Source organism: Micropterus salmoides, unplaced genomic scaffold (assembly GCF_014851395.1).
Source record: "Micropterus salmoides isolate LMB-PRFRI ecotype aquatic unplaced genomic scaffold, ASM1485139v1 Ms_hic_scaffold_20, whole genome shotgun sequence".
In the NCBI taxonomy this organism is placed as follows: Eukaryota; Metazoa; Chordata; class Actinopteri; order Centrarchiformes; family Centrarchidae; genus Micropterus; species Micropterus salmoides.
The window spans coordinates 27053444-27115016 of NW_024041151.1; the positions used below are offsets into that span (position 1 = coordinate 27053444).

A 61573-nucleotide genomic window follows, 5' to 3' on the forward strand; every position below is an offset into this window, starting at 1 on the left:
TTCAGGGGTCACGGTCTGTCTCCAGTATTACAGTTCATCTCTTTAACTATTGTTAAATATTATGTTATGGGCAATCATTTTTTCAGGAGCTGAAATTAAGTTTAGCAAATCTGAACAGGTGCAACTTTGAATTCATGTTAACTTTTTGAAAATGTTCAACATTTTATGAAACGTGGTTACACACTTTGAGTTTGCGATGAACAAATTGATATCAATCGCACGTCTGTCTGTTAAGCACATGGTTAGGGTCAGGACACTTAGTTTAGTATACAAACTGAAAGCAGAGGGAAACAGCAAGCCTGACTCTGTACAAAGCTCAAAAACACAACTGCTCTAAATCTCATTAATGTCAGAATGTACAGAAATGTAAAATTATTATTAGAAGTATTTATTGGCAAACGATTTTCAATGTTTTCTTTATTCACCAACTGCTTTTCCTTCTCCGGTCCTCTAAAATTTTGAAGCTTGGTCTGTTTTTGGCTCCCTAAACCTGATCCTACTGAACCTGTAGCAGGTGCCAGTGCTGTCACTTTGTTTGGTTTCACAGTCAGTCATTTTGAGTGGGACATCAAACAGAGGCTCATTGTTTGTTGTCTTGCTGTTGATACCTTCTGCAGGTGTTCTTCCTCTTCTACAGCTGATTTAAGCAAAAATAAATAAATAAAAGTTAACTGAACAACTTCACCATGTGGTCTGCATATGTCTGCTGATTGCATTGATTTATCTTATTTAATTTCAAACGGGGGTGGAGCTAGACTCTCAGCACAGTGGGTGCGGAGCTTTATCACGGGGCCCACCTGCTACAAAATCAAGTTTACATGACTCTGGACTCACTCCGAAAGTCCTGTGTCGCAGCTGACCACAACCACTCTAGTCAATGCTTGTGCTTACACCAGAAGTGTCTCTTCGCTCCTCTCTGGAGAGAATACGCAAAATAAAATACCCTGTGCAGACTCCTGTTTGTATATATCAACAATAAACACAGTTAAAACAGACAAAAAAGAAACCTTTTAACTATGTAGCCTACTTAATCATAGTAGAAGCACAAAAAACAAGCACTAATCACCAAATGAACTAAATCGAAACATGTCAGCAAAATCAAGCAGGCAGAACGCTCTTATTTTGAAATGCTCCCTGTGGGCTCTGCAGACGATGGTACAAAAGCGGGATACAGAGAGCTGTAAAGAAGGTAGTAGAAGCACAAAAAGGACATATTAAAAACAAGTCATTTACGTGGGGCAGGTTGCATGCTCTGCTGCTGAGCTTCCAGTGGAAGTTGAGGACAGAACTAACTGTGACTCCGGGGGGATATATAGCAACCTAAGTCTGTCCCTTAGAATTCCCTTGATGCATGGCGGTGAAGGGCGTTTTGTTGAAATTTGCAAATAAGTCTCCTATTTCTTTGAAATACAAAAGTTACTTTGTGATTTATGTTTTTTAAACGTGTCTGCTTAGAATATAGTGTTTTTTGTTTGTAATTGTCAGTCAAGTGGCGTTTTTTTAAAACCAGGAGTGAAGGGACTGTTTCATTTGATGAGGACAGCTACACTGGCTGATGTAATATGGAAGATTTTATTGGACTTTAGTATTTGTAACCCGCAGAAAACAATCCACAAATCTGTACTATGATGTGCAAATTTATCTACAAATATGTGTTTTTACATTTGTAATGTATAAAATCATATCCACAAAAATACAGAACGACTTCTACAAACAAAGTAGTTTTTGCAGATTGCTTTCTGTCAATTTGTGGGTCATGTTACATTGTAACTTCCTTTTTACACATTTCTAGAATTTTATGTTTACTGTGGAGATCTGTAAAAACAAATATTCACAAATATGTCACTACCCAAAACATGTATTTTTACATTTGTGTTGTGTAAAATCATATCCACAAAAATACAGTGCAATTAGCAAATATGTACAATTTACAAAGTGTTATTTACACATTTGTGGATCTATTTTTTCACACAAAACAGTTTTTGCACATTTGCGGATCATTTCCGGTCAATTTGCAGGTCACCTTACATCTGTGACTTCCTTTTTACGCATTTGTGGAATTTTGTTTAGCTACGGTGCCATGGGCTGTAATCTTCTTCACAATGTTGCACACAGTGGGCACAGGAACATTAAGACCTCTGAAAATGGACTTTTCCAATGGATTGTCAATGGATTACATGCAAGTGCCTTGTTACTAAATTTAGGGACAAACCATAATAACCAAGAAAAATGCTTTATCATAAAATTTAATTTAATTTAAGTATGTATTTTCCTTTACTTTTTCCCTGTTATGGCAGGATGGTGCTGTGGTTTGGGCTCACCTCTCTAACACTTTGTGTCCGGACAAAGATAAGTACGGGCCTGTCCATGACTTTTGCAGTCCAGATTCATGGTCAGAGGATGGACCCTTTTAATAAGCTTATGTCACCAACCTACTTAGACAGGATTTGTCGTTCTTTATACTACATCATCTGACTTTCTATGCCATTAGAGGTCTAGGACTAAAAAAAAATGTAAATGAGTCATAATAAGCTAATTAATAATCAACCTATATGGCCGTTTACTTGTGATGACAGGCTGTTGTTGATTTAATTGTTGAGGAGGGACTATGACTGTTAAATTGGCAGTGGCCATGTGTACACAGTAGATTATTTCATTCAAGTTTTTTCTTCATTCTTTTATTAGGATCAGTTCCTAAATAGTAATATCAAACTCTAAACATTAAAATCACATCACAACACAATATTTTAAAATACTGAAAGCACAGCATCATTTGAAACACAGAGGTATGTCATTCGGCAGAGCAATATCCAGACGGCCTCATTCACAGACAGTCATTAAGGATGGGTCAGTCCATGACATTTCCTTCTGCCTCTTAAATCCGACTTTCTGGACTTTATAAACATACTATATAAACATTCTGAAGTTGAACGTCTAGTTTTATTGTTCAAAGTTGAGTAGATTTTGACTGCACTTTGATTCCACCATTGTCTGGGATTTGTACGAGTGTAATATCATGTAGATTGTTGTTGAGTTATCACTAAATTGCTGTATCCAACTGCGTTAAAGGATAAAGCTGCAGATAGTCTTCATTTTTCTTACTGGCAATAAATCATATGAAAAGACAAAATGACTAAATTTACATTTACATTTATTCATTTAGCTGACGCTTTTATCCAAAGCGACTTACAGTTGCTATGTATGTCAGAGGTCGCACGCCTCTGGAGTAACTAGGGGTTAAGTGTCTTGCTCAGGGACACAATGGTGGATGTGTCACAGTGTGGATACTATTAGCAAGTACTGTCTGTCTGTATAGCCTGATATATTATATTCCTCCACAGAGCTTAATTGTTGTCCAAAACCTATTAAAAACACATCAATGAGCCACATAGAACCAAATATGTATTGATCCAAGGCTGAAAATAGTCCACAACAATGCATGTTTAAATAATGTTTGCTAAAAGCGACAGTGCCCAGCTGTTTGAGGAAATTATTTTCCATCCATCCATTAATACTCCCCACTTGCCTTTCAGAGAGTTACGGGGGGGCTAGAGCCAATCTCAACTGAAGGTGGGGGAAAATTGGGAAATTATGTTAACTTTAAAAAAAAAAAAAAGAATGTATATTTCTTGTTTTGAACCAACATGCTTGGAGCTGAGTGCCACAGACTTGGTACAGAAGTCAGAAAGTATTTACAGACAGCCTAACGCATTGTTGGTTTTGGTCTTTTATTTGTTGATAAGAAAAATACAGAAAAAGGCCAGACCTATCCTGTAATGTAATCAGTGCTGACAGAGCATGATACATGACACAACTTATATAACAAATGTTACATAGCACGTGGCAAGGCAGGTCTTACTGGTATTTTTATCTGCCATGCACACCAATTTTTCTAACTTGCCATAACCTTAACTTTATATTAGGAGGGCTGCAGTCATTCCTGACTGAACATGCTCTAGTTCACGTGTCTCAGATTAACCTTTGAAATGCTTACCAATAGTTTTAATAAATTGTTTTCTCAGAGAAAAAGAGTGTGCATCTGCTGTTTGTTGGAATAATTTTGATCTTTTTTCATGGCAGTAACACCACTATGTCATTAATATAACAGATTTTAAATAATTTCTTCCTGTATGTACACAGTTACACACCGTTAATGGCAACAACAGTGCATGCAAGACTTAAAGGTTCAGTGTGTACGTTTTAGTGGCATCTAGTGGTGAGGGTTGTGAATTGCAACCAAAGGCGTACTGTGCATTCAGGTGCTCCTTGTATAGTCTTCCAACTTTGGTGTTTTTTAATGTGCTCGTAAGTCGGAATGTGGAATCAACATGGACACTACTACAAAGATGTGGTTAGAGTTATAAAGATTAAAGGAGGAAAAAAAGATTCTGATTATTCTGACGCCACATGAATCCACCATCAGTCACCGCTCACCCCTCCCTTTCCCAAGCTACGGTGTCCAGCACGCTCTGTTGATTCTTGTGCTAAATAATACGCATGGTCCTCCATTCATCCAAATCTAATTTCTCTTCTTACGTTGAATAAACCAGATGACTACTACTATTACTACAACTTCTTTTTCTTTTTATGCGTATTCAACATACTGACGAAACACGCTCTGTAGAGTAGTTTGTCCATTTGGGCTACAGTAGAAACATGGCAGCACAACATGGCGACTTCCATGTAAGGGGACCTGCGGTGTATGTAGATAGAAATGGCTCATTCTAAGGTAAGAAAAACATAACAGTTCATTATGTAAGGTCTTTATACACCACTGAAAACGTAGTTATGGATATTATATTGCATTTCTGATCTAGAAATCTAGATCGCCCTAAATATTACACACTGGACCATTAATAAAGTAAGTCTTTTAAAGTCTTTGTTGACTTTTTCAATATTTACCTACAGTCACACCACAATCTGTCCGTAACCTTAACCAAGTGACATGAATTACCTATGCATAACCATTAAAACGTTAATTATGCTTTAGTTACTACAAGTGGCTATTTTAGGTAAAGAAATTTAAGTTCTCAGTCAACTTTTTGACTTTTCAGACATGTTAGTTAAAATGTTTACTCATATATTGCATGAGGTAATTCATATTTGCTGTAGCAAATTTGTAGTATAATGACAAACAGCTTTCAGTAAGTGTCATTTTCTCTAATACAGATGTACAGTCCATTACTCATACACTGCAACCAGGCTACCATGTACTAAAGAGCAACAACACATCCAGGACTGTTATGGAATAGACCCTAAAAGTTCTTCCATGCTATTCTTCATTTGTAAGAGAAGGACGTCCTCCTCCTTCTGTATATGAACAGTGAGCGCATGCCCATGAGACGATATCAGCACTCTGCAGAGCCTACATACAGAGAATTACTGATGGGTTTGCTTACAATTAGCAAACACATATACCTACTTCTGCTTTTTTGGCAAAAACTCACTCTCAGAATTTCTCTTATAAGGTTTCGAAACTGTCAACTAAATAACAATTGACAAATTAAGATTTTTATAAAAAAGAGAAACTCAAACAGTACAATGAAACATTACCCCATTGTACTGACGGAGTTAATGGTGTGAAAATCTATATTATGTACAGGTAGACATGATATACAAATATGTTTATAAGGAATAGTGATCAGAACATTTTATTTATTGTTTATAATTGTGTATTCTTTGCTATGATGATAGAAAATATGGTATGAAAGCAACATAAGGTAGTATTTTTATCTTGAAGTTTGACACAAGTAAAATCAGCCAGAGGTTTCACAGAGGTTTAGCTGCTAGCCATAAATCTTGAGTTGATGTTAGCAAACTTACCAGGTAACACACTGGAACATCAGTACTGTAAGTACTCTTGCGTCAGTTGCAGTCTAGCTTTGTTGGCTAGCTTGCCACATTATAAAAATGTATAAAAAGTATGGAGATATAAAACAATGTGTAGATTCTTCCATCCATCCTCTTAAACTGCTTATCTGTACAGGGATGTGGAGGGGCTGGAGCAAATCCCAGCCAACATTATGTGAAATATGGGGTACACCCTGAAAAAGTTGCCATAATGTTTAGATGTGCAACTCAATTGACCATATCCATTGATGTTTAACATGAAACAATCAGCTCTTTTGCTCATTTGTCAATTTTTGTTCCAAAAACATTCTGTTTTTAACTGAAGTCGTCAGGAGATGTTTAACCTCTACCTTCTCATGGCAAGAGGTTCTCACTGACCTAATAGTTTTGTACCACATCTGTGACATGCAGAATCAAAATGACCAATGCTGATTGTGCGCTTACATCCCTCAATTTTACAGCTAAAGGTTGATTTGGTATCATGCAGAGGTGACGACACAGAGCAATGCAAACAATGATCATTTCCTCACTGTGACTGCAGAGATTAGAAAATGAGAAGACGACAGATGCAATTACCAAGAATCGGCACTTTGAGTCAAGGGCTTCTGGGACAAACAGTCATTTAAAGGGAGACAGGGTCAGATTTCTGATCCAGCAGACAAAGCTCTACCACAAACAACTATTTAAATTACTTTCAGGAACAAGGATAAGATAAGATCAGCCTTTATTTGTCTCACAGGTGAGAAATTTCAGCATTACAGCAGCAAGTGGATAGTATGGAAGAAGTAAAGTGATAAGTGACATTAAACATAATACTGACAAAAATAAAATACTACATACAAATACTAAAATTAAAAACAAACTATATTTTTACAACTATAAAACAGATAACCAAAAATAAAACAGACGATATGCTTGTTGGCGTGCTTATGCTGGAGTCTTTAAAACAGATAAAAACAAATTCCAATATTAAACAATGCAAAGTGACATTTAAGGACACAAAGAGTGTAATCAATGTGCAGCGCTGAAATCAAGCTCAGCTAATATCAGACATTTGCATTTCTAGGCGGTGAAGTCGCCACCTAAAGGATAACATATTAGGTGCGTTCGAGATGACGGCGGCTGACTTTTGCCAACTTGAAAGTCTAACGTGAGCTGCAGGTGACTGCGGGGGCAGGGTATAAAAACGGCGCCGTCAAGTCAGACACATTCTACACGCATCAGCTTACTGTGAGCTGAGATCAATGACTGATCTTGTGGCATTTTTCTTTGCAAATGCCGCGACCAGGCAATAGTGTGGTTCCAACCACCACTATTTGTGCAGCCTGAGAAAAGCAACTGCGGCCGCTGGACTCAGCGTCTGCAGCCGCCTTGCTCCCACAAGGTTTTAATGTCATGTGACATGGTGACGTTTTGCAGCACCGGCAAAATTCGGACACAGTTTCTAACCAGTATGCCTTATGTTAAGTCCAGCATGCATCACATTAAGTCAGCGCTGCGCAAGGCCACATGAAGTCAAACGCAACTAGTAATAGCCTCTACAATCTTTAGACTAGTGCCACCTGCTGGCAAAGAATGCAACTGTAGTTGTTTCCTTTCTTTAGCTTCTATTATTGCTAATCATGTTGTGGGATAACAAATATGCTCACAAACTGACATTTTGAGGATTTTCCTCACATCTGGAATCTATGCTTGTGTGAATGCATTTAGCCCACATGATACATCGATGTTAGCTCGCCTGCCTGCTTTTCACTAACGTTACATGTGTATCTTTCACCAAAGGCACAGCAATGTCAGCACAGTTAAATGCACTGGATGATAAAGAAACATTTATTGAACTAGACTGATTATTATAATGAAATTCTTGTAACACTTTAAAACAGTAAGTAGACAGTAAGTAACATTACTGTAGTGAATGGGTCTTCCACTGTGTTGTTGTCCTGTGCCGTGATGCTTCACTATTGTATATTATGTGGGTCACGTAAGTTACAGAGACTGAGATGACGGAGAAGCTGCGTACCCGAGTATTGGTAAAACCACAATAAATCTTAATTGAACGTTAGGAAGCAAACAGTGGTCAATCCGTGCTAACAATAGCTGGTTATTCCTGCCTTGCATCAGCATAGGCTAGTATAAACAAATCGCTCCACATTTGCTTTGTACCGTTACATAATTTCTAGCAGGCTAAAATCAACTCTTTAGTGGTTACACAGGATAGCAATATGGATCGTAATGTGTAAAGCCATACAGCTGTGGTATTTTGCACTGGATGACTTTAGCAGCTGCTTGGCATTAGCTGGCAAGCTAACATTACCTAACTAAAGAACAAATTCACAATATATTTCACATGCTTTGCAGTAATGTTAGTTTACCTATCCAATATGATGAAAGCCAACTCTGTGTCATGAATGGTTACCAACACACCCAGGGTTTCCCATCCAGCCGTGAGCACGTTCACATAAAAGAGGCGGTGTTAGCAGCAGATGACCAGTCGCAGACATGAACAAGTCCTCTGGCAGCAGAGTGTCATATTTTACTAACGAAGAGCAAGCTGTACCATTACAGACAGATGACATAGTCTCAGTAACACAGCTGCAGCTGACACATGCAGGAAGACAGAAAATTGCCATCAGTGTGAATGCTGAAATGAACAGGCGTTCTTTATAATAATGTGTTGATCTGATGTGTTTTTTTATGGCGTCTATGAAAATATTAGCCTTATTCTTTCAGCTCAACTGTGTGTCAGCGTTTCTGTGGAAACGTCGACACACAGTCGACTTGGGCACTGAAAAAGTGGCCGTTCCATCTCACTATTTAGAACGCCTCATCACTTCAAAAATTAGATTAATTCATTTAACATAATCAAAAGTGTTCCAAAGATTAACTTAACTTCATAAACCAATGAAACGAAAAATCCATTCATGCCATAAAATGTGATCAAATAGTGGTTGAAAGGCTGAATCTCAACATTTAAGCTACTGAGAACTCCCCTCATTAGCCTAGGCCCACATCACAAAAGGTGGACATGACCAGTCTCTGTGATAGCCTATAAGATAGCTACTAACGCAAAATAAATAAGCTACGTTTATATTAAGATTAATTTCAATATCCCTACCAAACTGCTCGGAATATTCAGCCTCACATAAGAAAAATTAAACCCTTTTATTTTAACGGCTGGGACAGGCTGTGTGAAACGGACTGGGAGCAAATAAAAAATATTAAACACATTTCAAAGCAGTTAGCAGTCTCTGTAGGATGATATCGCTATAGCCTAAGCATAAGTTACCATGCACTGCAAAAATGATCAAGGTGGTTCAACTTAAAAACTTAAAGGTTCAGTGTGTAAGTTTTAGTGGCATCTAGTGAGAGTTTCAAATTGCACCCCCCCTCTTCTATCCAAGCGAATTGTATAGCTACGGTGCCTGAGACAAGACAAAAGATGTCCTCTGTGAGATAGCAGAGAGTTGCCAGTCAAGAAATCAGGTTTCTTTACATTGACATATTAACAAATTACATTTACTTGTTTATTCAGTAAAACCATATGTTTTGTGAATATTATTGGTACTTAAATTAATTAATTAAACAACAGCCACATGAAGAAATGAAGTGTTACATGATGTCTCATTCTCCTGTAATACATAATTTACTGTACTGTAATCATACTGTTACATCTTGGGAGGATTGGCTCATCTGGACTTACGTAAAACTTAAATTAATGGCTGAGTCCCAAATAGCCGCCTACCCCGTTTACTGGCCTGGTGTGGGAACACATTTTGACAAATACACGTCTGCATCAATTTTACGCCTGGTCTAGTTTTTATAGAAGTTCTATGGATGTATAAATCCTCATAATCCCGCGGGGTCGTCTGCTTTAGGCAAGGCGGGGTACACCCTGGACAGCTCGCCAGTCCATCGCAGGGCCACACATAGACGAACAACCACTCACGCTCACACTCACACCCAAGGACAATTTAGGGTAACAAATCAACCTAGCCTGCATGTTTTTGGACGGTGGGAGGAAGCCGGAGCACCCAGAGAGAAACCACGCAGACACGGGGAGAACATGCAAACACCACACAGAAAGGCCGGGGCAAACGGGGTTTGAATGACCCACGATCTTCTTGCTGTGAGGCGATGGTGCTAACCACCGCACCACCGTGTATTTGATATTATTTGATAATTTTTATACAAGTATTATTCTGTTTGAAATAAATAAACTGTTCCATAGTAGTTTCAGTTTTGTGCAAAAGCAATTAAAGGCCTGTCCCATATGGATGCCTGTCCCAAATATAGGTAGGGTCAATTCAGTGATTTTAGCAAATAAAAGCCCGGGCTATTATATATATATATATATATATATATATATATATATATGAGTGCGCCAACATGCCCCGGGAGTGCATTACGGACCTGAGTGGGAGGATCTCATGAGCCACCATCCATGACAGGTCCCAGAGTCTGTTTGGAAGAGCTGGATGGTTCACGTTGCGCCAAACTGTTGAGGGCTCACCGAATGCAAGCCCGCGCACTGGACTCACTGGTTCCCGCTCCTGCACAACAGAAATGAGAGAGCGGTGAGTGGTTAAAACCTGCAACTCCTCCTGCTCAAGGTTAAAATGCCTTAAAAATGACTGGATAAAAGCATAAGCTGGTGGCAGGTTAAAAAACACTGGTACTTTGAGACTTGTGGGTAAGATCTTAAGTTTTCTGAGGTAGGACCCCATCCAGAACCGTGTCATTGCTGCGGTCTTGGGGTTTCTGGATGGGGCTGTGGCAGTTGCGATCTGTAGTGCTGTGTATCTGCTTCCTAAGAACAAGTGCAGGTCTGGCACTCCTTTTCCTCCTTTCTCCTTTGGCTTCTTCATCACGCTTCGTCTCAGTCTTTCCCACTTGAAGAACCCCACAAAAAATAAAAGATGGCTCGTTTCAGGTCTAAGATCACTCTCCTAGGCGGGATAAAAACAGAACTGATGAGTAAAAGCAAAGGTAAAATCACTGCTTTGATGATTAAAACCTTTCCTTCTAAAGTCAGTCCTCTAAGTGTCCAGTACCCTAGTCTCTGCCTGACTTTCCCTACTATGTCTGCCCAATTTGTTTTCCCTTCCCCCTCCCTATCAAACCTGATCCCAAGTATTTTTTGGTCAGTCTGGGTCACAGTCAGGGGGAGTCCTGTCATCTCAGTCAATGTCCAGGGTCCATAAAAATGGGCTTGGGTCTTGCTTCTGTTCAGCTTTGACCCAGAGGCCTGTCCGAACCAGTCAGTCAAGTCCAGCGTCCTGTTGACAGATAAAAGGTCAGTGCATAAAATGTTGATGTCATCCATATATAAAATACATTTTGTCTCGAGTCCCCCGCTCCCTGGGACTCCTACATTGAGCAATACCCCACTCAAACTCCCATGCACACCACATTTGAAGAACAGAGAAGGCCGTTGTTGGGAACCCTTTCCACCGGTAGCACAAGTCTTGTTTACCACAGAAGTGTCTATATTTTGGTTGGAATTTGAATATATGACTTATCTGTAGTGTATAATTAGTAATTAGCATGAGCAAGTACACCACTATCTGCATTCTATAAATAAAATTTTCTGTAGCCGTACTTAGAATGGGCGGGGATTAATCTAGAAGTGGGTGGGACTAACTGGAATATATTTAAGCCTGAAATTGGTATCAGAAGTTGCTATATTTATTAGAAAACTATTTACAGAACCGCCTCAGAATGGAGCTTCAGAGCAATGTTTTTGATCACAATAGTAATTGATTTAAATTTTATATTTATAGTTTATAACGAAACAGATATTGACACATTTTACTCTGATGATAGTGGTAAAAAGTATCTGTGCCGGATACTCTTTTTAACCGAGTACTCGCTAAACCCTAATAATTAGTTGATTACGTATATTTTTCCCTCAAACTCAAAAGATGCTGCACCTAGGCAATTTTTTTCTCTTTCTCCCATCCCCGCACTCTTAGCTTTTTTTATTAACTTACATACACAAGTTCAATCAACACAACAAAAGTCTCAAATAGGCAATGAGTTAATGCAAGTTTAACTTTCTAAACTCATAGAGTTGAGTTCAAAATCCAAAGCTTATCAGAGCTATAAGCTAAAAAGAAGAAATAAGTTGACACAATAGGTCTATGACTTTTTTTCAGCGTGGCGATCTATCCCAGTAAGAAGTGAACCACCGTCGTGGTACTGAAAACCCAGGGTTAACCCTGAAGTTACCTCGATAAGCTCAAATCCTCCTTCGTGGAACAGGCCCCAGACCAGCCTTTCAGTCCTTGTTGTATTGTTCATGGTATGGTCATGCACCGTCCACAACAAGGGTGGCGTTGGTGGTGTGGCCACCCTTGGAGGTGAAGTGGGCCCAGGTCTTAGCATCCACTTCCTCAGAGTTCTTTGCTCTGTATGTGTCTTGGGCTTGAGATGAAGCCTTCAGAAGCACATTTTCAGTTTCTGCTCTTCTCTGTATATACTGTCCCAACATTGATCTTTTACTCTTCATTTAATGAGGCCCCACAGGTAGCCCTTCTCTCAGGTCTGTTACTGCTGCTCCAACACAACACTCAACAGCTCACACACTCCATCCTCAGTCCGCACGCAGTGTTGAAGCAGATTCTGCTCAGTCCTGCTCTGGATCCCAACAACCAGCATCTCCTCGTCCTCTTTTCTCCCCAACCACACTAATAATTGGTGACTCCATAACCAGAAACCTCCGTTTCTTTAACGCTACCACTCGCTGCTTCCCCGGTGCCACCACGGCTGACATTTTAAAAAAACTCCAGGACCTGATGCCGTCGCTCCCGTCCTCCATCACAAGAGTGATAGTCCATGTCGGAACAAATGACACAGCTCTTCGGCAGTCTAAGCTGACAAAATTAGATTTTAACCGTCTTCTTAACTTTTTAAAGCAGTGTGGAAAGTCCGTTTTTATCTCTGGTCCCATTCCCACAGTCGGTCGCGGTGCTGGCCGCTTCAGTAGACTCCTTGGCCTCCACGACTGGCTCCAGTCCGCCTGCAGGGCTCACCGTGTGTTTTATGTGGATAATTTTAATATTTTCTGGCAAAGAATGTCTCTTTTTAAGACAGACGGACTTCACCCAAACAAACGGGGCTCAGAAATGTTAGCTGCGCACATACAGCATGTGGTGCGCTGCTCTAGAATGGTTTTCATCCTACCTGTCAAATAGGAAGTTTTGCGTGTCTGTAAACAACTATGTCTCTTCATTCTGTCCAGTTAAATATGGTGTGCCTCAGGGGTCGGTCTTAGGACCCATTTTGTTTTCCTTGTATCTGCTTCCCCTTGGACATATTATCCATAAACATGGCATTTCTTTTCATATTTATGCTGATGACACACAAATATACTTGCCCGTCAGATCCACAGACCCTGGAATGCTGAGTTCACTTAACAACTGCCTTTGTGAAGTTAAAAAATGGATGTCAAATAATTTCCTCCAGCTGAACTCAGACAAAACAGAAATCCTGGTCATCGGGTCCCAGCAGATGGCAAATCAAATACTGCCATCTGCTGGTTCCCTAGTAAATCACATTAAGCCTGTGGCAAAGAACCTTGGTGTTTGGTTTGATAGTAATTAAAATTTCGAGCAGCACACCACAAAGCTTGTTCAATCATGTTTTTATCAACTTAGAAATATAGCTAAAATTCGATCTATGTTAACTTTTAAGGACACCGAGACCATTTTACACGCCTTCATCTCATCACGCCTGGATTATTGCAACAGCCTTTTCACCTGTTTAACCCAAAAATCTATTGATCGACTCCAGACTGTCCAGAACTCAGCTGCCAGGCTTTTAACCAGAACAAAGAAATATGACCACATTACTCCTATTTTAGCTTCATTACACTGGCTCCCAGTATGTTTTAGAATTGACTTTAAAATTCTATTGATCACTTTTAAAGCTCTTCATGGCCTCTCGCCTTGTTATATTTCTGACCTTTTAGTCCCATACGCACCAGCACGTACCTTGAGATCCTCGGGCAGAGGTCTGTTGTCTGTTCCAGAGTCTCGACTGAAAACTAAAGGGGACAGAGCGTTTGCTGTCAGGGCCCCGAGGCTCTGGAACAGCCTGCCCGAGGAAATCAGGTCGGCTGAGTCAGTGAACTCTTTTAAGTCCCTTCTTAAAACATACTTTTATAGGAGAGCTTTTCCCGATCTTATATGACTTTATTTTATCCCTTTTATTTTATTGTATTTTACTAATTTTATATTAAATTTTCATGCTCTTATCTTTTTATTGTATTATTCTTTACACTTGTTAAAGCACTTTGTAACTTGTTTTTGAAAAGTGCTCTACAAATAAGGATTATTATTATTATTATTATTCTGTATCTGTTTGACAACCCCTGAAGGTCGTCTGCATCTTTGTCCCAGCCAAGGATTGAACCACTGACCACCAAGGAGAGCCCCCCTTCCCCATGGCGTTTGTTATGGTAGAAAATTGTGTCCTCTTACATGTTATCTCTTATGTATGATCTTTTCACTTTTATTATAACTATTATTGTTATGTCTTATAGATATATATGTATTGTGTCTTTTATTCTTAATCTTTCCTTCTTCTATACTTTATAATTTAATAGGGTTTATGTCAGAGCTGTGAGATTGTTTTGGTGTTTTCCCCCTCTTGTTGTTCCTCTCCTCTCCTGGAATATTCATTCAAGGATGAGAGGGGGGAACAGAGATCCTCTGTTCCCCAAAACATAGAAACCTAGACTGTGTAAATGATTATGCATTCTTTTGCTCTGGGCCAGATGTTACTGACTGTCATAGGAGACAGAATTTCTGGTCCAGTTGATTTATGTTGTAGTACTTCTCTGTTTATTCTCTTTTGTTAAGAAATTCTTAAAAGACAGTTTGTTTTAACTCAAATATTTGCTCAACCCCTCACCGGGAATATAATTTCTGTGACAGTGTTCACTTCAGATTAGTTTGCTTGTGTGTTTTTTTTCTGTTACTTGTACTACCCACCTTTCACTCATCCACACACCTTTTACACTACTAATGCCTAAAATCCCCAAATTCCTTTAAGAGTTGTTCTACTTAGTTTAATAAATACCCTTTTCATCAGTGTGTGGACTCATTTGCTTTAAGTCCTGAGCCGGGTTTGCAACACTAAATACTGCCTGCCAGTTCTTTCTGATGTTTATGAAATTCACAGAAAGAGTAAGGCCTAAATTCCCTGACACTGAAGGTGTCTGGTCTCAATTTGTCTTTGAGGCAGCAGGTTAAACTTTGGGCCCCAAACCTAATCCACCCACCATGACACATCCCAGGATAACTGGGAACCTCTCAGACAAACTGAGCATCTCTCTGTGAAATCAGCTGTAGGATAAGCAACACTGGAAAGTTCTTCATGCCAATTATATATGCGAGGACTTTGGTGAGCACTCACCACGTCATGATTTTGACTGTAAGAAGCAACAAGGAACACCGCCACTTATGAAGGACACACATCCTCAGCAGTTGTTCGAGAAGAGCTCGGGGCAAAACGAGCAGATCAAAATGTGGAAACGCTTCACGAATTTGCGTGTCATCCTTTCGCAGGGGCCATGCTAATCGTCTCTGTATCGAATCCAATGTATCATATGTGCTGCCGGAGCAAGCACAGAAGTCCTACCTCGCTGCCTAACTTTTAATCCCCTACTTGCGCAAACGACCCTTTTGCAGCAGTGCAGGCTGAGGCACCTGAAATTCGTTCTTCTCTGTTCCAATTGTTCCAATTTCTGCCCGGTGATTGACAGTCAACAGCGATGCCCCGCCTCTCCACATTTCCGAGATCACACAGCCCACTAGATCGTCATTTCATACGACGTTACATTGATCAGAATCACTTTTAGTGGCCAGGTGTGTGTAGACATCCAAGGAATTTGACAGAATAATCTCAATAAATCTATTTGTCATGAACATTAAACATTTTATCAGAGCAGCTTCATTAAATTATTACAGATGTTCTGACATCTCTTTATATTTGAAATAAACATAAGCTTGTTGAACAGCATGTGGGTTCGTTAGTTGACTGATCAAGAATTCACTTTTTAATTCACATGCCATTAACCAGTAAATCATAATTGTGTGTCTAAAATCTACCAGGCAGTTTTTCCCAAACTGAATGATACCAATAAAATATTGGTCTTCAACTCTGCTGGACTGTCAATTACATTTATATGATTGAAAATAAGCATACAAAATAACACACAAAAAAAACAACAACAAAAAACAGGAAGAAGTAAAACTCCTACCCCTTTTAATCTGTAAATAATTAACTAATAATTAGCAACATTTAATGTGCACAGTACGAAATTATCCAATCAATTCGTGCACTCAATATATTCACACTCCCCACCTACATCTGGATCCCTGAGAGAAAAACAAAAAACAAAAACAAACTATAAACCCTGTTATTAACACCCTTCTTTGTCTCTGTATTTCTTGAGAATAGTTTCTTTGTATCTATCTATCTAATTGAAATATATTTGGGCACTCTTTGACCTCATCTTTTATTTTGTTTCATACTTTGACACCATATATTGCTATACTGAAACTTCTTGTGGTTCTAAAGCTGGGAGTCTTTGATGCCCCTCTTAAATTGTACGTCTCGTCTCTTTCCGAGAATATTTTCTGCACATTGGTAAAATCTTATTTCTTGCTTTGTACATCAGTATTGCTGTTTGAAATTCAGCCAGGTCAGTGAATTTTAAAGCTTTAGACTGTAAAAATACCAACATTATAGATTTTACATATTGCTCTTTTCTGCAGTACTATCAATGATTGTATTGTACTTTGGAATGTGTTTCCCCAAACTTCTGTGCAGTAATTTAAATAAGGTAACATCAATGAACAGTAGAGAGTATGGAGTGATTTGTAATCTAGCATGTGCTTTACTTTCACCATGACAGAGGTTTTTCCAGCTCATTTTGTTGTTTATCACCACTCCCAAGAATTTTGTATCATGTGCTCTTTCTATGTTGACACCCTCTAACCGTATCTTTGCTTGATTGGTTTCCAGTTTCCAAATACCATGAATGTAGTTTGCTTAGAATTAATGATAACTTGTGTATGTCAAGAATTTGTTTTATTTTTCTGAGCTCAGAAGTGATTGTGTCCAGAATCTGCTGTAAATCATAACATTTTTGTGTCATCTGCAAATAGTACAACTTTTAGCTTTTCAGATACATTACAAATATCGTTGATATATAGGATAAACAGTTTTGGTCCCAAGACTGACCCCTGAAGGACATCACAAGTAATCTCCATGCATTCAGATGTGTGCAGTCCCATTTTTACAAATTGCTTCCTGTTTTTTAAATAACTGCTTATTCAGTTCAACACAACTACCCTGATTCCAAGCTGTTCCAGTTTCTTTAATAAAACTGATTTATTGTGTCAAAGGCTTTTTTTAAATCAACAAATACTCTGACAGCATATTTTTTTAATTATCTATGGCATTTGTGATTTCTTCAGTTATTTCTGTTAGAGCCAGTGCTGTTGATCTCTTTGTTCTGTAACCTTATTGATTGTCCGTAATTAAGTTGTATTTTTCTAAGAATGAGTCCAATTTGTTATTAAAAAGTTTTTCCAAAATCTTTGAAAATTATGGTAGTAACGAGACAGACCTAACAATTAGTGAATTGGTGTTTATCTCCAGTTTTGTACAGTATTATGACTTTTGCTATTTTCATTTTCGTAAGAAATTGACCCATTCTGAAAGATAAATTGAAAATGTGAGTGAGTGGTTTGGATATCCCATGAATTACCTTTTTATATCATTATAATCAGTTGATGATTTATGTTTGCAATTATTAACGATATGTATTATTTCCTTTTCCTCTACAGCTTCAAGAATCATTGAAGAAGAGCTTCTTTCTATCAAATTGTCAAATCTATCTTCAAATGTCTGTTTGGTCCTTATAAGTTATAGACCACATCTTCCATATTATTAATACATTTTTTATTATCAATAAAGTGCTGGGGATAATCAGTTTGTCTATTGCCATTTCTTATAATGCTGTTTAGAATATTCCATATACCATATTCAATATTATTTTTATTATCCTCTGGTTACTGTAGTATTCTTTCTTACACTTTCTCATAATACTGGTTAACTTGTTTTTATATTTTTTATATTTATTTTCAGCCTCTGTAGTTTTATGTTTGATAAATATTCTATAGAAGAATATAGAAAGACAGACCAAGCCGCCGTTCAAACCCCCCGCCGAGGCAGCAGTGCAGCAGATCACTGAAGGGAAGGGAAGGGAAGATTTAGCACCATTTATATTATATTTTCATGGTATATATTCAATCAAATGGAATACAATACGAGACATGCATACATACCCCCACGGTTCCACAGCGCACACACATAATCAGCCACAGGCCAGATCGAGACAGCCCGCACAGCAACGATTCACTCTAAAACAATCAAGGGAGCATTGTGTTTAACCGCGATGCACTACTCGCACACAGCAGACAGTTCCATCAGCATGCAAGCAGACAGCACACTTACCACACGGACCGAAAGCAATGTCGCGTGCATACAGGACGCCGCCTGGTGACTCTGCAGGTTTAGGGGTATTAACCACCGACTAAACTGTTGCACTGCAGGCCATAACAGCTGTAACAGCACTCGCATCAGCACACCACAATGCCGGATCACCGTCACCAACAGCCAAAATGCCCAGTCCAGGTAAGAAAGAGACTGAAACAGGTGCATCACCACCTGTACTTATAGGCCATGGCAGTGGCATCCAGTTGTCAAGGCACCAGCGCAGTGCCATATAGTGGTGGGAGAGAGAAAAACCCTCAACCTGCCACACAAGCATTAGTGACTTGAATTTGATTCTGGAGGCCACGGGGAGCCAGTGGAGGTCACTGAGTAATGGAGTGACATGAGTCCTTTTGGGCTGATGAAAAACCAGACGCGCTGCTGTGTTCTGAACCATTTGTAAGGGTTTCACCTGCTAGGAGGGTTGCAATAGTCGATGCGAGAGATAACCATGGCCTGTACCAGAAGCTGGGTGGCGTACTGAGTGAGGTAGGGCCTGATTTTCCTTATGTTGTATAGTGAAAAGCGGCATGACCGAGAGACAGTAGCAACATGGTCTGAAAAGGACAGCTGGTCATCAATCATGACACCCAAGTTTCTCACCACCTTGGTTGGAGTGGTGGTTGCGGAGTCAATTTGTAGTTTGATGTTATGGTGGATAGATTGCTTGGCTGGAATGACCAAGAGTTCAGTTTTAGAGAGGTTTAGTTGAAGGTGGCAAGCCTTCATCCATGCAGATATGTCTGATAGTCCGTGATCCGCGCCGAGACAGTGGGATCGTCTGGCGGGAAGGATAGGTAGAGTTGCGTGTCGTCTGCGTAGCAGTGGTAAGAGAAGCCGTGCGAGCGAATGCTCGTTCCCAGTGAGGTGGTGTAAATTGAGAAGAGAAGGGGCCCAAGCACTGAGCCTTGTTGGAGGAGAATTGTCCTTGCCACAAAACATTGTAGGAACGCCCCAAGAGGTAGGATTTGAATCACAGGAGTGCTTTACTTGAGATGCCCATTGCTGAGAGAGCGGATAGCAGGATCCTGTGGTTGACTGTGTCAAAGGCAGCTGATAGGTCAAGCAGGATAAGAACCATACATATTTCTTTTGTAACACATTCTAGTAAATCATCCACCACTGTTGATATCTTTTCCACCACCTTGTGATCAAGATTTTTGTCCACATACAATGCTACGCCACCCCAATTCTTGTTCTGTCTGTTAATACCATACAATTCATATCCTTCCATCTCAAAATCTCTGCCTCTTTCATTGTTCATCCACGTTTCTGAAATTGCAATGAGGCTAAAGGGCATTTTGAATTGTTTTAGATTGTGTTTAATATTGTGAAAATTGGCATACAGACTTCAACTGTTAAAATGGATTATAGATATTTGTTTTTTCAGTCTTAAAAGAGATGTAAAACTATTCATCTGTGTAGTAGTATCAGTTGTTACCATTGTTAAGAAAAAAGTTATTTTCAGGACCAATGTCATTTTCTATATCTAATGGGTAATGATCTGTGTATAGGGAAGGTTTTTAGCTCTTGATTATTATCGTCAATTTGTAGTGGCTGATTTGTTCCATTTTGTGTATGAGTTGAGTGTAATGGCATAATTGGATGACTAGATATTCAGCATACCTGTGATCACATGTTTCTTGGATGCTTGGTGTGCTGGACCGTGGATGTATAATCACGTGTCCTGACGTAGATAGGCGATGTCCCCCCTATCTCTCACCGCCCTCAGCTCCGGCATTAGTTCCTTCCTTTTCCTTCTGTGTCTGTGAAATCCTCGTTTATGTAAATGTTGGATCCCTTCATCACCTTGGTGCGTTGTGGTATGGTTGATTTGTCCTTGTACGTCAGAAATTTCACCCCGATAGGCCTCGATCTGTCTCCTCCAGGTTTCCCAGTGTGGTGGGCCCTCTCCACTTCACGTGATATGAACATTATGCTTATTCTGTTGAATTCCTTGTATGTATACTTATACCTGATGACCAACTGACCTGAAGTTTCCATCTGTATCTCATTTTAGAGTATTTTTTGACTACAAGTTGGTCTGAACCGGATCACACCAGCATTCAGCCAAGACCCCCACACACATATCCTGTTGACAGCAGCTCATGTACAAGCTTCATCTGAAAGTGCTGATCATATAAAGAGTGATAACAAGTCTGCAGCATTAAAAGTCTGATTACAAGACTATTAATGGTATTTTTCTTAGAATTCACATCAGCTGATGTGAATTCACTCACTGGCTTGCGGCCGCGATAGAGGCTGTGTTGCTGCTGCTGGGGCAGGGCAGCTGTGGTGTTGGTGATTGAGATTCAGTAGCAGCTCTCTGTCCCTGTACCTGACCTAGCGGATGGCGTTCTCCATCTGCATGCCGGGAGCCGGCGCCTTACTCCGGAGGTAGTTGACAAAACTATGTAAACCACATTTTACTGCAACATACCGGAAATATTTGGGTCAGATTCGTTCCCATCAAGCTAATGTTAATTTCAAATATAAAGAGATGTCAGAATATCTGTAATAATTTAATGAATCTGCTCTGATAAAATGTTTGATATTCATGACAAAGGTCTATTAAGCTTATTCTGTCAAATTCCTTGGATGTATACACACACCTGGCCACTAAAAATGATTCTGATGAATGTAACCTCGCATGAAATGACAATCTAGTGGGCTCCGTAGCCAGGGAACAGCAGGAAAAATCTTGTACAGTGATTGGAGCGAAATGCGGAGAGGCGGGGCATCGCTGTTGACTGTCAATCACCAGCCAGAAATTGGAACAATTGGAACAGAGAAGAATGGATTCAGGTGCCTCAGCCTGCACTGCTGCAAAAGGGTCATTTGCGCAAGTAGGGGATTAAAAGTTAGGCAGCAAGATAGGGCTTCCGTGCTTGCTCAGGCAGCACATACGATACATTGGATACAGATACAGAGACGATTAGCATGGCCCCTGCGAAAGGATGACACGCAAATTCGTGAAGCGTTTCCACATTTTGATCTGCTCGTTTTGCCCCGAGCTCTTCTCGAACCACTGCTGAGGATGTGTGTCCTTTATAAGTGGCGGTGTTCCTTGTTGCTTCTTACAGTCGAAATCATGACATGGTGAGTGCCAGCAGCAAGGAGGCAACACCTTGCCTAGAAAGTGTATTGTCCGTGTCCCAAGTGCTCAGGAAAATATAATTGGCATGAAGAACTTTCCAGTGTTGCTTATCCTACAGCTGATTCCACAGAGAGATGCTCAGTTTGTCTGAGGTTCCCAGTTATCCTGGGATGTGTCATGGTGGGTGGATTAGGTTTGGGGCCCAAAGTTTAACCTGCTGCCTCAAAGAAACATTGAGGCCAGACACCTTCAGTGTCAGGGCATTTTGGCCTTACCCTTTCTGTGAATTTCATAAACATCAGAAAGAATTGGCAGGCAGTATTTAGTGTTGCAAACCCGGCTCAGGACTTGCAGCAAATGAGTCCACACACTGATGAAAAGGGTATTTATTATACTAAGTAGAACAACTCTTAAAGGAATTTGGGGATTTTAGGCGTTATTAGTGTAAAAGATGTGTGGATGAGTAAAAGGTGAGTAGTACAAGTAATGGAAAATAACACACAAGCAAACTAATCTGAAGTGAAGGCCATGGGGAAGGGGGGTTCTCCTCGGCAGTTAGCGGTTCAATCCTCTGCTGGGATAAAAGATGGAGAAGAGCTTCAGGGGTTGTAAAGTAAATGAGGAGTAAACGACGGAGTAATGATTGTTTAGACACAGAAAAAGGTTTCATTTAAAATGCACAACATTTGTATTAAATATGCAGTAGAAACTTAAAATGTGCTTTCAAGTCTCAAGATTAAGACACATAATAACCATGACAAAGTGGACACAGAGGTCTGAACCCACTTGCCATCCAAGGAAGGCCACACCACCCTCATCATGGCTGGTGCATCGCCATACCATGAACAACACAAGAAGCACTGGAATGCTGGTCTGGTCTTAAGTAGGCTGAGGTGATTGGAGTGATGAGGAACAGGTGTGAGAGTGGTGATTACTGTCAGGTGAGTGAACCCAGGGAAGCTGAAGAACACGCCTACCAGGGTTCATTTATAAAACTGTGCGTAGCAACCTTTCTAAAAGTGTTTGTGCGCCCAAAAGCCAAAAATGGCGTACGCCAAAAAATATTCAGACTTATAAAACCGTGCGTTCACACAAGCAAGTTTCCTTTATAGATCACAATCAACTTGAAATGTGGCGCATGGGATGGAGCTCCATGTCAGTGAAACGCCCCTCATTAATATTAATATGTACTGACTGCATGAAGAAAATGAGGCAATATCTGACAGAAAAGCTACAAAATGGAATTCCTTTTGGTGAAGCTGAAGCATGTTCTTTGGTGGGTAAAAAACGCACTTTCATGCAACGCTTGTGCACCGGAGGAAAGGGGGCACCGGAGCTCCACCCCTTTCTAACCGATCTGCAGGAAGGGGCATCCCTCTTGAGCAATGATGTCACTGACCAGAGGGGGACACAGACGGGATGACCCAGGTACTAATTTGGTTTCCCCCATTTGACAAGAGAGTAAACCAAATTCATTCCACCTGTGTTTAAACATTTATTTAGGCTACACAAACACTCCACTCACTTGTAAAGCTGTCTGCTCCCAGCACTGTTCCAAAGACTTCTATTCCTGTCATCATAACGTATAGCCCAGTAAACCGAAATGTGCACATCCCACACAGAAATAATAGTAATCTCTTAAGGATTAGGACAACTGCACCAACTCCAGCACCCAGAACAAACACATTTAAAATGGCTCTCTTCAATGTGAGATCTCTATCAAGTAAGACTTTTATCTTAAATGATTTTATCTTGTCTGCAAATCTAGATTTTATGTTTTTAACTGAATCCTGGCTGCAAATGAATGACTATAGCCAGCTAGCTGAACTGTGTCCGCCTCAAAATGATTGTTTTAGTCAACCGAGGGTCAGTGGTCGTGGTGGTGGGCTAGTGAGCGTGTATAGGAAAAATTTTAAATGTCATCAAGTACGCTTTGATGAATTTAACTCCTTTGAAGTTCTCACTCTTAAAGTTGAAGGGCTGCAATCTATTATATTTGTTATAATTCATCGCCCCCCCAAAACCGCCTGGAGGTTTTTTATCAGAACTTCCTGAATTTTTATCTACTCTGGTTTTAAATTATGACAGAATTGTTCTTTGTGGCGATTTTAATATTCATGTTGATGACCCCAACAATGTTGAAAATATGGCCACTTCTTTTAACTTCAAACAACATGTCAAAGGGCAAACACATAACCGTGGTCATACACTGGACTTGGTTTTTACCCTGGGTGTCAGCGTCTCCTCTGTGGAATTAGTGGACATGACCATATCTGACCACAAATGTATTGTTTTTAGCTCTGATTCTCCTGTTACTCATGCCGCCTCACCATGCTCCGTGTGTTCTCGCATCTTTAATGAACAAAGTGTTTCAAAGTTTTGCACATTCTTTCAGAGCCAAAGCCAACACCTGTCTGATTCCAACACCAACAATCTGGTCGATCACTTCAATCATATCTGCTTGTCGTCACTAAATATTACTGCTCCTCTAAAGGTTAGGCCTACGTCTAAAGCTAGTAAGCAACCCTGGATAAATGACAGCATTCGCAGCCTCAAAAGGGAATGCAGGAAAGCAGAGCGCAGATGGAAAAAATCTCTCCAAAAAAAGTCTCCAAGTCCATTACCTCAGTCTGAAGGATTTATTAATTAACTACAATTACATGGTTAAGGATGCAAGAACACACTATTTTTCTGAACTCATTAAACACAATCCCAGGTTTCTGTTTAAGACTGTGGATCAGCTGGTAAACCCAACCCCTCCTTGTGCCTCAGCTGGAAGTGGGAGCCTCTATTACCCCCACGGCCTCTTACTCAGAGGTTCCTCACCAGCAACAAGAGAGTTTTAACCAGTTTTATCCCATCAACTTGTCTGAGCTTTTAAAAACAGTATCACAAATGAGAGTGTCCTCCAGCCCACTTGATATAATACCTACAAAGTTTTTACTGAAAGTAATAGATTCTGTTGGGCCCCATTTGATGTCTGTTTTCAACAGCTCCCTATCTACTGTTTGTGTCCCTGATTATTTTAAAACGGCTTGCATGAACCCACTTTTAAAGAAACCTGGTTTAGATCCCTCCCTCCCACATAATTTTAGACCAATTTCAAAACTGCCTTTTATTGCAAAGATTCTAGAAAGAATTGTGTCCAAACAGCTGCTCACTGTACTGGATAATAACAAAATATTTGAAAAGTTTCAATCTGGTTTCAGGAAGTACCACAGCACTGAGACTGCCCTACTTAAAGTCACCAATGACCTTTTAATGTCTGCTGATAAAGGCATGTGCTCAGTCCTGGTACTCGTGGACCTTAGCGCTGCTTTTGACACCATTGATCACAACATCATGTTAGACAGACTGAGGCACTGGGTGGAAATCTCTGGTACTGCCCTAGAATGGTTTTCATCCTACCTGTCAAATAGGAAGTTTTGCGTGTCTGTAAACAGCTATGTCTCTTCATTCTGTCCAGTTAAATATGGTGTGCCTCAGGAGTTGGTTCTTTTAATATTTATGCTGATGACACACAAATATACTTGCCCGTCAGATCCACAGACCCTGGAATGCTGAGTTCACTTAACAACTGCCTTTATGAAGTTAAAAAATGGATGTCAAATAATTTCCTCCAGCTGAACTCAGACAAAAAAGAAATCCTGGTCATCGGGTCTCAGCAGATGGCAAAACAAATACTGCCATCTGCTGGTTCCCTAGTAAATCACATTAAGCCTGTGGCAAAGAACCTTGGTGTTTGGTTTGATAGTAATTTAAATTTCGAGCAGCACACCACAAAACTTGTTCAATCATGTTTTTATCAACTTAGAAATATATCAAAAATTCTATGTTAACTTTTAAGGACACCGAAACCATTTTGGGTGTGCCTGGAAAACTTTCCTAGGGAGGCGTCCGGGAGGCATCCTTACCAGATGCCCAAACCACCTCAACTGGCTTGTTTCAACGCAAAGGAGCAGCGGCTCTACTCTGAGCTCCTCACGGATGGTCGGGCTTCTCACCCTTAGCCTGAGGAAACCCATTTCGGCCGCTTGTACCCGCGATCTCGTTCTTTCGGTCATGACCCAGCCTTCATGACCATAGGTGAGGGTAGGAGCAAAAATTGACCGGTAGATCGAGAGCTTTGTCTTACGGCTCAGCTCTCTTTTCGCCACAACGGTGCGGTAAAGCGAGTGCATTACTGCCCTCGCTGCTCCGATTCTCTGGCCAATCTCCTGCTCCAGTCTCCCCTCGCTCCCCACACTGCTTTGCACTCGGCTACGAACCGATCCAGTGAGAGCTGAAGGTCACGGACCGATGATGCCATCAGGACCACATCATCCACAAAAAGCAGTGACGAGATCCCAAGCCCCCCGAACTGCATCGTGGCTTTTAACCAGAACAAAGAAATATGACCACATTACTCCTATTTTAGCTTCACTACACTGGCTCCCAGTATGTTTTAGAATTGACTTTAAAATTCTATTGATCACTTTTAAAGCTCTTCATGGCCTCTCGCCTTGTTATATTTCTGAACTTTTAGTCCCATACACACCAGCATGTACCTTGAGATCCTTGGGCAGAGGTCTGTTGTCTGTTCCAGAGTCTCGACTGAAAACTAAAGGGGACAGAGCGTTTGCTGTCAGGGCCCCGAGGCTCTGGAACAGCCTGCCCGAGGAAATCAGGTTGGCTGAGTCAGTGAACTCTTTTAAGTCCCTTCTTAAAACATACTTTTAAAGGAGAGCCTTTCCCGATCTTATTTGACTTTATTTTATTCTATTTTACGAATTTTATATTTATCTTAAACATGTATTTTAGTCTTTTCAATGTTTTCTTGCTTTTATCTTGTATTGTTTTTGTATTATTGTCTTTTGGGTATTATTGTCTTTACACTTAAAGAACTTTGTAACTTGTTTTTGAAAAGTGCTCTACAAATGAAGATTATTATTATTCTAAAGAAAAAGCCTGTGACTGGTTGTAAATGAAAATAAAATTGTGTTATTTTCCCATACTGTGTTTTTACAAGCAGCGCATCACATCCACACACTGCGCACAGCGTTTGGCTCGATAAGGAAACGAACATGGGATAACAATATATGAAACAATGCTCCCGTATTTGCTCTAATGAGCATTGAAAACGGCATCAATTTAAATGTATATATTTGTCCTCCTGTTCACCTTATTTATGTGAATAAATTGCACTGCATGCAAGTATTAATATATTCCCGATTACACTGTACAACATATTTGAGGCGTTCTTTTGCAGAAACAGAATCTCTGTTTGTGTTTATGATCCTAAATCTGGATCTTTGTGTGTGCTGTAAATTATCTTAAATTGTGGGGGTGGTTTTGCACACTTCAGGGAAAGTCAATCTAACGGGCGTTTGTTTATTCAGAAAGGCTTTAAGCCTACAATGCTTAGAGACAATATTTCAATTTATTTTACACAATAGCAGCCTATTCATTTCAAACCGTTTCATCCTTCTGCCATGTGAGTCGCGTTTCTCCTTTTTATGTGCGTATGCATGGTTCAGAGCTTACTTACACACACAATTCACAATTAGTTAATCAGTCACAATTACTTGCACAATTTCCCGTCAAGTGTGTTTTTTATAGATTGCTTGGGAAGTGGCGTCCACACGTTTCCAGCCCTGTTTTGTACGTACACACCGTTTATAAATGAGACCCCAGGGGCCTGTGGTCTGTGGTCTATACTACGAAGAGAGTTCAACCTACTCAGAGGGCCTCTCAGGAACTAGATCCTCGCCACTTCCACTCCATCACAGAGTGAACTCTGGTTGGATTCACCCTCAAAACCAAATCAAGCTCCCTAACCTGCGTAGTGTATGAATACAGCAGCCAACCTTTGGACGAACTACCCTCTCCCCTGCATAAATATGAACTGATGTTACCGCTGCACTCACTGCTATAATACATTTAAATCAGTTAAAATGTATAAAGACTTAACTATTTTTCTTTAATGCCTTTGTTGCTTGTTACGTGATCGTCTAATGTACGCTATTATGTTTTGGCTGAAGATTTTCGTATGAGATGAATACGATTCAGTAAAAACAACAGTTGTATTGTCTATCAGACGAGCATTTTTTTATTAAACAAAATACAACATTTGGGCTGCGTTGTGAATGGTGATGTGAAATGTTAGTGTAGTTTCAGAATTTAAACATCCTACATGTTAATCATCAAAGTAACACGGAACTCGCAATTGAAAGAAAGGTCCCCCATCGTGCAGCAAACGGTGTTACACACCTTCAACAAGCAATGGAGGGTTTAACAACCCACTACCAGTCCGCCCTTGTTGGTGTCGGATGGCACTCAATGTGGTGGACCCTCCGCATGCACGCGCAAATGAAGTGGAAGTAGGTAGGTAGAGGGAGGAGCAAGGCTCAGAGGTAACTCGGGTTTATCAGGCAAACTCAGGGTTGACAAACTCTTGACTGCCTACATTGATGTTAAAGGGTACTACGAAGGTGAATAAGATGTTGGTTAGTTGAGTCGGTGTTAACTTAATTGGAAGTTGATGCGCGTTCGCATAAAAAGGGTGTGTGCGGCCGTGCAGGAAGAGTGTTTTTGTAACGCCGCATGCTTTGTATTTTCCCCAGACGAACGCACGTTGTGTCGGGATCAGGATATCAGGAGTTTAAGGACTGGCCGACAAAGCCAGGGAGGCTTGTTGGCATCGCATTGAGTACATTTGTAATTATCTTCACAGTGTTCTTATTGTAGGCTAATTTCTCTATTATGTGTATATGATTAAGATGTAAAGGTACAACTGCTTCACAATCACATTTAGCAGTGTGGAAATAGGTGAGTTCTGCCCACAATCACTATATTTTCACACCTTAGAAATGTTGCCATGGAGTGATTTAGATTTTTTGTGACTTTAATTTCAGGGAATTTCCGGTTTTTGTCCTTGTAAATTTGACACTTTCATCTAGGATTTGTTTTCTCGGTTTTATTAACCCCCACCCTGGCTCCGTATTTTTCGGACATGTAAATTAGTCAATCTAAATATGTGAAAACACTTAGGATAATTTAGTTATAGCCTACAGATGGGCCACATCTAAGAAACTGTCCCGTTAATTAATTCAAATCTCCACCCTAAAGTCAGAGAGGCTGCAGGGCTCGCTGTTTGAACGTAATGCTGTTATGTTAAAAATAACTTCATTTCAGCTGCAACCACAGTGGAACAAGTCAGGATGAAATCTAAAAATATTTTATCAAGTGGTATGTACTAATAGCCTACTTCTCATCATTAACACAGTACTGATGTGGTGTGTGGTCCACGTATACAGGGCAACCTCGTGTTAACCAAGAACATAACCAACTCGGAGCAGTTTAGAAATGCAGCATAAATTGCCACCTTTCGTAGAACAGGTTAATCGGGAAGTTACACCCAACGAAGTCACTCGTGAAGTTACCTGGATGAGCCAGTTACCTCGCTTCGTAGTACAGGACACAGATCACAGACCCCAAACCAGAAAACCAAAATCACAACATCAAAAGGCCAAAGCAAGACTGAAACAGGACATCAAAATCCTAACAGATTCTTGTTTGGCCTGAAGGGCTCCAGCACATAAAATTGTGTTCTTGGTTTTTATCCTTACGTGGACTTTCTGCTGGGAGCCGGTCTTTTTATGATCTTAGTGGACTCCATGTTGTTGTTGCTGTCTGTATATTTCCGATGCAGCAGGCGAGAGGTTCGGGAGCGCACATGCATGTAACAGCCAATGGATTTTGGGAAAACCTGACCCAGATTCTTCACATAGGAATAAGCATACAGAAAAATCTGGCGAGTGTTTTTGTATGTGAGATTACAACCGCTTCACACATACAGGCAAAAAAAATTGTTTGTTATTCCCTTCAAAAAGAACTCATACAAGTGTTTCTTGATCTGACACCCTGATTAACAGGACAGCATCATGATTTTCACATTTATTTTTATAATTTTCTGTCACCTCTGTGGTTAAGGTTTTGTTAGGTTTAGGCACAGATAGAACTTGGTTACGATGGAAAAGATTAGATTGAATTTGTAAACATACTTGGTTGATTTTAAGAATATTGGTTGTCATGGTTAAAAGAAAAACATTTTGGTTTATGTTAAGGAAAATAACTTGGTTAAAGATTGGTCATGCCTAAAAGAAACCAACATTGACTGTTGGTAGAAACAGTAGCTGTCTTGTCGCCCTGTCCTTCCTCTCTAGCCGTTCCGTTTCCTCGGGCCCATTCATCGCCAACTGCCTGACCCATCTTCACTCATGTTCCCACTTCCCTTATCTGCTCTGCAGTTGCCTGGCCTTCCCTGCCTACCTTCTTATCTCATTCCCTAATCAGCTACTCTAATTAATTTCTCCTGGTATTTTTTGAGATATCCTTTTGAACTTTTTTGAACTGGACTTTGCCCATTCCTTGCATTTTTGATTCTTTCCTGCTCCCTGTTGGATTTGTTGTCCTATTTGGACAGCTTTTCCTGGATTTGATCCTGAAAGATTTTGTATCTTTCTGTGTTAATAAAATCACTGAACTGCACTAACTCAATATGTGGTATCTGCTTTTAGGTCTGCTTGCACAATTGTGACAGTGTTCTCCTTAAGTCACACACCTGATTTACCCATCCATCCATTTTGTCCACCTCGATACAAAGTTTTGTGGTTCTCTAACAATTTTGTGATAACTCCGCCTTTGTACCTGACATAAAGTCCTAATTCACTGGGCTTCAAGAGGTCTTTGTCAGTTAATATTTTGTTTCAGGTAACAGCTGAAAGAGTTAAGAAAAAATGTGGCTGTAAAACTCATTGCCTGCAAGGGGTGCAAGAGCAGCTGTTCCTTTGTTTCACCTATAGGAGGTGACATATCTACACCTAAAAAGAAAGTAACCAAAATACCTTCAAGCCTCCCTCCAAAGCCACTCCGCCCAAACTCATTTTCATGAGCAATGAGTGCACAGGCAGAGTGCGTGCAGAAAGACCAACCAATCATTTCCTTCAGGCCTGCCACAGATACTGGATTTTTTTCATAATTGTTATCAGAGGATTTGATTTATTGATTGCTGTTGGGATGTAAAAAAGAATTTCAACAAATGTAACAAAAAATGCAGGTTAGGTGTAGAATGAGTGAGTTAAAAACCAATTCTGAGGCGCTTCACATGTAAAATGGAGGATTAAGACATGGATGAAAGAAATCATGTAATTTGGTGCCCCTACCGTATAATTCACTGCTGTTTAAATAAAGACAGCTGTACACGTGCATTTGTTATGATTACATTATGATCAAAAACTTGCAAGGCGACAACTTTGCTAACACATACAAACATCAGGCAAGTGCAACAACACAAGACATAACAATATTACTTATTAGTCCTAGTGTGTGCATAGACCGAATGCCAGCTCGGCATCTGTCTCGCAGCCTTTTATGTCACAAAGCTCTTACTGACGTCCAGGAGCCTCTTGCTTGGCCAATCTCTTGGCTGCCTCCGTCAACGTCCTCTTCTCTTTGCCTCTGCCATTAGCCAACAAAGCTACACAGCAACTTTGCCAACACAGGCAAACATCAAGCAAGCACAACAACACAAGACACAGCAAGCCAATTAATGCGTCATTAATAGTCCAACAGAAAGAAATCCTGTCCTATATTTACTTGTTGCTTGCTCATCACTGTCTTGTTCTCTTCCTCACTTCCTCCAGTGTCTTCTTCAGTCTCTTTGCAGCCTCTGCCATGATACCAGGGTTTCCGCTACTGCAAAATTATCGCCACCGCTGCTTCAAATTTTTACGAAATGTCATGAGGTCCTAATTACACAACTCTGCAAATTTTTGCTTTTAATTTGACACCAAAGTGAAGACAGGTCGGCAGAATGCTGTAGAATCTTTCAGCGACACCACTGTGGATTGGGAGCACCGTCTGAAAAAAATCTTAGAGGAAACACTACATACTGAGGATACTTAGAATTATTATTACCATTATGCCATAAACATCCTGTCCGGGATTCTGCTATGTGATCAGTGTTACATAACGTAGTAGTTGGAGTAGCCCCGAGTGGTAATGGCAGAGACACTTTTTAAATTATTTTCAAGCTGTTGTTTTAAGATAAAAATACTACATAATGTTGCTTTAAGTTCTACTATACATGCATATACTATACATTTAACAAATGTAACACCAACCTAGTCTTAATGATGTTAAGGAGACACAAAATCGATTTGAAATTTAGTTTTTAGGACCGTAATCTGTAGGAACCAATACGATGATGATGGCATCATGTATATTTTACTGCTGTATGAAGCATTTCTTTTAGAATTTCATAATGGCTAAATAACATTTTGAGATGAAAACCTTCAATTAATATTACTAAAGATTCAGAATACAAACACATTCATATTCATCCTTGCATGACATTCCCTCATTTTATTTAATTACCGCAGCAGTATTGTTACAAATGTCCTTCCTGCTCAGCTTACAACCAATTAAGAGACAACGCTGCAGCACATGCACAGATTGAATTAACTGGCTTTTAGTATGGAGACAGCAGCCTCACGAGCAGACTTATATACAGAAAAGACTAAAGAGGCATGTCACGCAAAGTCTCGGTTTTCACCCCGGCATGCAACAAACCACCATCGACTAAAACAGCTTCCCTCATAAATTTACAAGCAGTTGTTGAATTATAAATGAGAGGCCTGTTGGGAAAACATGGTTAAATATTGAAAGAAAATTTATCTTAACAGCTTGTTGGAGCCAATGTGGATGCAAAGGTTATCATAACAACAGACAAATAGTACCTGTGTGTCAACAAAGCTACTTTAGACAATGACCAATCTGCGCTCATCTGTAAAAGTCTTAGTAAGTCTTATATCTTCGGTCATAGTGGTACTGTGATTTTGACAGTTCTAGAGACAAACAGACAATTTAAAATTCTTGTCTTTTTAAATAAAAATGTGCAGAGTCATAATTTAAGACTGTAATGCAAAGTAAGATTAATTCAGAGAGACAGAGGAAACACAGAGAACGCAGAGAATGGTGTGAAATAGGGAGGGACCCTGCCATGGAAAACCAGCTCAGGAAATGCCTCCCTTTTGGGTAAACAATGGGCTCTGCTACAGTAACTACAGCGTAAAAATGAAGACATATATTAGAACTATAATTGTCAGTTAAAAAGACTCAGTTAAATATTTGGTTGCAATGCAGTAACAATTTCTGTTAACTTGTGTTATTTAGTTGGAGAGTCAACTTTCAGAGTTCACCCTTAACTTTATAATCAGACTTCTGTGATATTACACCAGTGAAATGCCATAACCTATTTAATTAATCAACCAACTTTTTTCTCAACAACTCATTGTAATTAGATGTGATTGTCACTTAAGTCAGACCAACTTAAAGAGCCATTCCAGTGTTTATTCATACGCTGAAGCAAAAGTTTGACATTCTGAGAAATGTACTTCACTTTCTGGTGTGAAGATCAATACCACTCTCATGTTTGTCTGTTGTCTCAATGAGTTATTTGAGACACATGATCTCGCACATTATACCAAGCAAACCACTTAATCGTTCTACATAAGGCATTTAAGCCACAGGTGCCATATCTGACATCACTGACCTTGGTCTGAAAGTGACAGGAGCAAAAACTGATTACTGTATTAGGTGGTGTAGCACATGAGGGATCAGCCATGACATTACCCAACCAGTATCCAAGGAAGGTTAAAATCAAGGGCAACTGGACTGGTTGAAGATACTTGAAGATGTTTTGCTTCTCATCCGAGGATCTTCTTCAGTTCTAAAGAACCGAGGGGGCTTCTGCAGGTCTGAAGAATTGTCTATCTACATACTTCAAAGATTGATGACTTGAAATTACCAACAGAAAAAGTTACTATTTACAATATAATGTATTCATAAAATAAACCTGATCCTGGAGGTTGTAAGACTCTGAATCATGAGAGCTTCTCATTTATCTCCAAAACAAGAATAGACGTGAAGTTGTAAAAGTTCTTCAGGGAAAGAAATTTCCACTGTGTCATGTAGTGCTTCCACCAGTCTGAATTAAGAGACAACATACTGATCACAGTCTTGCAGAGGTCAGAGAGACGAATGTTCAAATAGGATGACTTTTGATTGGTTGGAGAGGCTAGAGAGCCTAGAGGGCCTGAAAGCTCCGATCCGAGAGTACACATCTGCGTCTGAGCAGGCGCCCCATGACAGGTGAGGGCTAGGCGGGGTGGTGTGGATCACAGGCAGGGGGAGAGGGAAGGCGAGGACAGTAGGTGTTGGAAGGAGAGAAGGTGAAGTGTGAAGTGGTGGTGGAGGCAGGACAGTAGGTGAGGGGATTGGCAGTGGTGGTTGAGAAGGCACTGGTGGGGCTGGAAGTGGGGTGAAAACATTGGGTGTCACCAGGGTTACGTTTTGGACAGGCGGGGTAGCTTCAGGGACCGTCCCATTCTTTGCTGGCTGGTCCCGACACAGTGCAGTGTGTTGCAGTGTGTAAGTGGCAGTGTGATAGAAGCTGTAGTACTCCAGAGTGTGCCTTGCCTTGGCCAACCTCAGCCTGTAGGACACAAAACAAATAAATTTTTTTCTTTGTTCCCCCCTCATAACCAGGTAAAAGTCTCAATGAGATTAAACCAATAGTTCAACATTTCTGGTGAGATGAGAAGATTGATATAAATGTCCTGCCTCTGCATTACGTAAAGAAACAGTTAGCCTTGCTTTGCACTAATACTGGAGGACAGTTAGGCTGTTCACAATTCAAAAAGCCTGGTCACCAGAAAGTAGCAAGTCTCATCTCCACGTCTTTGCAAAATATTTGGTTCTAGCTTAGTGATGTAGTGACAACTCGACAACTAGTTGGTGAGGTACTGTAGCTAGTGAGCTAACCTTTAACATGGTATCCTGCTGGGAACATGCTGGTTATTTTATTTATTAAAGATTTATTGTAGAGGGGAACAAACAGCTCACAGAGACCTACCAGAAAAGATGTATTTGTACCGTTTATGTTCATCAGTTCAGAAGATAATAGATGAGTGGTTAAATAAAAGTGGACGGTGAAACACAGCTACGATAGCATCTTCCAGTTGGGACTCTCTGGCTCTTTGTTCCCTCTGTAGAGTAATTTAAGGCCTGAAGGTACTAAAGTTAACTAAATTGGGCCCCAGATATACAATTGAGTTTGTCATTAGAAACTCGGGGGTGCAGTTTAGGCCTAACTTCTATGTAACCCACTCTGCAAAATAAATTAACGATGTAAAAGGTAATTGTAAGGGATAACCTCACAAGAAATATAGAAAACTTTAGTTCACACATTTCAAAACAAAGAGCTATAACTACTTACTCTGACACAGTCCTCAGTTATATCAGAGCATCTTAAACAAGTATGAATTGACCAAATGTCCAAAAAGGAAGTTACCAAGATAACTGAAGTGTTTGTGTGTGAGAGTGTGTGGGTATGGGGAATTCACTCTCAAACGAGACTGGAGGATGTGGAGAAGAGAGGCCAGGCTGGGAGAAAAGTTTGTGTCCAACAGAGGGGTAATATGAGACAGTTCTGTGTTCTTGAAGTGGGAAGAGCAGAGGGGGGGTTCATTTTTCTAGGGGTAATAAGGAAATGGCAGATTATTATTTCTTGGTTGGCAGTTGAGAGATTTTACAGGAGAGCAGTCGCCAGTGTTAGAAACCAAGAGAGTGTCACCAATTCGGTAAGAAGATCCAAGATAGATTTTCCAGTCGATCATCACAGGGGCCAAAAGGTAAAAGGAACGAACAAACACCCTCTTATAGTGTTTGTTGGTAACGGTCTGATGCATTTCAGGGATACTTCACTAAAAGCTGGCTATGACCTACAATTGACGAGAATCGAAATGGATTTAAACTAGCATTGGCTCAAAATGCTCACTCAAGTCATACCACCCTTCTCTGCAATGTGTCTGTCCTCTTTCTCACACGCCCTCCCACACATATATTAGCAATTATCAGCCGCTTCTCTGCTGTGCCACACCTGCTGCCTCACAGGTGTCAGCAATCCTCTGCTGTGCAGTAAAGGACTGGCTGCTACACCTTAAAGCTCAAACAATTTTCAACTGCATGGATATACTTTGCCTGTACACCAGTACTTTACACATTTTCATACCTGAAAGCTATCTCTGCAAGACAATTTGACATTAAATTTCCTTTGATAAGAATACAGTCAAGATTTTAGAGGGATCTGATCTCATGTGCACACCTGTGTCTCAGTTGTAAGAGTCTGTAGAGCAGCAGCAGGATTACAGCTCCAGCCAGAGTCACCAGAAACACAGCCACCCTCACATCCAAGCATTTCCCAGCAGGTTCTGGTGTGCCGCAGGTCCTGGGGGGCTGTGATGTCTGGAGGGGCCCCTCCATACGCTTAGGATTGATGATGGCCTGGACAGGCTGGGCGGTGTCCAGCAGGAATGGGTGTTGGTTCCTGAGTACAGGAGTCTCAGGCTGGGGAGGGATCTGGAGAGATGTGCTGCTGGTGACCTGAGGACCAACCTGCATCACTGCCAGGTTTTATCCAGGAGGGAAGAGTGGTGGAGTGTTGTTTGTCGAAAATTATTTCCCACTGTTAAATACAGTCCTAGAAGAGTGCGAAGATGTCTCCATGGAAGTGGCTTCAAACGGCTCAGTGTGTCAGATGTTCTGTGAAATAAAACATTTTCAGTCTCTGTAACTGGGTTTTTTCATAGGTGAGAGGTGAAACAGACTTTTAATCAAAGAGGACAGTGACATGACTGCTTTTAATCTTCAATGTCATAAAATCCTATGCTATTAATATTAAGAATTCTAAGATTTTAGATTTGAAAACTTCAAGCTACCCTGTGCAGTTTTTCTGTAAACACACATTAAGTGTTTTTCACTAAAATACAATGTGTGTATCCTTGAGGCCTTACACATGTGCTGAGTGCATTTCCTTCTTAACACATTTGAAAAGCCTGTTTTATATTTAAACCACTAAATGATATTTTAGTCTCTTGGGGGCAGCGGGCACAAGTTGTGAGCACATCATTAACATACATTTTTAAGTCGTCAAGGCAAACATGTTAGCAAATAGCAGCTTATTTACACATCAAGCACTTACAGAGATTTCCTAAAGATTGCACTGTGGTCACTAGCTAAATTTGTCTGCCTATCATTTCATGAATACTGGGTTTTTAAAGCTGTTTTGATACAAATAGCTGAATGCTGCAAAACAGTTGTGTTGTAGGCTGAACAGCTAAACTGGGACTAAATGCTACCAATTTGACATTATACATTGCTTTCAGATTGTAATTTGATAAACAGCCTTTTCTGGCTGGGTAGCAGTTTTCTTTTTCCCTGTCTTTACTGACTTGCAGCCATGGTTAGCAACTGCCAATTAAAACAAGATGTTAAACCAATCAGTGTGCTTGAGCATGTGTCCTCCTGCATGTGATACCAAACGAAACAGGGACCCACACACAAAACATTGCTGTATAGCACTACTGGTGGTCAAAAACCTCCACAGAGTACCTTTTTAAATTACAATTTTGTGAACAACCATGCAGTGTTTTATTTAAGTGAATTCACTGTACCAAGCAGATGTTTACTTGTCTGAACAAAAACTTTCAAGATTAAATGTGTATCAACTCAAGTATGTGGGCATATATAAGGGGACAAAATGCTATTCATAAAGAATCTGCAACTCTATTAATGTATGTCAGAAAATGTTACAAAATATGTGCAACTTACTTTCAAAATTCCGATGGCGTTGTTGTAGGTACATTCATTTAGAAAAGAAAATGCACAAAATAGAAAAACTGAATAGAACAGGATCACTGGTTGAGAACTGCGTGGCTTTCCAGGGACAAATGCAGAATCCTGAGAACACACCAATGGGAGGAAGCCAGTGAAAACAGCAGGAAACTGTGCACTTCCCTTATACACAACACAGAAATATGATTGGAGAGCACTTCCTATCACCATGGTTGCAGGAAACTGGTCAAGGATGTCTTTTTTTAAGGACTTCATTTTGAGTTGAGTGTGGGTCTGAACAAAACACACTAAGCACACACAAACTCAGAATGGGAGCGCACAAAGGGTCTTCTGAGGATAAGGTATACTTATTAGTCTTCTAGTCTTTCAGACAACCACTAATGCCTGCTTTAATAATTCAAAAACATTTAATAAAACTGATTTAAGCCTTTTATCATAGTTCACACAAGCTGTAGATTAAAGTCAAAAACACAAACACAAAAAGAAGTACTGGGATTACAAGGCTTCTATACTGATAAATCAGGGAACAAAACGCCAAATAGAATAGTAGGACCATATATACACAGTTTACTTTTAGATCTGAGCTTTATCTGGGGGAAAAAAAGAACAAATTTAACAAAAGCCGTTTCAAAGTGAACAGGAAACGGTTGTTTCTGTGCCACAAAAGCAGCCTACATTAGTCCCAGCAGGGCCAGTGCAGGTCAACAGATACAGAGAGATGATGGCTGCCCGTGAAAGGCTGGCCGCTATCTGATTGAGCCAGTATTCAGGGGAGGAATAAATGACATACAGGCACAGAAAGACGCAAGTCCAGCTCTCATTTATCTTTCTAATAAGTTTTGATGCTGGGCCAAGCTGAAAGGGAGGAACTCTTAGCTCTCACTCAATATCCCTGCCTGGCACCCTCACAATCCTCCGATATTGAAGAAGAGAGTAATATTAAAAGATCTGTTATCAGTTCCCAATTGTAGTTCAGGAGGGAGGTGATCTACCCAGAGAACCTGCTAAAAAAGTATTCAGGAGGTATACTATTTATTAAAACTATAAAAACAATGTTAGAAACAAGTGTCTGCATTCTGATATCTTCGATTAGTTTAGTTATTCTTTTGCTGTGTCTATTCAATGTTGAATTAATAAGGCTAAATTCAGTTTTTTGGGGAGGGTCGTAAGTACAGGGAATGGACAAAATAAAATGCACACCAGGGCTCCTGCATTAACAGACCTTCCCCATATACTATGTTAAAAAAAACTTTTCCATTACATGGGCAATGAATTTTTTGTGATTAAATCATCAGCATAAATCATCATCATCATCACTAACCAGTCCCGACCAGGATTTCGTGGCCCTTTTTTGTGATTGTTGCAGCCTAAATGTGTTTTATTTGCAGTGGAATTGTGGCTATAAGTGAAAACTGCAAAGGTAGATGTATTTTTTTTACTTAAGAATTATAGGTGTTTATAATTATAGTACTATGCTTTTCTGCCATTCCCTGCGTATATTTTGCAGTGGCAAAATGTCCGTTTAGATGATAGGTGATTTCCTTTTACGTTCGACCACAATACTGCACGTTTTGCAACAGTTTACTTTGGCAATGAACATCTGGATACTTTTTTACAACAGTTACTTTTGTTGTCAAATTTGAGACGTTGATAACACACGTCTGCTGCGTCTTACAAACAAGGAGATGAGTTTGCTGACATACGACAACATTTGCGCGAAACGGTGATGACAGTTTTGCACATTTGTTGCGATGATTGGTTAAAATTGCAAATCACCCTGAATTTGCAGGAATTTGTTGAATTTGTGTTAATAGTTATGATAGTGACATTGCAAAATCGTGGCGGGACTGACATAACGGCACAGAAACATAAATGTCCTTTTTATTATATATATAGAACCTTCTGTCTTCAATGTTTTGCTATGTGGTTTTGGCGAACGTGTTATTCATTGCAATGTCCCTTTATTGACCTTTGCATTTTTTATGGGTTCAAGCAAGAGCTGGGAACACCTTTGTATTTGTTAGGGTTGTTATTAATATGTGGATAACAGTATCAGCATAGTCCATGATGAAAGTTAACAATTATGGTGGTGATGATGATGGTGATCAGGAACACTAAAGATGATAGGAAGGGTAGATGAATTTAAAAAAGACAACGATGATGATGGCAATGATGGTAATGAGAATGATGATGGTGATGTGGCGAGGATGAGGACTAACTGAACATGCTGCTGCTGCTGATTATGATTATGATGATGATGATGATGATGACGAAAAGGCTATGGACGATGATGAGGAGAAGGATGATGATGATGTGTCGAGGGCGAGGAAGCACTAAAGGTGAGGATGATGATAATGATTACGATGAGGATGTAATATAGTGATGATTATGTTACTAATGAGGACAATGATAAGGATGATGAAAATAATAATGATGTTGGCAATGAGAATGATGATAATGATGGTGCCAGTTGTGGCCATAATAATGAGGACCAGGATGATCATAATGATGCGTTAAAGATGTTGATCAGAGAATGAAGATGATGCATTAAAGCTGAAGGTGATGACTCCTGCAGCAATGGAATAAAGACAGTGTGGTTTGACAAGCAGCAGAGAGAATCCTCCAGTTAATGATACCAGAGATTTAAATCTATTCATGAGCTAATTTGGCCATTGTCATCCAAGTGTGGAACTGCAGCTCTGGCAGACTGATGGAGCTAACAGGCGGCTGAAGTAGGAGTTCACTGATTGGGATTTTTTTTTTGTGTGTATGACTAAAGACTACCAGGGAGCTGTTAAGTGCTCTTTGACTGGCCATCCACTGTTAAATACAAGACTGTCCATCATATCCTGCTCGCTATAACCACCTTCAAAAGTCTTTTAAGTATGACGGAGTGTGGGGGAAGAAAGACAGACAGGAAGAGAAAAAAAATGGAGTTTGTGTGCATATAGAATCAAATGCTAAAATGTTCATAGAAATTGCGGCATTGAGCTCATTTATTTATGAAAACAGATATATCCTTAAAGACTTTTTAACAACTCTAAGTCTGTTTGAATGTGAAGGCAGTTATAGGCCTTTACTGTGAAACTGGATGTGTCAGTTGGCAGACATTCGCAGTTAGCCAACGTCACCAAACATTATATAGAAGAACTATATAGTTCTGAAAAACACTGTGGTGAGCTAGGTTGTTTAGTAGGTCGTTTTTTGTTCATAGGAAAAGACCGCCTAGTAAAGTTTTGATGAAGAACCGTAGAAGTCTGTATTAAAGCTGAGTCAGACCACTCTCACTCACACATGTTTACACCGGTAAATCTATATGAATTTTGGGGCTTGTTGTTTCCATTAAATGAACTGAACTATTGAATTGTGGAGAATCTAACAGATGTGCAGCATGTCCATACTGACATACTGATCATACGTGTAAACATTAATATTTGTATTAACGATCTAAGCAGCTGAGAAGCAGCGAAAGCAGGCAATCCCGTGGGGTTTAAGAGTTTTTACAATGCATCAGTTTTTATACATCCAAAGAACTTATAAATACTAGACTAGATGTGTTCCCACACCAGGCCAGTAAACGGGATAGGTGGCTATTTGGGACTCGGCTATTAATTGAAGTTTTATGCTGTGTATAGAGCTGTCTCCAGGTGTTTTGCTGGTGTGTGTCGCATTTTGCTCGCTCTTAAGTTCGAGCACACACCTGGTTGCAATCTAACAACCACACTGCTTGTGGCAAGGAACATGATGGATGTGAAGACATGGGCTGCTCGTCACGCAATGATCTAAAATGGCGATCAGGCCTGCAGAGAAAGGGGTTAGGACCCAAAATTGTGGGTACCCTCTACCCTTCTACCTGCCCTAACCAAGATGGAATGGAGCATGGACAAGTATGTGTGTGGATGTGCGTAGGGCGTGTAGCTGGCAGTGAAGACACTGCGGTCATGGAGTCTGCATCGTTTAAGGGAGTCTGCGGGTTTTAATGACCTAAGGAGAAGTTTGCGTTGTACAATTGTTTTTACTGCTGATTCTATTTGCTTTAGAGTCAGTTAATTTAAAATGGACATTTTTCAGGCTGTCCTATTCAATTTTCTAAAAAAAAGATGCATAAATAATACTTTTAATGATGCATGTAGTAATTGACAGTTGTTAAAGGAACAAGGCAAAGTATTTAATTGTAAAGAAAGATACAGTACTACGGAACAAAGAACTACTGTCTTAGAATATAATATACTCTCTGTTCAACAGGTTTCACCTGCTGAACAAAGAGTATATGTCAAGCTATGACGTTTATTCTGAAAAACTTGAGCTGCATGCATAATCTGATGCATTTATTAATAGAAGTATTTTACATAAAATTGGACTCAATTCAACAAGAAATTCAATGTACTCTGTGATTTATTTCTCCTTCAGAGTCTCTAGGGAGTGATTAGGCCTTATTTGACCAGTCAACCAAGAGGGTAACATGACTTTACTGGTCACTGACCAGCATTTATGTAAATTCCACACAAAACCTAAAGTAGCATCCAACCTGGAAAGCTGCAATGACTACTGCATCAAGGACTGACCACTGAGTTTAATTGCCAATAATAGCATAGATAGAATGTGTTTGTGGAAGGAAATTATGAACTCTGTGATACATTTGTTACATTGGTATAAGGAAATTGAACCCATTGCTGGAGCTCAGACAGCTCAGGAGCAAAGTGGCAATTCATTTTAAGCTCAATGACAAAGCACGGGGCTAATACAAATACACAATACCACACAAATACCTGAGGGGTAAAGCCCTTTGAGGCAAATTTGTGATATACATATATAAATTAAATTACTAGATGCTTTTTCAGAACATTATTGTTTCTAAAACCTAGCTAACTGACTCATCATTTGGATTATATGGGAGAACAGTGAGTTTTTTTCATCATAAGATATTTATATAGAACACGGTATGCTTTTTGCTTCCAGACGTCTGTTCTGTGCTGGCATAAACCTTATAGGAGCAACAGTATGATACCTTACTAGTTAAATTATAAGGCTGGTGATAGCTTGTACTCTTATTGTCAACAGATCACAAATATCAAACCCAACAATGAATTTATCCTAGCTATGTTGTCTGCCTCTATTGCAGGATGTTTTGGCATATCATTAGACCATGCAAAGGGTATCAGGTTGTGCCATCATAAATCTACTGAGCCCTCTGACACATGACAATATTCTGATCCTAACCTAACTTGTGTAAAAACTGCCTTTAAATCCTACTTTCACTCAAGCAAAGAGCAGATACTCAGCATCCTAACCCAAATAAGTTTACAATTCAAAATATTAATTGAATTGAGAACTTTTTACTTTAAAAAATTCTGAATGACATTAAAAAGAGTCTGTAGCTTGCTTGACACACCTCTGAAATAGCTGTCAGAAAACGTGATTCCCCTAAATGTCCTCTGCCTGGAGATACTGGGGGAATGAAAATAAGCGTCCGTAGGTTGAAGGATGCTGATCAAACGGTGGAACACACATCACGTGCTTTATTGTGAGCATGTGAAACATTTGCATCATAATTAATTCGTCGAAGAAGAAAAAAACATTTTTCCCAACATCGGATCCAACACACAACCTTCAATGCTACCCAGTGAGCTAACCAAACACTGTTACTGGTCATAATAGTTAGATGTCTTATGTTCCCAGCCCAATTTAATTGATAAGAAAATTGCAAACTTATGCTGACCCCTGTTATATCCTGTTGAAAACAGACGCCCCCGGTACCGGGGGCAACGGGGCTCAGGGCAGAACCTTTGATTTCATTTTTTAATCTTCGCTGTTTTAAGTCCAAAAATCTGCCTATTTTGTTGCTTCGAGTCCCAGCGGACACCATCTTGGTTGTTGCACAGTACCTATGAGCTGCCTGCCGTCTCCCGTCTTTTTCTGCAGAGCATGAGAAGTGCCGCTTTAATACTTTAGTCTTTTTGTCTGTTTTCTGGCCGACCCGTTGGAGATACATAGACATGCAATGGGTATCAAATGAAAGGTCTGCTCAAGACAGATCGATTAATGTGTTGATCCGTACTCAATCTACAGGCCTGTAAACCATGGGTGTGCTTTTGGTGACAGGAATGTTGATGAATATTCACTGTTTTTATCAATATTTCAATGTTTTGTTATTTGGAACTTGGTTGTATGGACAGAAATAGGGTTTTAAAGATATCTCCCAACAAAAGTCAACATTTAAACAGTAAATATTGCCAAAATATGGACATTCGCCTGGTATATTTTGAAAAAATTATATGTTAACTGTTGTATTTTAGTTTATTTTCATGAAATTTACAGTTAGAATTGCATTCTAGGTGTATTAAATGATATTAAGTTGCATTATAAGCTTCCTTATGATTATGGTTTTGATGGTTTATTGCATTAAAATTAAAGGATAAGTCACGAAGGTCCAGGATGTCATAAGGTAGAGGTTGCAGTCACATTTTCGCAAATGCAAAAGTGCATTTTATGGGTTGTATTCCCGCTTTAAAGATATTTAACCTGGTAAAAAGGACTGGATTGGTAAAAATCTAGGGCACAGAGCAGGTAAAATAATGCAGAGTCATAATGCTAATTGTAATTATTCGGTTACAAGAACTTTGAAGTTTCACAGAGACATACCTTTGCTATTACTACTTACATAAAGTTATATGTATTTGCACGTCATGACTGTTTGATCCAGATAAAAGCAGCTGTAGACACATATAAACTGGGTGATGCAGCTTTAACAGGCCGTGTGTGTACAGCAATCAGTTTTCAGGGGACGGGCACTTTTTGGCACGACATCGGATCCAGGACTTTAGTGTTGATGAGTTAATTTGTCTTAATTTCTCCAGTACAACCCTTTCCAGCTAAGAAATTAGACACCCAAAAAATTGTTTTATATTGAAATTGTTTCAGAAAAATGTTTTCAAATGTAAAATTTTTATTTTTAACAACATAACCTCAGTGTCCTCAATGGTGAAAAACTAAAACTAAAAACAAGTTAACAATAATGATAAATAAGTAAAAACATGTGTAAATAAAATTAATGGATGCAATTGGTGCAACTGAAATAATCCAAACTCAGGATCAGGTGTCCATAATAACATTCTCCAGTGATACACACATACACAAAATGAGGAATGAGGCTGATGACAAAGTGGTGTTAAGGAGAAGATAAAATGGTTTGTTGCTTTTCATCAGTGTCAGCTTTTGGCCTTGTATCTTTTCTTCTTTATACTGTTCAGGAGATGATGGGCAGGCACAGTCAGGAGTAACACCTCCGAGGTTCAGTATCTCGCTCCTGGACTTCTTAGGACTGACTGACTACAGGGACTGAACTCTTGACCTGCCTAATGTGTAACAGCCTTGACTATTCACAGTAACCATGTACTGCCAAAAGGAAAAAAAACCCAGCCCTAATTGTTTAATTGATGTGCAAAGCATAGTTGTTAATAGACTGACACCTCACTGTCCTCATGACACCATGTCTGTCGGTTTAAGTCCTGGTGGCTATCTACACTCCCACATGTGTGTCCGTGGCCTTGGGCCTCGCGCTGTCAAATCAGCTTTCCATGGCAGACAGCACAAGGTCATCAGATGACGACCCCTCGGCCGGGGCTGCCCCGCGGTTGCTCAGCTGTCCACATTCATTCTCAGTCAGCCGTCGTCCTGCGCTCACCAGCAGTCAGGGTGGCACCACTCTGCAGCCAGGCTGAACCCCTCGTCTGTCCACACAAACACATTCCTGAGCTGAGGTGGGTGTGGAATTACCAGTTCTCTAATATAGAGCTGTGAGTATTTATTTTCACTATTGATTAACCACACGACAGTATCCTAAATGAATCATTTAGTATTTTATATGTCTTAAAAATTGAGAAATTCTTATAAATGACAAGCTGGAACAAAGTGACGTTTGGCATGTTAAAAAAGTTACAATTAATTATTGATTACAATGGTCGCAGATTATTTTTCTGTACTTAGAACTACTAATCAAGTAATCAACTACAGTATTTCACCTTTACTCTTATACTATATTGTGAATTTAGTATAATGTAAATTTCCCCAGCAGTAATTCCAAGTGGTAAAATAAAACAACATGCTCCACTATGCAAGTCTTCCTCTTTTTATCTGGTTCACAAATTATTTTCAATCACTTTTACTGTAAAGGTTTATTTTTTAAGCTACCATCAATTTAATCAATATTTCCTGCACAGATGTTTAACATTAAAAGCCTTCCAGAAAAAGAAGAGCCACTCGAAGGCCTTAAATGTGAAACGTGTGTAGGAAGTGTTGACTTTCATTGATGTTAGCCTAAAAGAATAGCGTTACAATTTGGGAAATATTCTCTTACTTTCCAAAAGTTTGGTGATAAGATTGATACCACTGTCATATCTTATTGAATGTTAATCATATTGGTTAGTGAGCTTTAGAGATGCTGGTAGGTGGATTATTTTAGGCTAGCCAGGCTAGCTGCTTCCTCCAGCTTCCACTCTTAATGCTAAACTAAGATAACCATCTCCTGGCTTTAGCATCATATTTATCTGACAGATATGAGAGTCACCTCTGCTACTGACAGACAAGAGTCACGCAAACATTGAAGCATTTCAACAATGACTAAAGGCCCACCCACAAGTGCACCACAAAATTAATCCACGTGTCTTCTAGAGGCTTGGCGAAGGGAATATTTACTGGCTGGTGAATTTCCTTAGCTGCTGAGCTAATTGCTACCAAGCTTACCAGCCAAGAATATGCTAGCACTAATCAGTCAAAATAGCTCAATGGGCTTAAGGCTTTTCTCTGTACTGTACTCTTTACTCCTGCCGGGCATTTTGTTGTCAGGATTGTACATATTTCGTTCATTTAAGAGTTGAAAGAGGGACAAAAACACTCTGAGCTAAGGAGTTTGATAACTGCTTGCCAAATGTCAGTTAGAACAGTTAGCTCAGCCGTTAACGTGACAGTAAGTAACAGTTATTCAAGAGCTGTATTTGTACCATCAACCACACTGTAAACTTTCCAGGGTTTTGAGCTCAGCCAACCTTTGTGGCTCATTCTGAAAGCACTGCACTTACTAATGAGCTCTGCCGTCTTGCAGCCAACTTTTTGACTAGACACTTCATCTTGCCCTGGCACAAGTTGGATCTGAATACTCATGGCTGGGTTATTTGTCTCACAGTCGGATAATTCAAGGGGCTCTTATCCTGAAGCTCTCCTATGATGGGTCTACTCTGCCGCTGGGGATCCTTAGGATTTTAATAGGGAATAACTAAGGAAGCAAAGTAAATGCTCTCTCTATCCTCTTTTCTGCCAGATGACCCAGAAAGAAGACAGGCAAGTTATTTCCACAAGAATGACACACATACACACACAAACCTGACTGCACCCTGATCATACATGATTCTTTCCACAAAAACTTTTATAACAGCCTCTGCTCCAATGCCAAGGTCAACAGCTCTCGGATGAACCATAGACTGCTTGTTGCACATCAAACCGGACCATTTGTAGAGGTGTGACATCATTTAGAAGTTCTCTGTTGGTGAATCATCTAAGCGAACTCTCCAAAGAAAAAATTGGTTTATTGGACAATTTAAGTCTGAAGAAACAAGACAAATTGGCAATTTAACAATTTATTAATTCAACAAACAGGAGTGTCAGTAGCGTGTGGAATCATACACAGCCTCAGCAGCCTGGCACCACCTTCTCGTGCTGGTCACACACTGCTGTGGGAGGGCATCCCATTCTTCAACCAGCGTTTGTCGCAAGTGAGCCAACGTAGTTGTGTTGGTCACTCTGGCCCGAGCAGCACACCCAAACTGATCCCACATGTGTTCAATGGGGTTGAGGTCAGGACTGCTAGAAGGCCATTCTATTCTCTTCACTCCCAAATTCTGGAGGTAGTCTCTGACTAACCCCGCTCTGTGGGGGTGAGCGTTGTCATCTTTGAGGATAGTTAGGAGTTAGGTCCCAGACTGTGGAGATATGGGATTGTAACTGGTTGCCATTTCATCTCAACATCTCTCTGCATTGAGATTTCCTCCAATGATGACAAGCCTTGTTTTTCCAGTGAGGGAGATGCCGACCCACACCATCACTCTGCCTCCACCAAAAGATGTTACTCCATCCGTTTCTGAATGATACTTGCTTTGACATGTTTGAGCAAGTCCACAGCTTGCTGTTAACTGAATTAAAATATATTAACTGCATGTGATCACCAACCCACTAGTGCAGATGAAGGTCTAGCTGTTTATTGTTTGTTGTTTTGTAGAGGCTTTCGTCAAACATGCCATTATTATTTTTAGTGATGAACAGAGCCAGACCATATTTAGTGATGTACACCTCCCTGTTGCTTCCACATGCGAAAGTAGCCACAATCTCAGAGTTGGGAAACACTGTTTTCAATATTTCTCTAATTTTGTCATTTGAAGTATTTGAGTGGTGGTTGGAAAGGGTTTTCATGATCCAAACCACTCTGCCCAGTTGTCATATAGCCACAATGAGCTTGCAGATCACAGGCTGCACTACAGACAATGCAATTTCAGTTCAGTAGCCGTGCTACCAATTTTACAGGCTACAATTGGTGAAGAGCTCAGTTGTGCACAGAACTGGACTATAACCTGCTGCTGGCGGGCATATGCTACACATAGACTCTCCATATGGGGGTCCAAAGCTGTACGTCACATCGCCCCCAGGTTGAAAGATTTTCAGCAGAAACAGCACTGGGCCTCACAGGTATTGCCTTAAATAAGCTTAACCCACTCGTATTTTGGATTCTGCTGCCACTTGTTGTTAAAGCGATACTGGCTCATTATGAGGCGACGAGCTCACTTTAGTTTGTTAGTAGCAAGGTACAAGAAGTTTTGTTTTCTTACCTGACAACTGACTGATTTGTGACAGAGCTTGTGCGCACACCACAGTCAGGAGCTTAAAGCAATACACTAACGTAAACAGTAGGCCTTTGGGATGTTTTTTAATACTTGACCCTGTGGCTACCATGTGATATTTACTTCACCCCTTGAAGTGAATCCTTTATTGAAATGAATTGTTTTTACTGTGAAGGTTTATCTAACTATTTTATTTAAGGTGAAAACTGATGGTGCACCTGAAATAAACTTTGGACAGCCGGGAAACCTGTGTCATTGTATTTCCCAAAAGCCTAAGCCTGCAGTGGTTGTCATCAACTTGTCAGGTAGACATTTTGTAGACAGCAGCTAAAAAGTTGCTAAAATAAAATAGCATCAACAACAGCATGTTGTAGCATCCTGGGTTGCTTCATAATGGAATTCCAAAGGATGTGGAAGTATGAACACACATTTAGAAATGTGAGCACTCATTAACAACTTGTGATGTAGGATCCACATTTGCAAATACACACTGGAAGAAGTTTTATCTTTACAGTTTATTATACACCTCAAACCAAGACAACCAATATCTGAATGTGTATTTTAGGATGTGTTTTCACACCTCTTGATTGAAAGTGGACATTAGTGTCAGACTTGGTTTGCCTGGAATGTGGAGATAAGATGTGGGTCAAAAGGCTTTCATTAGTCCCTAACCAAATGCTTAATAAATGCATCACACTCATCAAGCCACGGTTCAATTGACTTAATAATGTACAAGCTTATTTCCACATTTATAGCAGTGATGTAGAGGTCAGACTTTGAATTACCGTCAAGGTGCCTTTGAATAGATTGTGTCCGGTTCATTTTTACTCTTCTGCTGGATAGTCATTACACTTGAACATTAATTTGTAACCTTGGAAACAGCAATTAGGCAAAACAATCTCAACTCAATATGTGATAAAATAAAATGTGATCAATCTTTACAATTCCGTGACTCCATACTATGATGAAGACAAGCTAGTAAGTGTGCCTTGAGTTGACATTGTTGTTAAGGAATTTTCAAAGTCACTTTTAAACCAAATTATCTTAAAGGGGTCAGTTAATGAAAGGCTTTACCACTGTAAAAACTTTTTTGCTTAAAGAAATCACCAGATACATCACTGGGAATGCAATGCACATTAGAATAAGGGAAACAGTGAGAAAGCAAATTAAAACATGAATCATTGGCTGCTGGATAATATACACTATGTAACAGCGAATGATTAACAATCCTAAAAAGAACAACTGAAAAAAAAAAATGTATTTGAAAAAACAATAATTAGCTGTAACATTAAAATGCACACAAAGTACCGTAAAGCGTCAGTTAAAAGCCTACTCCCACTTGACCCTTTGCTAAGCCACACCCCCCTTAGTTAACTGTCACCTTTTGCATACAATGACAAGACCTTTACTGCCCTGTGATTGGCCAGCTGCGTATCTGGGGCGTGGCTAGACGCCTGTCCCTTTTACTGGCTTAGTGTGGCTACACATTTTGACAAATTAATGCAGGTCTCAATTAGAAGCCTGGTCTGTTTTTTATTAAGTGGGAAGCTTCCGGTCAAAGAGCTGATGCGAACGGAAGTCCCTTAAAACTACATTCTACCGAACCGCCAGCAAGGGGCGACTCTTCTGGTTGCAAAAAGAAGTCCAGTTCCATAAGAAATAATGGGGCAGGATTATCTATGAATGACAAGTCATTTCCATGGCGACCTGTCAAGGGTAGACTAAAGGCCCATTTATACTGCGTAGGGTCTACGTGCATACCTACGGCGTAGGCTACGCACGTAGCCATGCATTTATACTTGTGCGTAGGTGTGTCCGTCATTCTGCAATTACACCCCCAAACGCTAGTCGGCAGTAGTGCTACAGCGTCCACTGTGTGGACTTTTGCTGGCCGAGCAGGCTAACTTCTGGTTTAGCGCTCCGCTAACGTAAATGGGGGTAAAATTGTAAAGGTGCAGCTGGTGTAGCCTTTTCAAATGTTACCGACTGAATGGATCACATTCTGATAGCGAAACAAGTCATTTCGCTCGGGTTGTGACGGTCAAATATATTGATTCATTGTGTTATAGCCGCTGTTTTGGCCGCTAAATGTTACTTCAAAGCGCGGGGCACTTCCGGTCGACCAATCACAGAGCTTAGGGTCCGCATCGACTCGACGTGTAGTTACATTTTGGATGTGGTGCGCATCAGGCGACGGTGTAGGTGACGGCGTGGGCTATGGGGCTACGCAGAGGCTACGCCGTCGATTAGACGCAGAAATATAAATTGCACTTGACTCGTACCCATGGCACTGTGTAAATTTAACCAGCGGCGTTGAAAAAGCTTAAAAGGAGTTTGCTGTCCATTTTCTCATTTGTCTGTGTGGCCCTGCGATGGATTGGCGACCTGTCCAGTGTTGGGGTTTTCAACATATGGTCAGGTTTGGTTATTAGCTGAATATCAAAGATATTCTAGAAATATTAATACAATTATTAATATTCAAAATTATTAATTATAATTAATAAATACATTATTAATTATAATTAATAAATACATCAATACAATGCACCACCCTGGAATCAGGGACCAATAACCAAATAAACCACCTCCCATCTTTTATAGATGGCATTAGGTAGCGTATGCATCAACTGAACACCTAATCACTACCAACAAGCATCTACAGTCTGTACAGTCTGTCTACTTCTCACTGAGGTGGGCTGTCTACCCCCCTATAGTCTCAAGAAAAAAAAATTAACGTTCTCATTTCCAGCCAGACTTGTCCATCTCACATCAACTGAAAAGCTTTGAATCAAATGGCTCTGTCTGACTCATGACTTTCATTACCAAGCACATGCAGAACTGCAACGGCACAGTGTCGGCTTTAAGTGCACTGTTGGTCAGGCAGGTGGCCGAGTACCTGTCAGCTCCTTTGTGTGCAGTAACACACACTAATGTAATTGACATTTTTTATTGTCATTGTCACTAATTTTAATATATGAATTGATTTGTTGAATATTTTGTATTCCTTTGCCTTTTGGTTGCTTAGAGTCAATAGCTGAGGAGTTGTTGTACCATTGATCTGTGCAATAGTTAAATATATCCTATTATAATTTTAAAAACTCTTTGCCTGTGATTATTTGTGTATAATAATGTAGCAACAATTGGTTATCACGGCCAGTGCACAGTTCATCCTTCATTGTCTTTCTATTGCCATTTATAGGTAGACAAAGACAGTTAGAGGTAGTTAGAGACAGTTTTTCAAGTTTAGTCCATGGGGGTGCCCTCTAAATATTATTTACTAATATATTTTTATATTGATAACTTTACTAATATTTCTGAAATATATTTGATATTTAGCCAAAATTGCCCCTATGTTGATCCCCTACAACTTCTACTTGAGTACTTGTTTTTGCAAAGTGTGTGAAGAAAGAAACCAATGCATATGATAGGAGCACTAATCTGAATCTAGCTTTAAGAGAATTAACATTTCACTTCACCACATGTGAAGACTACTGTGCAGTAAAAATATCCAGTCTAATCCATTTAACGGCATCTTTCCTGATTGCTGAAAAGAGACATGCCAGCTTTTGTCTTACTGAGGGCAATACAAGGACGAAACGGTCCAGAAGCGGAATGATGAGGTCTGGGAGCAAATTCAATCAATTTCTCTGAATGTATCATAGGTGTTAAAATGAGATGTTTGCCTCTTCTACCACCTCCTCCTCTGATGGTTTAATGCAACTTAAAAGCTTCACTTCCTGTAAGAAAAGGAAAATTCTGTCAACATTAATTGCTGGAATATTGATATAATGAAACATACATAGCGGCTATATGGACACTCCATTGATTTAGTATTGCACTTAAAATAGTTTTGTAGGCTTGTGACCAGGGCAGAAGCTTATCCCAGCAGGAACTGGAAGGTAACAAACATCTGTTTTGTAGTCTGGTTGTATTAATATTCCACAAAACCGTGTAATGACCTGCATCCTGCATAAAATGATGCATCAAGACAACTTTAATGATTGTCTGTGTAAATGTGCTGGTCCAAGGTGAACACAGGCACGACTCCTTCCTTCTCATGGTAGGGCTCGCCCTTAGGGACACGATGAGGAGCTTGGAGGAGCTGAAATGATTGATCCTGCAGTAGAACTACTCCTACGAATTGAAAGAAATTTGAGATGGTTCACACACCCGATCAGCATGCTTCCTAGACACCTCTCTGGGGAGGTCTTCTAGGCACGTCCAACTGACAAGGGGCGGGGAACATCCTGGAGAGATTAAATATCCCATCTGGTCTGGGAGAGCCTCAGAATTCCCCAGGAAAGCGCAGGAGGATGTGTGCAGGGTGAAGGACGTATGCGCTACATTCTGCCCCTACGACCTGTAAAGAGATAAGCAAAAGAAAATGGATGGAGACAAATAAGTGTGAAGACAAGTCTGCTGGAGCTGGCAAGAGCTTGCACCAAAATTTGAATTGCCTTCTTGAATTTGTTAGCCTCACTGTCTTCAATAGTTTCATCAAGCAAGTAACGCATTGTTATGACCTGGCTCAAAAGGCCACAACAAAAGGGAGACCCACCATGGTAGAAGTTTAACAAAATATGTTTATTAAACCAAAATTTACCAGATTAAGGCTGGTGCCAAAGTAAAAGTGAACAAGTATGGGGTATGAGTTTCAGTCAGGTCAGGATGTTGGTTGCATGGAAAATGTTTGTGTGGGTGTTGTAATGTGCAAGAAATAATAACTGTCAACTAAAGCAACATGTCCAGAAACCAAGGCGAAGGTGGAACCTGTGGAGGGAAACAGATGGTAGCAAGTTACCAGAGAGGTCCACCCGTCCTCAACCCAGCAGCAACCTCCTGCAGAATGAGTGCAAATAGCCTACAGGTGCCCAGAATTACCACAATCAGCTCTTCCTCTACAAAGAAGAGAGAGATAGGCCACACCCACTCATGACCCCACAGGGTGTCACACGCATATAGAAATAGTTACTGATCTAGGGAACAGAAACCCCAGATTTTCCCTCATCCCAGGCTTAACATACTCAAAATTTTCACTAATCCCACTTTCTGAACTGGGCCCTGGTGCTAGCAAGGCTATTTGCTAACCTTAATCTTTTTTTATTTCAATTAATTTCAATTTGGCTTGTTTTGTTTTAGAGTAAGATCCCTGGTATAGTTAGAGATTGATAAAAATGAAATCCATTTTTGCTTGTGGTGTGGAATTTCTTTTCATGGGTCAAAAGTTTGAGAAGCAATGCTGTACTGGAAAAAGGCAACTAACTTTTTAAGATAAAGTTTTGACAAAGAAAAGGTTTAGGCTAGGCCAGCTAAAAACCCCAAATCCATTAGTGATGTGCGGTTCCTTCAGACTCGACTTGAGACTCGTCCTCAAAAGACTTCAGACTAGAGTTGCAGGACTCGTGAATAATGTTTATTTATAGGAAACGTCTGACGAGCTTGCCATTTTTCCCTCCCTCCGTTACCTATAACCTGCATACGTAACACAAAGCATCTGCTGTGTGTGACCGCACGTGAGAGAGGACAACAAACACCGGAAGCTGCTGAGCCATTTATCATAAACTTTGGCTTTAAAACTTCATAAAACAAGACCCAAACAAAGACGCGCTGAACGCAAATAGGTTAGTAACTTGTAGTGAGTAAACATGTTTAGCTCAGCATTGACCATCTAACGTTAGCTTGCTTCTTGCTTCAGCTATGTCCTACGAGAGGTTTAACTCCGACTGTCCTTCAATATGAAAAGATGAACAAGCGTTTGTTTACTTGCCAAACTTGTGGTGGTCGATTAACGTAATCATTACGTCCCACTGGCTGCCATCGCGTTAATTATTACCGTTGGCTAGAAAGAGGTTACAGGTTTATTGTTGATCATGTAACCTTACAGTTTTATTTAGTTATAACGTTACACTGGTTTGAGAGTCTGGTGGATTGTTGACTTACAATAGTTTAAGCTGTCAGTGAAGGCATTGCACATTATGGTTGTGCTCTGTAAGTTAAAAACAGGTTACAGTTTATTGATTTAAGAGTCAGGAGGATGTGTTGACTTACAGTAGTGTATAAGCTGTCATTAACTGCATTGCACAGGTTGTGCTCTGTAAGTTAAAAACAGGTTACAGGTTTATTGTTGATTATGCAACGTCACAGTTTTATTTAGTTATAACTTACACTGGGTTTGAGAGTCTGGGGAGTGTGTTGACTTACAGTATTTAATAAGCTGTCAATAATTGTAGACGCATTGTACATTAGGCTACATGGTTGTGCTCTGTAAGTTAAAAACAGGTTACAGGTTTATTGTTGATTATGCAACGTCACAGTTTTATTTAGTTAACTGGGTTTAAGTCTGGGGAGTGTGTTGACTTACAGTATTAAGCTGTGGGTAATTGCATTACACATTACATGGTTGTGCTCTGTAAATGAAAAACAGGTTACAGTTACAGAATCCCTTATAGCCATGCAGTTTTATTAGCAACCTGGATTGAATGCAGCAGGTGATACAGCATTTGTAATAACCACGAGAGACTTGAGACTTGACTTGGACTCTAGCTCGAAGACTTGAGACTTGACTTGGACTCTAGCTCAGAGACTTGAGACACACACAGTGGAAACACAGTCATTTGGAGTGAGTGTGTGTCTTATTATAAGTATCTTACTGTCACAGCAGGATGGTCTATTAATACTCGGTTGATAGGAACTACTTCTCCTTCCGCCTGTCAAAGTCATGCTTGTGTTACGACTCTGTGACGGAGCTTTGTTGAAGCTTCTTGAACCGCTGCAGCCCTTTACATTTCCCGCGATTGAATACTGACTATGGCTGTCACGTCTGGCTGTATTTTAGCTGTGAAGGTAATAATGACGCTGTGTGTGATGTATGTGCAAAGACAGTGAAATACTTTGGCAACACTGCAAACTTCGCTAAACATCTGAGATTAAGTCAAAATAATACGATGATGTTATGAAGTGGCAGTTCTGAGCAGGATATTTTTATTATGCAGCTATTATTTGGAATTGGTAAGCCCACAGTGTACTTATTTCCTTCATAAATAAAAAAATGTAATAAATAAATACAGAAATGGGGGGTGGGGGTCACATTAAACTAGAAATCAAAATGTAAATAGTATTGGTATCAGCAATACCAGCCTGGGTATTACTTGGTATTGGATCATATAGGAATTTAGTGGTATCGCACATCACTTAAATCCATCTTCACCACTTTAAACAAAATCTTGCCAAAATAGACAGTACAAAAACTTACCGGAGTCAATCTAAAATCTGTGCAAAATCTCAAGTCACGTCTTGGCAGGTTAAAGATGAACTAACTGCTCTTCTCACAAACGCTGTTTTTTATATCTGTCCTACTACTTAGGCGAGATCTTTGCATGTCTGCACCTCTTTCTTCGTTGATCTCACACATCTATGGTCTTTTTCAGTTGTACTAACTTGTAATAATTTTACTTTCATTCTTATTAACTCTTTGTATGTTAAAAGTAGTTGTCAGCAGAACTTCATCAAAATATTCTTTTGTACATTTTTGGATAATTTAGTCGCAATATTCACCATTAGAACTTCAGGAGGTCAAATTATATATTTTTTTAAAGATTACCATACATAAATTGATATATTATATATATTATATTAAAGATACCATACTTAATTATATTTAACATTATATTGACTGCTTGCCGACATGTTTTCGTAATGTGGTTTACATCCAGAGAATCTTTTTAAATCTTAAAATAAGACAAAATGTCTTTCAGTTTTTAGTTGACATGGTTACAGTGAATGGCTTGACTCTCACTGAAATATGGAGACAGACATTTAGTGATAATTGGGTCATGTGGTAAGTTGATAATGCTCAGAATGGAACATATCTGATGAACATGGGCCAAGTGGGAAAATGTAGGACAGTAGACATGTTGGGTGTATGCATTTTAGATCATTGAACCACTAGAGGCCTGAAATATAGCCTCAACAACACTATGTACAAGGGAATACAATGTAGATGTTTGGACAGAGAGAGATGAGAAGGGAACATGAGAGAAACCAAAGAGGGGAAAGGAATTTTGTAATTAAGTCCTAAAATACATAAGCATTGAAATCTTCAGAAGTATACAGCTGCTATATAAAGATCAAGTAGATGTACCGTGTGCAGTGTGGTGGTGTAGAAAAGTGCATGAAAAAGTAGGTCTCAATAAATAGTGAATTGACTGCACGATGAATTATATATATATATATGACCACATGTACAGCTGCAGGTTGCACACCCATGCACAATAAGGTGCATGGGTGTGCAACCTGCATTCTAAGTAATGCGGAAGCATGGGAAAGTTCATCACATTTTTTGTGGAATCAGTGTTGATGGTAAAAGTAGTCTATTGAAGCAGTGCATTCCTCCTCAGTGATGTATGTACTGTATGACAGAGAAAGCGCTCCTGCTGCAAAATCTGTTCTTTCGGAACCAGCGCCGTAATTTGATGTGGACAGTGACGTAACTTGGAGACGAGGCACCTAAAAACTACATACTGTTTCAGCTTGGATTTATAGTCTCCGCCTCTGTGTAGCCGGGGGACACGCTAGATGCCACTCAGAAACAAAACAAAACTTCAACAAGCTGCCGGGGACCAGCACAACTTGAGCTGCAGAGAGTAAAAACCGACTGGTGGTGACTGCTCAAATTGCTCTCCAGTGCCAACAGAAACTGCATCATTCTGCTGCAAAGAATTTCAGTGTGCGTATCTTTTTGTTGGATACTGTCTCCAACCCCGAGAGCCAGAGTGTGTGATACTATGCATGAAAGGTTTGCTTGAGACTTGGACAGAGCTGTGCTAGAGACATTCTTCAAGATCGCATAGATAACTGGAAAAAAGACCAAGCATGGCTGATGAACACAGAGTCAGTATTTTAGGCACCTAAAGCTATGTTTTGACCAACAAAGTAATAGATTATAAATTAGGCTAGGCTCCCACATGGCTGGGGCAATGGTGGACTAATGGTGTAATACTGAGGGACAGTCAAAAAGCTTCATTTGAAGTCTACAAAATAACGAGAATATTAGGTCGGATGCCGTAACTGTTGCTTTTTGTGCTGCTCTTTATACTGCAGCGTTAGTTCAGCTAGCATTAGCTGGCATTAGCTTTGTTGTTATAAGTACTGCGAGCAGCAGAACTTGGCTCTTTGGTCAATATATCACACACTTTACTACTTTACCATCAGTCTGGACAGCCCATAACACGTGGCTTTCCCTTTAACTGATTAGTAAAGGGACAAAAAAATTATTCAATGATTATTTTAGTCAGACAGACATAAGAAATTAAGGGGCACTGGCAGCAGGCAAATATAATGCAGAAAAATACCTAAACTAAACATGTAATTTTTGATTTAATAAGCAATTTGAAGATTTATGTCCCTTTTGGTCCTGGGATTTATGTGTCTGATGGCAGGTGGGAAGGAACTGTTCTTGAGTTATTATATATTATTCAAAATATAATAACCCAACTATACAAATACTGTATGTTGTTCAAATAGAGTGAGAGGTTTATGCAGTCACTTCCTTGTCCTGTGTGCTGGTGAGTCAAAACAGACAGCGATGAAAATGGAGAGAACAGACTGAATGACTGCATTGTAGGACAGGATCCAATAGAGGTTCGTCGGACAAATGGTGCCCCAGGCAAAACCCACCACTTTACCACCACCCCTCTGTGTGTCTGTGTGTGCCTAATATGCTATACGACGGGGGAAGAGTGCTTGCCTGGCACCACAGTGTGTGAGTGATGTTGCCTGGAGTGTAAAGCTGCTTTTTGAAAGTCGAACAATCAGTGTTGCTCCATCTCACCAGTCTGCATTAAGCTGCAACGCAAAGCTCATTTATAAATTTTTGGCTCTTCTCTGAAATTGTTTTGAGATTGCTGTTGTAAATTTATTTTGCCAAGAACAAGTACAGACAGACTGTCCTTTTAGGATTTTTCGTGGGCCTTTTTTGTGATTGCTGCGGTCTAAAATGCCTGATTACGCGGCAGCTTTTCTAAAAAATAGCAATGAAAGTTGCGATGTTTTGGGGCCTTTTTTGCAATGAAATTGTGGAAAGTTAATTGTGTGTAAAGTTAAATCATTAAACAGTTCCTCCAGGATTTCTCGTACCTAACACTAACCAGCTTACCTTGATTATTTCAGCGCTTGCAATTGACCGGGAAGCAGCAGCCTGTGGTTCAGTGATTTGTCCTGCCTGATGTCCTCCATGTGTTTCTGCCACTCTGTGTGTCAATCATGATTTCCTTTATGTTCGACCACAATACTGCACATTTTGCAAAACAGTTAACTCCTGCTAACACTGAAACTGTTTTCCATGGTCTTTTTTTCAAGGAAATGACAAGCTGACGTGTGACAACGTTTTGCAAGAAATGGCGATGATTGGTCAAAGTTGCGCTGAATTCACAGGGATTTGTTGAATTTGTGTTAATAGTTGAGTCCTGGAGGGACTGGACAGAGCAACAACCTCTACTGACTCAATGTGTGTGGAGTGTCCCTGTGTGTACTATATGTGAAGGATGGATTTGATGGATCTCCATCAAATATGTGGTTCCAGAAGTAGTGACTATTGACAGGGCTCACTGGTGAATTAAGGTAGCTGGCCAACTTACCACAAACAAACAAGCCATCTTGGACAATAACACTAGACAGTCACAGTAGCTCCTCAGCTTCTTACTTTTTTCACTGCACCGGGCCCTTCATCCCCACTGGCATTTTCTTCTTCAGTTGATTAAATTAAAGAGCTATCTTCAAACCATTGCTCTTTTGAGGAGCCGACAGAGAAGGTTACATTAAAGTTTTTCATTTTACCCTATTATAATATAAAATTAATTGTCTGTCATGTTCTATGTGTCTAGCAGGAAGGGACTACAGAGTTTCATTTCATTGTACAACCTTGTGTTGTATAATGATAAATAAATTACTTTCATACATTGATACCCTGAACCACACAAGTTTGCAGGTTAAAGTTCACCTAAGTTGAACTAGATGAGAAAAATGCCAATCTACTTTGCCTCATGAGTGAATACACTAATTGTGGCAATTCCACTGAAATAACCTTTATGGTATCGACCGAAACATCTCCAGTCAAACCAGTACTTAAGTAATTTGATGCTTTTTGTAACGAGATTGCGGCAAAATCAATATGTGGTGGTCAGCGTTGATATTCTGGCGGGCCGCCACAAATGAATTAACGTATGGGAAACACTGTGTATGGTTGTGCTTGCAACCAAACATGCAAGCAACACGGACATGTCCGTCACTGTTGCAAGTTTATCACCACACGCTTGGCATTCCATTGGTTTCATCTTCTGGTATCATTTAACACTTCTCTTTACATTTCTATTTGCTATTCACATCACTTGTCACTGATCGATCACTGCGTTCCTTCACATCATCCATCGATCAGCTGATTTTACTCGTGGAGCCTCCGGCTGCAGCGGCTTCGGGTGTAGTTGGTGTTGGCTGGACGTGCAGACTCTATTTTCCTCTGTTTGCTTCTTTAGACTCTGTAGTGTAGTTTAGTGACTTGTTTAACAGACTCCTGACTCATTTTTCTATTTCTTAAATAGATGTCATCTTGTTGGATGTTTGCGACTCACCACTAAAGGAAAAAACACTTAAAGAGATCTTTCAATTCAGTTTATTAATCGAAAGTTAACTAAATAATTCTCCGTAGTTTACTTTCAACAAACGTATCACAAAAATAACTTAAATTCACTAAACTATTTCACTCCTCTCATTCAAATACAAAAATACTTAAAAACTTGTAAATTATCTGAACATTAACACTTCACACTTAAGTCTGTGTACGTTCCGCAGTTTTCAGTTGAGGGTGTGCACATGATTTTGGGGAATAATTTAACTGGCAGCACAATCATCTGCTGACTGTAATATGTCAGGTTACTAGGCATCCTGCAGCTTATCCTCTCTGCACTATTAGCCAGGGCAATCTTAAAAGCAATGACTCAGTTCATCTTAATATTTTGTCCAAGGCCCCAACCTTACATCCTTTTTGTTTGCTGAAGTGCTTAAACAGCTGCACATGAAATGCAACAAATCAACAGTGTTTCATGCACCAGACCAGCGTTTTCACCAAAAGGCTGAAAATCTCCCTATGGAGTTTTTGACTAATATTAACACTGTGAAACAATGTTTAAAGAGTGGGTCCCATTTTGTTTGCTCAGGACGCATATGCACGAGTGGTGAAGCAATACATAACCCAGCCAATGGTTTCACACCATTCCACTGATCAACAGGTGGCGGTAACATATCAAGAAACACACTAATGCACCAACAAAGGCAGTGAAGCAGAAGACTGCAAGCTAGTAAACATGGATGAAAAAAAATTCTGGTTTCAAACTTTTAGGAAAAGTTGGCTTTGCAAATGCTTTATGAGGAAGGAAATGCATTCAAGGCCTGGACCACAAGGACACATGTAAAGATGAAACAGTGGGGGGGATTCTCATTGGCCTTGTGTCCTCCCGCTGCTTCCCCCTGCCAGCTCTCGCACAGTGGGGGCATTCGGGAGTCTCTGGGGCGCATGGCCGGTGTTGTCGGGGTAGGTTTTCGCACTCGCGCCATGCTCGCGCAGTGCACACGTTGGGCTCGTCACTTTGATTTGATGATTGCGTGCCATTTGGGCCTTTAGGTTGATTGCTGCGCGGCGGCGGGAGTGCTGGTCTATGTTGGTCCGGGCGCTGCTCTTCCGTAGGTTACACTTCTTGCGTTCCGTCGCCATTGTGTTGTCAACTGGCATTTGGATGGTCGTTTTTTTTTTATTTGTTATTATTTTTATTTATTTATTTTTTGGGGCATCTGTTGGTTGGGTCGGGGTCTTCCGTGTTTGCATCGCAGTGCATCTGGGAGTGTTGTTTTTATTTATTTTTATTTATTTTTGTTCTTTCTCTCACCCCTATTAGCTACTGGGGTACTTGCCTGCCTGTTGCTGGAGTAGGTGTGGCACAGTCGTGGCGTCCCACTCTCACTAGCAGCTACATTCTTTAACAGGCTTATGCGCACACACGTACACAAACACACACATACAGACACATTCACCCCCACGCACACAGACACACACAGTCTCACACATAGACACAAACAAATTTAGGTTGTACCTGGTAGAATTATTCCTGATGCTTTTCTTATTTAAATTAATTGTTATTATTCCAGCTCTCATGGCTGTGCTGTGTTGCTTATTTAGTGTGCTTGACTGTTTCTTGTTTTGATTTTTCTCATAGTTGTCATACTATGTCAGCGGTTTATTGCTGCTGTTCAGCTGGTTGTCTTTTACTATTATTATTGTTGTTGTTGTTGTTTTTGTTTGTTTGTTTGTTTGTTTGTTGTTTATCACCTCTCCAAGCCCCCCTCTCTGTTCTATTGCACGTTTTGTTGCTTTCTGCAATTGGTGTTTCCC

The 61573-nt window shown here is 40.0% G+C and overlaps 1 protein-coding gene and 2 non-coding genes across 3 annotated transcripts; 1 reads left to right on the forward strand and 2 right to left on the reverse strand.

Moving 5' to 3' along the window:
• Positions 1–15374: 15374 nt before the first annotated feature.
• Positions 15375–15481, reverse strand: LOC119915166. The gene has a single exon (XR_005446905.1). It is a non-coding gene; the product is annotated as a U6 spliceosomal RNA (small nuclear RNA).
• A 5820-nt stretch (positions 15482–21301) lies between these two features.
• LOC119915169 lies at positions 21302–21409 on the forward strand. The gene has a single exon (XR_005446908.1). It is a non-coding gene; the product is annotated as a U6 spliceosomal RNA (small nuclear RNA).
• A 10482-nt stretch (positions 21410–31891) lies between these two features.
• On the reverse strand, positions 31892–37367 carry LOC119914909 (proline-rich protein 36). The gene is made up of 3 exons (XM_038734440.1): positions 37226–37367; positions 35721–36157; positions 31892–34049 (listed from the first exon to the last, which is right to left on the reverse strand). The coding sequence occupies exons 2-3, from the start codon at positions 36014–36016 to the stop codon at positions 33584–33586; spliced, it is 762 nt and encodes a 253-aa protein (XP_038590368.1). The 5' UTR covers positions 36017–36157; positions 37226–37367; the 3' UTR covers positions 31892–33583.
• Positions 37368–61573: the final 24206 nt, after the last annotated feature.

Excerpts from the sequence above, each read along its gene's own strand:
- LOC119914909 (XM_038734440.1), bottom strand. The coding sequence starts at position 36,016 with ATGCAGGTTGGTCCTCAGGTCACCAGCAGCACATCTCTCCAGATCCCT. Across the intron at positions 34,050-35,720 it reads CTCTTACAACTGAGACACAG|GCTGAGGTTGGCCAAGGCAA; the intron begins GTGTGCACATGA and ends TGTGTCCTACAG.